The following is a 72,089-nucleotide window of genomic DNA, read 5'->3' on the forward strand; positions in this document are numbered from 1 at the left end:
ATAGAAGCATAAGGAGATTCGGCCCAGTATTTCTGTCGGACTGTAGAACATTGCCGTTAAGTTTCAAACTGTTGTTTTAATCGGAAATACATGGTTATTAGGGATTTCCATTTCGGATGGAAACCCCTATTGTTGTCGGTATTGACTGTTTTGTTTGTTTGTTTTGTTTTTCATCAGATATTGTAAACACAGCTCAGAGACCTATATTATTTTAGGTCTCTGCACAGCTCAAGAACGACAGCAGATACAACGTTCATATTTCAGTTTGTGTAAGAAAAAATCGTTCGTTTGCTGCATTTTATGCAAGCTTAATACAATTAAATGTATTCCATACCAGTGAGCTTACCAATCGCACATTACCCGTGAGTCACTTCCATACCAGTGAGCTTACCAATCGCATATTACCTCTGTCTCATAGTCTATGTATTTGCTCCCAAAACAATAACAACAATCTGACGAAATGCTTTTTTTTTACTTTTTTTTTTTATTCAATAAATATGTTTAACCATGTGATACAAATCCAAAAATGACAAACCGACGAAACCAATCAAAAGGATTACAAGTTTTGTTAATTATCATGAATCAAAAACAAACAAACAAGCCTTTCCATACACCTTAATTAAGACCTTTATACTATTACGCTTTCGCAATTTGACCTTCATTCATGATGCACTTAATTAATAACTTGGTAACATGGATGACATTAGCATACGCCACCAATTAAAACAATGATAGGGGCGTTACTAAATGAAAGTGATGGAGATACATTTCATTTCTGGCTTAATGGAAATTCTGAACATTGAAAACATTTCCGCACTTTATAAATATTGAATACCATCCGATTATTCTACATTTCTCAAAATATATAACATTGATCGCTCATGAGAAAAATATCTTTGAATACTACTAATAGCTGTTGGTTCAAATAACTGAAATTTAAAGAAATAAATGCTAAATTTTGTGGTTTATGAAATCAGGTACCTTTGTTAAAGGGTTTCTCATTATTTGCTATTTATAAGAGAAACTTATTAAACGGACGGCATTTAGTTCTGTTTCGTGCATTTTATTAAAAAATAAATTGATACCTATGTGATATTACGTGAAAATATTAAATAACAATTCTATTTGAAATTCAATGTGTTTGATTCTCGTGATAAATTCAGATTCCGGTTAAAATGATGACGGACAGCTGGGAATCAAGGACGCTATACACGTAAGGGCCGATGTCAACGTGTTTCAGTATGAAGTGTTATCAACGTGCACTCAGAGACACCAGGATACAGTGTAGATATTAAGTCACATCACACAATCTCATGCACGTATGATGCACGCATACTAGTACACATGAAGCATATAGTAGTTCACTCGCCTTCTCTTTACCTTATTGGCACCTTATTGTGCCATTCAATGGATAATAACAAGGTTGGGCCCATTCAATTTTAGTGAAAACACATATTTTTTGCAAGGTAAAATTTATAGTTGAATTACCCGTTCCATTTTAAATCTAGCCTACACCTATGCTAGGACAGATCCTATGTAAACACAAATAGCCACTGTAATAAATAAAATCTCATTTATTGACGAATTAGAATATAACACAAACTATAGCACACTGTTGCTGTCCTTAATAGATAGGCAAAATTACTGTATACTTGGAAACTTTCGCCTCGGGAAACTTTCGCTGACAAAATACGTTTTTGACCGTTTAACTTACAACAGTAGTATAGTGTTGTTAGTCCACCTCATTTAGTGCGAGAAATGGCGGCGAGACTTCCCCAGTATGTAGCAACACACATACATTGAGAGTACACTTGATACCAATTCAAATCGCCAACACAATATTGGTATCTTATAATACAGAAATTTGTCCTAGCATAACTAAAATTTAAGTTTTATTTTATATATACAATGCACAATATAGATTTGTTCATAGCAAAATTATACTAACATGAAATTAAATCAATTTGAATCACATTGGTTTGATCCTGACTAACTAGTGTCTGACTAGTATTCTACATTGTGTATAATACTATTATCATATAAGGAGACTTAAAACTACTAGAATTGATCTATTACACACACTTTATCTAAGATCACAGCAAACTATCTTTTTCTAATATGAAATAAATTTTGGATTTCCAATCAATCCAAAAGCAATATACAATTTTTAGACATTTTCAAGATAATATAGATAGTTTGGTTGTTTTTACATTTGCATTGTTTAACAATTTGATCAAAATATTAACTATGTCAATTACAGTTTTTGGGGTAAGTACTTACTAAATATATTCGTTACATGTAAAGCACCAATACATATACAAACAATAACATACTAATTACCATTAGTTCAAACAGTCACAGTAGTCCTACATTACCATAGTAACTGTCACATAAATGTCCCACTTTAACAACGAACACAAGAACTGTCACAAAGTAGTCCTACTTCATCACGGGGAACTGTCACAAAGTAGTCCTACTTCATCACGGGGAACTGTCACAAAGTAGTCCTACTTCATCACGGGGAACTGTCACAAAGTAGTCCTACTTCATCAAGGGGAACTGTCACAAAGTAGTCCTACTTCATCACGGGGAACTGTCACAAAGTAGTCCTACTTCATCACGGGGAACTGTCACAAAGTAGTCCTACTTCATCACTGGGAGCTGTCACAAAGTAGTCCTACTTCATCACGGGGAACTGTCACAAAGTAGTCCTACTTCATCACGGGGAACTGTCACAAAGTAGTCCTACTTCATCACGGGGAACTGTCACAAAGTAGTCCTACTTCATCAAGGGGAACTGTCACAAAGTAGTCCTACTTTCATCACGGGGAACTGTCACAAAGTAGTCCTACTTCATCACGGGGAACTGTCACAAAGTAGTCCTAACTTCATTCATCACGGGGAACTGTCACAAAGTAGTCCTACTTCATCACGGGGAACTGTCACAAAGTAGTCCTACTTCATCACGGGGAACTGTCACAAAGTAGTCCTACTTCATCACGGGGAACTGTCACAAAGTAGTTCTACTTCATCAAGGGGAACTGTCACAAAGTAGTCCTACTTCATCACAGGACATATAGTCCTACTTCATTAGGAGACTGTAACAAATTGGCCCTACATCATCACAGGGCATTCACAAAGAGGCCTAATTCATCATAGGACATTCATAAATACATAAAATTTATACAATTTAAAGGATAAAAAACCCATTCTAAACACAAGACTGAGATACATATTGCAAGGCAAGTGATCTTAATGTTATAGTATCAGTCGCAAACTGTTCATACATAATTCATCACTCAAAACAATATACTAGTTTGGAAGTAAATTTGATATAAGGAAAGATTACACTGCATAACATGAATTGTTGTGTATAAAATTTCGTTGTTTATGTGGTTGCTAAAGAACGACTGATACAAATACAATGAATGTTGTTGTATGCATTATTGTTATATCATTATTGCATGGACTAACAACGGAAGTTTGTACCCATGAGTAATTTTACACAAGAACTGTTCATGTTATACAGTAATCTTTTTCATATATTTCAAAAAATCACAACTAAATAAATATATGTACATGTATTACAAAACTTTGTTTCTATCGAAGACAATGTGATTTTAACAGAAGAGACCGTAAATGAAATCTAATTTCATTCATGCTAGATTGAATCCTTCAGCATGGAAACTGGCAGTGTTTGGTAAAAAGATGAACTTTTTGGAGTTATCACTCTTTTCATTTCTTTTTATCCCTTTTCACACTGCAGTTCCTAGCGACTGCCATTGTTTCTAGGTATTTCAGTGACACAGACACATGATTTGGGCAAACACATTTATTATGTTATTCGGTGCAAGATGTCTAAAGTAACCTAACATGGCCCCCTATATAACTTTCATTGGTTAATGCTATAGGAACTCAATTTCAATCAACATTTTAAAATAAACAAACAAATATAACCTCAGTAGAAATAATCTTCGGATGACTTAAAACTTATCACAGACGGAAATGCTTATCTTTGCCTATATAAGTAGAAATAAATATATGTAACAGTCATTAAAAGAAAATGTGAGATCACAAAGGGTTTTTGTATGGATATATAATCAGGAGTCACAGGGGTTTTTGTATGGATATATAATCAGGAGTTAGAGAGGTTTTTGTAAAGATATATAATCAGGAGTCAGAGAGGTTTTTGTAAAGATATATAATCAGGAGTCACAGAGGTTTTTGTAAAGATATATAATCAGGAGTCACAGAGGTTTTTGTATGGATATATAATCAGGAGTTAGAGAGGTTTTTGTATGGATATATAATCAGGAGTTAGAGAGGTTTTTGTATGGATATATAATCAGGAGTCACAGAGGTTTTTGTATGGATATATAATCAGGAGTCACAGACGTTTTTGTATCAATATATTTTGAACACTATTGGAAATGTTTAAACAACCAAAGTAGACAAAGTAGTTTTCTGTATGGCAGAAAACAACATTGACCGATAATTTATAAAGCTGCATTCAGTAACAAAGTAGTATTATCAATATGGATAGAATGATCACAATGATCACCTAGACTGGACGGTAAGATTGCTAGGACAAAGTACAATGTAGTTTAAGATGAGTTTCAGCCTGCTTGAATTTGTTGTAACTAGGACAAAGTACAATGTAGTTTAAGATGTGTTTCAGCCTGCTTGAATTTGTTGTAACAGGACAAAGTACAATGTAGTTTAAGATGTGTTTCAGCCTGCTTGAATTTATTCTAACAGATATTTCCGGTAAGCCATGGCCACCTACCAGTTATAATCTACAATAAATAAATCCTATTGTCTCCACCATCAGTTTATTTCAAACAAAAACAGTTTGTTTAAGCCATGATATGATATTGTTGTCCATCATATCTTCATTGATTTGAGGGAAGACATCATCGTAAATGTCACATTGTGTATATAAGTTCATTTTGTTTTGTGTCTTAAAGCTTGATTTTCTTCTCAAGTCCAATTTGTTTGTGTTGATCCAGCTGTGGTACATAAAGGTTGTTTGTTAAAACAGAAATATAGCTTTCATGTATTGTGAATCTACTATCTTTTCCATCACATTGATGCAACTTTCACATATTATGAACTTACTATTCGTCTTTTTCTTCACGTTGATGCAGTTTTCATGTACTGTGAACCAATTTTTCTTTTCTCTTCACATTTATGCCTTTTCCCTTCTTGATGATGCAGTTTACATGTATAATGGACCTACTATTTGTCTTAATTCTCATGTTGGTGCAAATTTCATGAATTGTGAACCTACTATCTGTCTTTCCCTTAATATTGAAGTTGTACATTCGGTCATGTGACAGAATGCTTTGCATGTGTAAAAGCCATGGTATACATCCAAAATCGACCCCCATTACGGACCAAATCCAAGATGGCGGCGTGCATTTCGGCTTATTGCATAAGTCGGTTAATCGGGTAAAAAGCCCCCGCAAATAGGCAACCCAATTAAGCGGAATGCACTGTATTATAAATTTTATTCCTTGTTTTTTGGCACAATAAGTATTTTTTCCCTTGTTTTGGTCAGCTGTTGTCCAGTTCCATGTGTGGAAACAGCATTTAAATATTGATAGGGCATGTTTTGGCATTATAACATATTCGGTATTTGGTTTTCCGTATTAAAGTTATACACATATATTGTGTATGAATCTATTGTGATGCTGTTTTTTTTTATATTTCTTTGTTGTTGGTGCTATTGCTTACATACAATGGTCTCATGGCCAATTAAATCTTGATTTTCTAGTTAGTGGATGGACAAACTTTATAATAGATATTATTTTGTTCAGGTCGACTAATAATGGTCCTAAAACATATGAACTTGAACACGAGAGTGTCAATGATAACACCTAGCATATCGATTGTGCATTGAAACAATAACACACATTAACTAATTCGTTGTCTGGAATTTTAAAATAAACATCACACATTTAACAGCAGTGATATCAGTCACAACTTGAACAGTAACAATTAACAATAATCACATTCATTTTCACACATCTTTACATAGCACAATGTAACAACTCCAGAAATACCCTACATACGACACAGTTTATAATACTTAACAAAATGTGTACATATCTAATAACCATTTTCTTCAAAATACATTGTTTATAACATCTCTACAAGTGACTAAGGTGACTGAAATTCATTTGGATTGACTGTGTATTCATACACTCAAAAACTCCAAATCACATTCTGCATAGAACATTACATGTTTAAAGCAATCAGAAACACTGGGTTTATTGCTATATTGTAAAACTATTGGAAATGAATTTTTATAAATGGTAGCAAAACATGTGAGAACTAGAGCTGTCACCAAGGGGGTGACAAGTATATCCCCCCGCTTTTCCATGATTGGTTTGGATACTTTGTGAAGCTGCCTATTTATGGCATAATCACTTACATTGTCTTCAATTTTGTTTGATTTTGTATCCAGTAACTACTCAGCTCATTCCAAAAAAAGTAACGACAAATGATTCATTGAAAATTGCTCGACATTCGCATAGCCAGATTGCATAGCTGAACATTTGCTCAGTCGGAGGAAACTCACCAATTTTTCTTGTTAAAAGTGGCATAATTTGTTTAAAAGGACTACTTGGGGAAATCACAACACTATATGGTATTTTAACTATACACAGATTTTGTGAAAACTGAGGAAATGCATAACTGGACAAATTATAACCATTTTTCAAATATAGGAGCATAACTATGTAAAAAGCATTTTTTCGGAAAAAGCATTTACTGGAAGCACAAGTGCATGCAGTACTTCAACTGTGTAAAAAGTTTCAAGAAAATCGATTGAAAACAAAATAAATCCATAGCGGGACAAACTTGTAACCATTTCTTACGGAAAAAATTTTGCTCGTTTTTAAAGAAAAAGGGGTATAACTCTATAAGAACTGGTAATTCGGCAAAATCATTGCATAGAGCACAGCCTCATAGGGTCCACTAACTATATACCAAATTTTAGTATTAATATCCATTGAAAACAAAGCAAATGCATAGCCGGACAAGCTAGTAACCATTTTTTACATAAAGGGGCATAACTCTGAAAAAAGGTTTTTTTCGGAAGAAGCCGTTATTGGAGACACAACTTCATGCCATCCTTCAACTCTGTAAAAAGTTTCAAGAAAATCCATCAAAAACTAAGTGAATGCATAGCCGAACAAAATTTTGCTCGTTTTTAAAGAAAAAGGGGCATAACTCTATTAGAACTGGTAATTCGGCAAAATTTTTGCATAGAGCTAAGCCTCATAGGGTCCTCTAACTATACATACCAAATTTAAGTAAAATCCATTGAAAACAAAGCAAATGCATAGCCAGACAAGCTAGTAACCATTTTTTACATAAAGGGGTATAACTCTCTTAAAAAGGGCTAAATCGCAAAATCACTGCAGGGGACACAAGTTCATATGGTCTTCTAACTATATACCAAATTTGAGTGAAATCCAAAGAAATGAGCAAATGCATAGCCAGACAAATTTTGTGACAGACGGACGGTCGGACAGACGAACGGACAAGGTAATTCCAGTATAGCCCCCTAACTTCGTTGCGGGGGGTATAATAAAATATATACAATATACAGAACTGATTGTAGGTAGCAGGATAAATAATTAACCTTACAGGTAGTGCAGCAAAGAAAAAAGCAATGGTATTAAATCAACTAAAAGGACAAGTTTACACATTTAATGAAGTTTATCTAAAACCAACAACAAATAACAAATCCTGTATCATGAATGCTAACTTTCTCAAAAATATTACTCCATATCTCCAGCATTATGTCAAAGTTATCTCCCTTTTCATAATGATGTTTAACTATACATTGCAAAATTAATCACTTCCACAAAATAAAGTCACTATGGATCAAAACTAATAGACTAACTATACAAGTCTTATTTTACAACCCAACAATCCCAACATAGTCATTATCCTTATCTATCACTATGACAACATTTTGTAATTTAAGATACCTCCATAAAATGTCATTATTTCATAATTAACTAACCCAAATAGATACATAATTTTTTACACACCATCAAAATTGTCACAAATAAATCTCCCCAACATCATGTCATTATCAATTAACCCCATTATATTGAATAAACACCATTAATATCAAAATTATTTTCAAGCAATAATCAACACCAATTAACTTCCCCATTTGGACGTGAAAGGTATATGTTGGTCACCTGTCAAACTACGTGGGTTTTCTCCGGGCACTATCAGGTTTCCACCCACAAAAAGACCTCTCACAGACTTCCATCCAGACCAACAAGAGTGATCATTAATAAAATAATGTAAGTTGATATACCGTAACATTTTTTGTAATTGTTGTTAAATAAAGTTTATATTTGAGTAACAGCAATATCAAGATTAAACACAATTTATGTTTTCTTAATGAATAAACCCCAATATTGGCATAATTGCATATATACATCTTGGAGAAGACATAAGTTTCTTGCTTTCAATATTGATCAGCAGCATTTTAAACTTTGTAATTACTCAGTGTATGGTTCAGTTGACAAAGGTGTAACTGAATCACTATGATATAAACTTTCTGTTATTAGGAAATTAATATACCTGGTAATTACTGACAAGATAAATCGCTTTTAAAGACTTTTTCTGTTTCAACATTAATTGACACAACAATGAATACTGACAAGAGAATTGTTGTACATTCTTATCTCAAAAAACAGCATTAACACATTAGATATCCTGTTTATATTCTTCATTAAAAACACTCATCACAAAACTGTTTAAAGCTCTTTCACATAAAATATTCATATCCTGGTAATTAATATCTGTATAAAACAGAATACAGTTGCATGTAATCACATCTAATGGAGTGTACAATAGAGATGTGCACTGCTAATAAATCTAATTAAGTATGCTTGGTTATACATGAGGTCCTAAGGGTCTGGACAGTCACCTGAATTTTAATATAGTTATTTTTATTGCTTAGAAAATGAAGACCTATCAAGTCAGCGAGGAAAATGCATTTTAAATGATTCAAACAAAGTATTGAGAAATTATGTTTTTGAGTTGATTTCTCTATTAACAGATTTATTAGGCTTTTAAATCCAGGTTCAAATCATGAAATCTTCAGAGGTATAGCGACTCACAATTTTTATGAATTACTCATAGAATTAGAATTAAATTAAATTTTTTTCTTCATGCTTCAATAACAATTTCATGCATTTTTCTTTTCTTTTCTAGGGTCTCTATTTTCATGTCATCTTACCAAAGGAATTCTTATCAAGTTTGAAAAGTTGAAACAGTAAATTTTTTATGGATGGAGTAGAAAGGTGTGTCTCAAATCATCATCAAGCTTCACTCAGGTGATCTTAAGTAAACAGGTAGGTAATTTACACCTACACCAGTACATAGATAAGGAAGATGTTTTCACCAGGATTGAATATTTATCTTAGATAACATTTGTTTTACTTAATTTTGTGTAAAATTTTATCTTAACAAATTCACTATGACCTGTTTAAACTTATGATCTATTTAAATGAATTACACAAGGTCTAAAAAAGAATATGTGACATGTAGGCAGTGAAAAAAGAGAGAGTGAGCAGGTCTGAATGTTAAGTGTTGTAGAAACAGGACAATACACAGATTTCTCCCTTAACCTCTACAGTATCAACTGTCTTCCTTTATCTCTGTCAGAGGAATCACTTCTGGCTTCTGTTCTCCTTCCACAGCTCTCTTCAACTCCATCCTCCCCTTCCTTACCACGAACCACAACAACAGGAACGTAATCAAAATCTGAAACAGACAACAAGTCATGGAATATCAGGGTACAACAAAACTCTGAAACATACAAGTCGTGGAATATCAGGGTACAACAAAACTCTGAAACATACAAGTCGTGGAATATCAGGTTCTGGGTACAACAAAACTCTGAAACACAAAAGTCATGGAATATCAGGTTCTGGGTACAACAAAACTCTGAAACACAAAAGTCATGGATCATCAGGTTCTGGGTACAACAAAACTCTGAAACATATACAAGTCATGGAATATCAGGTTCTGGGTACAACAAAACTCTGAAACATACAAGTCATGGAATATCAGGTTCTGGGTACAACAAAACTCTGAAACACAAAAGTCATGGAATATCAGGGTACAACAAAACTCTGAAACATACAAGTCGTGGAACATCAGTTTCTCGGTACAACAAAACTCTGAAACATACAAGTCGTGGAATATCTGGGTACAACAAAACTCTGAAACATACAAGTCGTGGAATATCAGGGTACAACAAAACTCTGAAACATACAAGTCGTGGAATATCAGGGTACAACAAAACTCTGAAACACACAACAAGTCATGGATCATCAGGTTCTGGGTACAGTACAACAAAACTCTGAAACACACAACAAGTCATGGATCATCAGGTTCTGGGTACAACAAAACTCTGAAACATACAAGTCATGGAATATCAGGTTCTGGATAAAACAAAACTCTGAAACATACAAGTCGTGGAACATCAGGTTCTGGGTACAACAAAACTCTGAAACATACAAGTCGTGGAATATCAGGGTACAACAAAACTCTGAAACACACAACAAGTCATGGATCATCAGGTTCTGGGTACAACAAAACTCTGAAACATACAAGTCATGGAATATCAGGTTCTGGATAAAACAAAACTCTGAAACATACAAGTCGTGGAACATCAGGTTCTGGGTACAACAAAACTCTGAAACACAAAAGTCATGGATCATCAGGTTCTGGGTACAACAAAACTCTGAAACACAAAAGTCATGGATCATCAGGTTCTGGATAAAACAAAACTCTGAAACACACAAAAAGTCATGGAATATCAGGTTCTGGATAAAACAAAACTCTGAAACATACAAGTTGTGGATCATCAGGTTCTGAATAAAACAAAACTCTGGAACACACAAAAAGTCATGGAATATATCAGCTTTTTTTCCAGATTAAACTTCTGATAACAAAATTAAGAAACATATACAGTTAAACCAATTCAGATAAATACAAATATACACAAACCATTTAGAACAGAAGCCATTGGGTTAACAGTTCTGTTATCAGCCTGGCCAACTGTTATTATACAAATGTATATGAACTAAATTAATTTCTACAAGGGAGGTAACTCTTCCAACCCTAACAGCTACATCTTACACAGCTCCATTGAATACCTGGTATATATTTCTTTCTCTCAAAATTCACTGTATTTATCCATTTAATTTTTTACTAAAGCTAAATTATATTATCGAATACTTGATATTCTAACAGGAACTCTGTACTTCACTTCTTATGGAAGAAACGTCAGATGCTTCCTTAAACTTGACGTTGCTTCCTTAAACTTAAGTTGTATCATTAAAAAATGTATAAATCTTTCTTCCCTGGAATCACAACAAAAAACAAGTTAAACCCCAAACTACAACATATCTTACTGCTAATGTATTAATATCTTATTGTTGAAGACTTTTTGCATCCTGAACTGATTAAAACTGCACAATAGAACAAATATTATAGGTTATTTTACTTACAATTTACTATAGTTGAGGCTTATGTAGATAAGCCAGGTTTAAATAGTTAAATAACATTTACAACACTAGTCCATTGTTTGACACAATATATAGCTATAGATGTTCACATGTAATAGATATGGCCAATGCTAGCCTGAGTCTTGTGACACCTATGTTTATGGTACGGATATATTTATGATCATGAGTTAATTGATTAATAAGAAACAGATGTGTTCAGAAGGATATACCATATACATAATATGGGCCCGAGGGGTCCAGTGGAGTGACCGGTCACGTGACATGAAGTAACCATCTGATTAGTCCTAGGGTAGTGACCAGTCACGTGACATTAATTAGTAGCATCTGATTAGAGTTATTCTGATAGCGTCACTTGTCCAGCTCAGCAGCATTGGAGCCAGCTTTTATGTTATTCTCTCTGTGATTTATCCTTTGATTATCTTCGATCCCGTCATCGTAAGAAATTCATCAAATTACTGCAATATAGTGAAAGAATTAGGCCTATTTATTGTGTGAACAGTAGGTGAACTTTATTCTGATTTGGTTAAATTCGTTTTGGGGTAACGATCGCGAGTGAGGATACAAAATTCTTAACAATGGCGAGTCGCAGATCTAGATCCCGATCGAGGAATGCACCGTGGGATTCATCTAACCCAGCCAACTGGACCATGTCTCAATTAAAAGACGAACTTGTAAAATTAGGCATTAACGTCCCATCTACGGGTATGACGAAGACAGCACTAAAGGCGCTGTATCTGGAGAATGCCGGACGTCCCGTGACGACAGGCAACTCAAATAATCGGACAGAGAATTTGAGTGCGGACAGTGAAAGTTACGCCCAGACCAGGGATACAGGCAATATCCACATTTCACAGGAAAATGCTGATGTTCGGCAGCAGAACAATGATTCTAATTATACGGAGTTGCTACGTAATGCTGCAGCATTATCAAGCACAACTTCCGAAACTAACGCGCGTCATACGTCACCGGAAGTGCCTTCAACAATGACTTCCAATATGGCGGCGCCCAGTGCGATGGAAGGTATGCTTTCAACAATGCATACTATGACACAAACCATGATGTCGCTGCAACAAACAGTGCTTCAGCTAATGAGCAATAAAGACAGACAACAGAAACCAGCTGAAGAATTTACGCTTACCACAGCGTATGAATCCTTGAGAGGACATGCCCAAACTACGACTAGCGCAGGTGGGTGCCCTGTTAATCTTTCTGAGGGCATAGCTTCCGAAAGCATTCCTCATATTGACGTAGTTTCAGACGCAAATCGTAAGAAAATTCTCGAGGGCAAATACGTGAATTTAGCCTCCCTGCTGATTCCCAGGTACGAAACCGATAGGCCAGATGACATTCAGAGGAATTTGAATATCAATCTTTACAAAGAATCTGACGATCCCAGGCTAAACAAAACTCTATCCATCTCTGAGTTCATCACGGCATTTGGGAAGTTTAAACGCGTTATGTGCGATAAATTTCCGGAACGTAGGGACGAACTTGATATATATGAGGCAAACATTATTCAGGTCAGTAATGTGTATGGGCAGCGATTCTACGACTACCATTGTCAGTTCGCAATGAAAGCTGCAGCAGCTCTTCGCAACAACAACCAGAAAGTTCGTTGGGAACTAATGGACCATGGACTTCTTAGCATGGTCGTAGGCAATGCTAAGGTTAATACATGCCAGTTGTGTGGACTCACATCACATTCCACTCCATTCTGCCCCCAACAACGAGACAGAAGAAATAGTCTTAATTATGGGAAATACTATTCATCTGAGACATCATTACCCGGCAGACAATCAAAAAATGATAAAGACACTGATAGGCTAGGACGCCCCAAGATCAAAATTAACGGAGCAGAGGTGTGTAACAACTTTAACGAGGGCATGTGTCAGTTTGGTTCCAATTGTGTGTTTACTCACATATGCCTGAAATGTAGAGCCTCAAGTCACGGGGCTAAAGTATGCAGGAAAACAAGCAAAACTACGCAAGAGGATAAATGACTTGATAGTTTTCAAGGCCGACACCCCTATTAACGTAGATAGATTGAGATATGAACTTTGTCAACATCCAGATAAGCATTTTGTTAAATATCTGTGTGACGGATTAACTTTTGGCTTTGATACCATGGTTCCGGATATGGCTCTACCAAGTAAGGAATGTCACAATCTTCAATCAGCGTTGAAAGATACACAAACAGTTACAGAATTAATTCAAAGTGAGAGGAAGAAAGGTTTCCTAGCGGGTCCATTCAAAAAATTGCCATTTCCATTGTACCGTGTGAGTCCAATAGGAGTAGCATACGGAAAATATTCAGGCAAACCTCGTCTTATTGTAGACTTATCTTCACCTCACGAAGATGATGTACATCCCAGTGTGAATGATCTGATTGATAAAGAGAGTTGTTCTCTGTCATATGTTCGCATCGAAGATGCGATTAAAGTGATTCAAGAACTCGGTAAGGATACCACCATGTGCAAAACGGACATATCGGACGCCTTCAAACTTTTACCTATTCACCCATCACAATGGCATTTATACGGAATATGCTGGCAAAACCAATACTATTTTTACACACGGTTAGCTTTCGGATGCAGGTCAAGTCCAAAAATTTTTGACAATCTTTCACGTGCCATTTGCTGGATAGCTCAACACAATTATGGTATCACTTACATACTCCATCTTTTGGATGACTTTATTACATTCGAGAAACCAGGTATATGTGGGGATAGGAACATGAAAATGTTATTCCACATATTTAATACTTTGAACATTCCCATGGCTCTCCACAAAACTTGTGGACCAGAGACAGAGTTAGAATATTTAGGAATCATATTGGATTCTCACAACATGGAAGCTAGGTTGCCAGAGGACAAACTTCAAAGAGACATCGACATGTTGAGGTCATTTCAAAGTCGTCAGTCATGTACAAAGAGGGAAATTCTACAACTGTTAGGACATTTAAATTTTGCCAGCAAGGTAGTGATCCCGGGGAAAAGTTTCTTGTCTTACATTATTAAGCTGTCCACTACAGTCAAGGCTCTACACCATCATGTTAAAATTAGTAAGGAATTTAGAGAGGACATCAGAATGTGGCTTTCTTTTCTGGAAAATTGGAACGGTGTGGCCATTTTCTACAATCAACATATTACCATATCTGAAGACATTCAGTTGTACACAGACGCATCCGGCAGTATAGGATTTGGGGGATACATGCAGGGGCAGTGGTTTGCTCAGGCATGGCCGGAAACTATCAAGAGACATGTATGTAATGGAGAGGAGGTATCTATTGCATTTAAAGAGTTATATCCAATAGTGGTTGCTGCGATGATATGGGGTCACACTTGGAAGGGACTTCGTATCTTATTTAGATGTGACAATTTAGCTACAGTAGCTATCCTCCAGAAGGGACGGTCCAAAACAGGGAATATCATGCCTCTGATGCGTCGTTTGACTATGTGTGCAGCAACTAACTCCTTTGTTGTACTTTCTAAGCATGTACCAGGCAAATGTAATCTTATCGCTGATTCATTGTCTCGTTTACAGATGGCAAGATTCAGAACCTTGGCTCCAGATGCCAACCTAACGCCCTGCACAGTACCAAACCCATCGGAAGTTTTGTGGGACTAGGCTCGGTGATTGACGATCTGTGGGAAACGGCAATAGCCCCTAACACCCGACAGGCCTATAACACAGGATTTAACAACTTCATTAAATTTCTGCTATTGGCCGGTATTATGGCCAGTGTCAACTTTTCTAACCTACAAGTTACGGAGGACATGCTCATTTACTTTGTGGCCCATTGTTACAATTTGAAACTTTCATATGCTACAATCAAATTATACATGTGCGGTATAAAATTTATGTGTCTCAAACACAATATACCATTTCCTAGTTCTGCTGAATTGAGACGGATGTACGCCATCCTGGGAGGCGTGAAACGTGCACGTGGGAAGATCAGCAAACCTAGGCACCCAGTGACATTCAACATTTTGAAAGACGTATGTGGATATCTACGACAAAAGTCAACTTCCTTCGAAGACTTGATGATGCAGACAGCATGCATCGTAGCTTTCTTTGGCTTCTTGAGATGTGGTGAATTTACTGTTAAAACATCATTTGATCATACAGTGCATTTGTGCGTGAGTGATTTGATAATAACAGATGATTACGTCATGGTACACCTCAAAAGATCTAAAACGGACCCGTTTAGGGAAGGGGTGAAGTTAAAACTATTTAAAGTCGGAGGCATATTATGTCCTTATGTCGCGTGTTGTAATTACGTGTCAGCCAGACTTAGGCAGAACCCTTCACCAGACGATCCCCTGTTCATTGTGGGCAACGGACAAGCTTTAACACGTTCTATATTTATTGCCAAGTTTAAGCATGTATTGCAGTGCATAGGAATTAATTCAGAACTTTATAATGGACATTCATTTCGTATTGGAGCTGCCACCTCAGCAGCAGCAGCTCACGTGGAGGACCATCTGATTAAGGTTCTAGGAAGATGGTCCTCAGACGCTTACTGTAGATACATTAGAACGCCTCAATCTTGTATCAGAGAGGCCCAGATTGCACTTACAAAGCATTGATGCTTATCACCTATGCTACTATTGGAACTGATCTTATAGATATAGGTCATGATCATGGTTAACGTTAGATTGCATGTCTTTATATATATATATATAATTACCAGATTTTGCAGTCTTATAATTAATTTACAAATTTTTCAGGCCAGAGACTAGTGTGTATTTTGCAGTGTTCAAATTCTTTCTACTGACAGCAATGAAGTAGTTTATTTTGATATTTATATATGTATGGCCATTTCTTATTTTATTATATATTATTACTCTATCCTTTTTATCTCCTTCGTCGACATCATTCTTATCAAAAGAATATGATCTGTTTATATGTATACTGAACCAAATAACAATTGTATACAAATATATTAGGCACTTATTTTTGGGGCACTCAGCTATATTATTATCATAATTTATCAGAGTTTGGGCAGTATTTTCATGTATAAATATAAGGGTTGGTTAAAAAACCAATCTCTCATGAAAATTACCCCAAAAATATTCTAACAGTTCTGTTTTTAACCTACTATTTATATATAGGTCCAAAGGCTGGAGCAATGTAACCAAAGAGTTACAGCCAGCCATTATTATAAGTTAAGCTGGAGCAATGTAACCAAAGAGTTACAGCCAGCCATTAGTATAAGTTAAGCTGGAGCAATGTAACCAAAGAGTTACAGCCAGCCATAATTATAAGTTAAGCTGGAGCAATGTAACCAAAGAGTTACAGCCAGCCATTTTATAATAAGTATATAATGCTGGAGCAATGTAACCAAAGAGTTACAGCCAGCCTTATGTATGACAGATACATAGACCTGTAACAGAGTTACAGCAGTGTCTCATGGTAGAGCTGGAGCAATGTAACAAGAGTTACAGCCAGTTCTACAGACATCTATAGCTGAGTCTTGCCCCATGTGCCAAATTTATATTTTATATGTTTGTTGTATGTGTAATATAATCTTGAACTTTAGTGTCCATGTACAATTGTAGTATTTTTATGAATGAGTATGTTTATATATGTAAATAAATATGGTAACTATATATCAATCATCATGTTATTTGTTCTATTTAAATTGAGGCTTATGTAGATAAGCCAGGTTTAAATAGTTAAATAACATTTACAACACTAGTCCATTGTTTGACACAATATATAGCTATAGATGTTCACATGTAATAGATATGGCCAATGCTAGCCTGAGTCTTGTGACACCTATGTTTATGGTATGGATATATTTATGATCATGAGTTAATTGATTAATAAGAAACAGATGTGTTCAGAAGGATATACCATATACATAATATGGGCCCGAGGGGTCCAGTGGAGTGACCGGTCACGTGACATGAAGTAGCCATCTGATTAGTCCTAGGGTAGTGACCAGTCACGTGACATTAATTAGTAGCATCTGATTAGAGTTATTCTGATAGCGTCACTTGTCCAGCTCAGCAGCATTGGAGCCAGCTTTTATGTTATTCTCTCTGTGATTTACCACCACCACCCCAACCACCTACCTGTAATATAAGTACAAATATTAGTGTACATTTGGGGTAATGTGATACAGTCTATGATTATTAACAGGTATTGTAATTTTGACATAAACATAATATAACATAATAATTGGGTAAACTCAGTTATAGATCATGATCAGTGGGCACTGGCAAGCATTGACTTTTCATTGGGCAGTATTTTCATGTATAAATATAAGGGTTGGTTAAAAAACCAATCTCTCATGAAAATTACCCCAAAAATATTCTAACAGTTCTGTTTTTAACCTACTATTTATATATAGGTCCAAAGGCTGGAGCAATGTAACCAAAGAGTTACAGCCAGCCATTATTATAAGTTCAGCTGGAGCAATGTAACCAAAGAGTTACAGCCAGCCATTAGTATAAGTTAAGCTGGAGCAATGTAACCAAAGAGTTACAGCCAGCCATAATTATAAGTTAAGCTGGAGCAATGTAACCAAAGAGTTACATCCAGCCATTTTATAATAAGTATATAATGCTGGAGCAATGTAACCAAAGAGTTACAGCCAGCCTTATGTATGACAGATACATAGACCTGTAACAGAGTTACAGCAGTGTCTCATGGTAGAGCTGGAGCAATGTAACAAGAGTTACAGCCAGTTCTACAGACATCTATAGCTGAGTCTTGCCCCATGTGCCAAATTTATATTTTATATGTTTGTTGTATGTGTAATATAATCTTGAACTTTAGTGTCCATGTACAATTGTAGTATTTTTATGAATGAGTATGTTTATATATGTAAATAAATATGGTAACTATATATCAATCATTATGTTATTTGTTCTATTTAAATTTGTTTTATACAAGTCATCAAACGTACCACTGTCTCACTATAGTTTGTTTTACATACAAGTCATCAAACGTACCACTGTCTCACTATAGTTTGTTTTATACAAGTCATCAAACGTACAACTGTCTCACTATAGTTTGTTTTATACAAGTCATCAAACGTACAACTGTCTCACTATAGTTTGTTACATACAAGTCATCAAACGTACCACTGTCTCACTATAGTTTGTTTTACATACAAGTCATCAAACGTACCACTGTCTCACTATAGTTTGTTTTATACAAGTCATCAAACGTACAACTGTCTCACTATAGTTTGTTTTATACAGGTCATCAAACGTACCACTGTCTCACTATAGTTTGTTTTATACAGGTCATCAAACGTACCACTGTCTCACTATAGTTTGTTTTATACAAGTCATCAAACGTACAACTGTCTCACTATAGTTTGTTTTATACAAGTCATCAAACGTACCACTGTCTCACTATAGTTTGTTTTATACAAGTCATCAAACGTACCACTGTCTCACTATAGTTTGTTTTATACAAGTCATCAAACGTACAACTGTCTCACTATAGTTTGTTTTATACAAGTCATCAAACGTACCACTGTCTCACTATAGTTTGTTTTATACAAGTCATCAAACGTACCACTGTCTCACTATAGTTTGTGTTACATACAAGTCATCAAACGTACCACTGTCTCACTATAGTTTGTTTTATATACAAGTCATCAAACGTACCACTGTCTCACTATAGTTTGTGTTACATACAAGTCATCAAACGTACCACTGTCTCACTATAGTTTGTTTATATACAAGTCATCAAACGTACCACTGTCTCACTATAGTTTGTTTTATATACAAGTCATCAAACGTACCACTGTCTCACTATAGCTTTGTGTTACATACAAGTCATCAAACGTACCACTGTCTCACTATAGTTTGTTTATATACAAGTCATCAAACGTACCACTGTCTCACTATAGTTTGTGTTACATACAAGTCATCAAACGTACCACTGTCTCACTATAGTTTGTTTATATACAAGTCATCAAACGTACCACTGTCTCACTATAGTTGTTTATACAAGTCATCAAACGTACCACTGTCTCACTATAGTTTGTGTTACATACAAGTCATCAAACGTACCACTGTCTCACTATAGTTTGTTTTATACAAGTCATCAAACGTACCACTGTCTCACTATAGTTTGTGTTACATACAAGTCATCAAACGTACCACTGTCTCACTATAGTTTGTTTTACATACAAGTCATCAAACGTACCACTGTCTCACTATAGTTTGTTTTACATACAAGTCATCAAACGTACCACTGTCTCACTATAGTTTGTTTTATACAAGTCATCAAACGTACCACTGTCTTACTATAGTTTGTGTTACATACAAGTCATCAAACGTACAACTGTCTCACTATAGTTTGTTTTATACAAGTCATCAAACGTACCACTGTCTCACTATAGTTTGTTTTATACAAGTCATCAAACGTACCACTGTCTCACTATAGTTTGTTTTATACAAGTCATCAAACGTACCACTGTCTCACTATAGTTTGTTTTATACAAGTCATCAAACGTACCACTGTCTCACTATAGTTTGTTTTATACAAGTTATCAAACGTACAACTGTCTCACTATAGTTTGTTTTACATACAAGTCATCAAACGTACCACTGTCTCACTATAGTTTGTTTTATACAAGTCATCAAACGTACCACTGTCTCACTATAGTTTGTGTTACATACAAGTCATCAAACGTACCACTGTCTCACTATAGTTTGTTTTACATACAAGTCATCAAACGTACCACTGTCTCACTATAGTTTGTTTTATACAAGTCATCAAACGTACCACTGTCTCACTATAGTTTGTTTTATACAAGTCATCAAACGTACCACTGTCTCACTATAGTTTGTTTTATACAAGTCATCAAACGTACCACTGTCTCACTATAGTTTGTTTTACATACAAGTCATCAAACGTACAACTGTCTCACTATAGTTTGTTTTATACAAGTCATCAAACATACCACTGTCTCACTATAGTTTGTTTTATACAAGTCATCAAACGTACCACTGTCTCACTATAGTTTGTTTTATACAAGTCATCAAACGTACCACTGTCTCACTATAGTTTGTTTTACATACAAGTCATCAAACGTACCACTGTCTCACTATAGTTTGTTTTACATACAAGTCATCAAACGTACCACTGTCTCACTATAGTTTGTTTTATACAAGTCATCAAACGTACCACTGTCTCACTATAGTTTGTTTTATACAAGTCATCAAACGTACCACTGTCTCACTATAGTTTGTTTTATACAAGTCATCAAACGTACCACTGTCTCACTATAGTTTGTTTTATATACAAGTCATCAAACGTACCACTGTCTCACTATAGTTTGTTTTATACAAGTCATCAAACGTACCACTGTCTCACTATAGTTTGTGTTACATACAAGTTCATCAAACGTACCACTGTCTCACTATAGTTTGTTTTATACAAGTCATCAAACGTACCACTGTCTCACTATAGTTTGTTTTATACAAGTCATCAAACGTACCACTGTCTCACTATAGTTTGTTTTACATACAAGTCATCAAACGTACCACTGTCTCACTATAGTTTGTTTTATACAAGTCATCAAACGTACCACTGTCTCACTATAGTTTGTTTTATACAAGTCATCAAACGTACCACTGTCTCACTATAGTTTGTTTACATACAAGTCATCAAACGTACCACTGTCTCACTATAGTTTGTTTACATACAAGTCATCAAACGTACCACTGTCTCACTATAGTTTGTTTTACATACAAGTCATCAAACGTACCACTGTCTCACTATAGTTTGTTTACATACAAGTCATCAAACGTACCACTGTCTCACTATAGTTTGTTTTACATACAAGTCATCAAACGTACCACTGTCTCACTATAGTTTGTTTTACATACAAGTCATCAAACGTACCACTGTCTCACTATAGTTTGTTTTATACAAGTCATCAAACGTACCACTGTCTCACTATAGTTTGTTTTACATACAAGTCATCAAACGTACCACTGTCTCACTATAGTTTGTTTTACATACAAGTCATCAAACGTACCACTGTCTCACTATAGTTTGTTTACATACAAGTCATCAAACGTACCACTGTCTCACTATAGTTTGTTTTATACAAGTCATCAAACGTACCACTGTCTCACTATAGTTTGTTTTATACAAGTCATCAAACGTACCACTGTCTCACTATAGTTTGTTTTATACAAGTCATCAAACGTACCACTGTCTCACTATAGTTTGTGTTACATACAAGTCATCAAACGTACCACTGTCTCACTATAGTTTGTTTTATACAAGTCATCAAACGTACCACTGTCTCACTATAGTTTGTTTTATACAAGTCATCAAACGTACCACTGTCTCACTATAGTTTGTTTTATACAAGTCATCAAACGTACCACTGTCCCACTATAGTTTGTTTTACATACAAGTCATCAAACATACCACTGTCTCACTATAGTTTGTTTTACATACAAGTCATCAAACGTACCACTGTCCAACTATAGTTTGTTTTACATACAAGTCATCAAACGTACCACTGTCTCACTATAGTTTGTTTTATACAAGTCATCAAACGTACCATTGTCCCACTATAGTTTGTTTTACATACAAGTCATCAAACGTACCACTGTCTCACTATAGTTTGTTTTACATACAAGTCATCAAACGTACCACTGTCTCACTATAGTTTGTTTTATACAAGTCATCAAACGTACCACTGTCTCACTATAGTTTGTTTTATACAAGTCATCAAACGTACCACTGTCTCACTATAGTTTGTTTTATACAAGTCATCAAACGTACCACTGTCTCACTATAGTTTGTTTTATACAAGTCATCAAACGTACCACTGTCTCACTATAGTTTGTTTTATACAAGTCATCAAACGTACCACTGTCTCACTATAGTGTGTTTACATACAAGTCATCAAACGTACCACTGTCTCACTATAGTTTGTTTTATATACAAGTCATCAAACGTACCACTGTCTCACTATAGTTTGTTTTATACAAGTCATCAAACGTACCACTGTCTCACTATAGTTTGTTTTATACAAGTCATCAAACGTACCACTGTCTCACTATAGTTTGTTTACATACAAGTCATCAAACGTACCACTGTCTCACTATAGTTTGTGTTACATTCAAGTCATCAAACGTACCACTGTCGCACTATAGTTTGTTTTATATACAAGTCATCAAACGTACCACTGTCTCACTATAGTTTGTTTACATACAAGTCATCAAACGTACCACTGTCTCACTATAGTTTGTGTTACATACAAGTCATCAAACGTACCACTGTCGCACTATAGTTTGTTTTATACAAGTCATCAAACGTACCACTGTCTCACTATAGTTTGTGTTACATACAAGTCATCAAACGTACCACTGTCTCACTATAGTTTGTTTTATACAAGTCATCAAACGTACCACTGTCTCACTATAGTTTGTTTTATACAAGTCATCAAACATACCACTGTCCCACTATAGTGTGTTACATACAAGTTACCAAATTTTAAGGTGAAATTTAAACATTTGTCTCATCTTCGTGTTAAGGAATCTATTAAGATAGTTATGCTATAAGTCTAATACCCCCCCTGTACCTTTAAGCAATACCTTCTTTCCTGTGTCCCTTCATCATGGCTATAACCGACTCACTTGAAACAGTATATGGCTACTTTTTGAAAAAAATTGAAGATTCCGAGACCATCTTAACCTGGCCCCGACTTACAAGGCACACTACATAACGTGATTTTGATGTCGATGTTTATGGATCATGAACTGAAGAAAAAGAGCAATTGGATGACACCATATGGTCCATAGGTCTATATACGTTGTCAGTTGTTAGGGAGGTAAAAGTCACACAAACTTCTACTAAAATAGGTTTAACCCTATAGAATACAACCCTATAGAATACAACCCTATAGAATACATTGTAATTGTATAACAGATATTTTCTGTAATGTAAACAGAGAAACAGCTGGTTAACTGTTCCATATGACTCACATATATATTCAATATCACACCTATGAAAAAAATAAACATAGAACAACGAGTTATGTTCACCATTTGAATTCACAGCAGCTTGTTTATACACTAATCAGTACTGGTTAGATTAAACATTTTGGAAAAGTGAAGTTCTTATTAAGTACTTTTTATTATAATTTGTTGTAACAGCTTTATGTCACAGTTTATTGATTTTATTTATTGTAATAATCATATTTTGGAGTCTGGTATAGAGGATCAAAAGGTCCTGCACTGGTAATAAAATATATCTTATCTTATCTTATCTTATGTCAGCTTTAAGGCAGAGTGTCAAATATCTCCAGGTTTAATGGAGAGCATATGTAACGATGGTACAACTAAGTGTCAAGGTCATTGGTACTAAAACTTACTAAGTGTCAAGGTCATTGGTACTAAAACTTACTAAGTGTCAAGGACATCAATACTAAGTGTCAAGGACATCAATACTAAAACTTACTAAATTGTAAGTGTCAAGGACATTGGTACTAAAACTTACTAATTTAAGTGTCAAGGACATTGGTACTAAAACTTCCTATGTGTCAAGGACATCATGCAATACTTAGTGTCAAGGACATCAATACTACAACTTTCTAAGTGTCAAGGACATTGGTACTAAAACTTACTGAGTATCAAAGACATCAATACTAAAACTTACCAAGTGTCAAGGACATCAATACTACAACTTACTGAGTGTCAAAGACATCAATACTTGAACTTACTAAGTGTCAAAGACATCAATACTAAAACTTACTAAGTGTCAAGGACATCAATACTACAACTTTCTAAGTGTCAAAGACATCAATACTTGAACTTACTGAGTATCAAGGACATCAATACTACAACTTTCTAAGTGTCAAGGACATCAATACTAAGTGTCAAGGACATCAATACTAAAACTTACTAAGTTCTTATTAAGTACTTTTTATTATAATTTGTTGTAACAGCTTTATGTCACAATTTATTGATTTTATTTATTGTAATAATCACATTTTAGAGTCTGGTATAGAGGATCAAAAGGTCCTGCACTGGTAATAAAATATATCTTATCTTATATCTTATCTTATGTCAGCTTTAAGGCAGAGTGTCAAATATCTCCAGGTTTAATGGAGAGCATATGTAACGATGGTACAACTAAGTGTCAAGGTCATTGGTACTAAAACTTACTAAGTGTCAAGGTCATTGGTACTAAAACTTACTAAGTGTCAAGGACATCAATACTAAGTGTCAAGGACATCAATACTAAAACTTACTAAATTGTAAGTGTCAAGGACATTGGTACTAAAACTTACTAAGTGTCAAGGACATTGGTACTAAAACTTACTAAGTGTCAAGGACATCATGCAATACTAAGTGTCAAGGACATCAATACTACAACTTTCTAAGTGTCAAGGACATTGGTACTAAAACTTCCTAAGTGTCAAGGACATCATGCAATACTAAGTGTCAAGGACATCAATACTACAACTTTCTAAGTGTCAAGGACATCAATACTACAACTTACTGAGTGTCAAAGACATCAATACTTGAACTTACTAAGTGTCAAAGACATCAATACTAAAACTTACTAAGTGTCAAGGACATCAATACTACAACTTTCTAAGTGTCAAAGACATCAATACTTGAACTTACTGAGTATCAAGGACATCAATACTACAACTTTCTAAGTATCAAGGACATCAATACTACAACTTTCTAAGTGTCAAGGACAGCAATACTAAAACTTACTAAGTGTCAAGGTCATTGGTACTAAAACTTACCAAGTGTCAAGGACATCAATACTACAACTTACTGAGTGTCAAGGACAGCAATACTACAACTTACTGAGTGTCAAGGACATCAATACTACAACTTACTAAGTGTCAAAGACATCAATACTTGAACTTACTGAGTATCAAGGACATCAATACTACAACTTTCTACATGTCAAGGACATCGATACTACAACTTTCTAAGTGTCAAGGACATCAATACTAAAACTTACCAAGTGTCAAGGACATCAATACTAAAACTTACTAAGTGTCAATGACATCAATACTAAAACTTACTAAGTGTCAATGACATCAGACAGACAAGGAGAGAGATATATTTCTGGACATATGAGGATACCAATGTTCTAATACCAAAGCTGTAGTCATGTAAAATAGATAAGTTGTAGTGCCAAATCTCCCTATATGTATTGCTACTAAGATCAGGGCCAGTGAGATCAAAGGAGTGAGGTATTTATAGGTGTCTCTGGGGCCTTCCATTATGCATTATGGATTTATTTTTTTAATTTTAGAATTAAAACAAAATTGCAAAGGGACCTTAATGGTGTTGTGATTCATGGCCTTATCTGAACGAGTAAATTATAAACAGGTTTTGCCTCCTTTCAATACTGTGTCCTTTAAGCATACAAAATAAGAGGAAACTGTGCTTTTACATGTGCATGATGTAAAAGATAATCCTCTACTGGTACGTATTTTAAACACTGGCCCGTCGGCACGCTGGGTTACATGTGTGCCAGCTCACCTGCTTTCTCTAGGTTGTTTTCCCAACAGCAACATAAATTTCAATTGTTTTCAAATCCTTTCTTATCATGCTTATTGAGATTAATTCCATGTTTCTAATTAAATCTTTATCTCTTTAAAAACCAAAGTACATTTATTCATGAAGGAGAAAACCATTAAAATGTTTGTGTGCAGTGTATGCTAGCCGTTCTTTGGTACGAGATATTGAGTACATCAATAGGAAATGCACAAGATTTCACACGTCAAGGCCTGCCACCAGGATGTTTTACCACGTCAAGGCCTGCCACCAGGATGTTTTACCACGTCAAGGCCTGCCACCAGGATGTTTTACCACGTCAAGGCCTGCCACCAGGATGTTTTACCACGTCAAGGCCTGCCATCAGGATGTTTTACCACGTCAAGGCCTGCCATCACGATGTTTTACCACGTCAAGGCCTGCCATCAGGATGTTTTACCACGTCAAGGCCTGCCATCACGATGTTTTACCACGTCAAGGCCTGCCATCAGGATGTTTTACCACGTCAAGGCCCGCCACCAGGATGTTTTACCACGTCAAGGCCCGCCACCAGGATGTTTTACCACGTCAAGGCCGTAACCGCAGGATTTTCTTTTAACCACGTCAAGGCCTGCCATCAAGGATGTTTTACCACGTCAAGCCGCATTCGGACGATGTTTTAGTACACGTCAAGGATGCCACAAGGAGTTTACCACGTCAAGGCCTGCCACCAGGATGTTTTACCACGTCAAGGCCTGCCACCAGGATGTTTTACCACGTCAAGGCCTGCCATCAGGATGTTTTACCACGTCAAGGCCTGCCATCAGGATGTTTTACCACGTCAAGGCCTGCCACCAGGATGTTTTACCACGTCAAGGCCTGCCATCACGATGTTTTACCACGTCAAGGCCTGCCACCAGGATGTTTTACCACGTCAAGGCCTGCCATCACGATGTTTTACCACGTCAAGGCCTGCCAGCAGGATGTTTTACCACGTCAAGGCCTGCCACCAGGATGTTTTTCCCACTCAAGGCCTGCCACCACGATGTTTTACCACGTCAAGGCCTGCCATCACGATGTTTTACCACGTCAAGGCCTGCCATCACGATGTTTTACCACGTCAAGGCTTGCCATCAGGATGTTTTACCACGTCAAGGCTTGCCATCACGATGTTTTACGATACAGATACAACTCCTCACTGGCATGCATTGCCTTTTAGATCTCCCTGGAATCAATATCTAATTTACAGACTTTACCTATCTCTCTACTGGCAACTTGGACTGCTACCTGCGGGAAGTTCAACCCACCATTTTTTACACCTATGATTTGATTATATTTTTCACCTGTACAATGAAGATTACACTCTTTAATTACTTGTAAGATCCAAATCAATTTCGCTCGTACAGTTCACCAGACTTTTTATACTCCTTTATTTCCATAACCTGTAAATTTAATGTTTATATCATTAACTAAAAAGTATTTTAGCATCCATGCTGCTATTATGATATTGATATTTTTTTATTTTGTATTTTTAATCTTTTTCAATAACAAAATAGGTTCCCTACAGTATTTCAAGTTGAATTAATGAATAATCAATTTTGATACTTCTGTAATTAGAAACATTTTTTGCGTTGTTTTTTTTCTACCATTTTGCAATAAATTTATTCATATCTAATACTCAATTTAACCAATACCTGGTTTATGAAATACAACAAATCATTTCTTCCTAAAAGAGGGTAATGTTTGTTTATCCCATCCAATCTTTTTTGGAAAGAATTATTGAAAAAGAAAGATTTCAATAGTAGCTTGATACTATTTATACAGGGGTATAAAATTATCCAGTCGGTACATTTTGGTGGGAGTTTAAAGGGTATCTGAGGCTGGGGACTGGGTCATTGGTAGAGGAGGTCAATACACTTGAATAGAATGGTTATTAAGTTTTGAATATTAAATTATTAGGAGCATGTTCCTCTATATGAGGAAATATACAGGGGTTCATTTTGGGGTGTCGTGTTCCTCTCTGTGAGGAAATATACAGGGTTCACTTTGGGGCTATTTCGCAAGATTGTCTGTTCTGATGTGTTAAAAAAAATCATGCATGCAGAATTTTACAATCATCGACCAATAATACCCGTTGTAGTCCCAGAAATATTCCTGTTGTTTAATTCCTAAAAATAATGAGTACCAATCATAGTCTCAATGGTGCTTGTCCATCAAACAGTTGCAATTAAAACAGGGTCCTGACCTTAAAGACATGAATGGGTTTTATAGGTGTTTATTGTTCATAAATGTGTAATATCTCAGAAAAAATGTTATTGCATATTGAAATACCATTTTTATCAAAGAAATATTTTCAATGCAATGATGTGTTCTAAAGCTCGGTAAATGGGTTCCTAATTGAACCAACAAATATGGCGGACCTGAACAGGGCTTGAATGGGATCTTGTGGAACTGAACAGGAATTTAGCTGTATTACAGTTAATTTCGTGTAATATTTTAATGTTTAATGCAAAGTGGGTTGTTATGATATATCAAATTACCTTTTTCATTAAAAAAATATATTTTTAATGATGTATTTCAAAGATCAATTTATGGGTCGCTGAATGAACTGACAAACATGCACGGTCCTGAACAGGACAATTTGTACATGCATGATGGTCTTGAGTGACATCTCCACTTGCATCAAACACTAAGATTTTGAGTAACATCATGAATATCAGTTAACAACCACAATCACAGCAAAATAAATTAAGTATGGATATCCTTATATACATCCCAAAGCCTTATAAAAATTGGGGTTATTATTGTATAAATAATAACAACATTTTATAAGGTTACGAATAATTAATTCATAGCATTGTGGTTGTTAACTGATGTCATATATGTTACTAGAAAAAGAAAAGACCAAGCCCCTGTGATTCACGTCCGTTCAGGTCCTCTATGTTTGTCAGTTTGATTAGTGAACCATTGATTGAACTTTAAGATACAATGATTTTTTAATAAATAAGATTTAATAAAAAAAAAATGGTATTTTAATATGTACATGTAATAGCATCCTTTCTTGCATTAACAGTACACTGAGAAACTACACAATTATAAGGAATAAACACCTAAACAAATCATTTGGGTCTTTTCAGGTCCTTTCAGGTCCATTCAGGTCCGTTCATGTCTTTGGGAGGACCCAGTCAAAGGCTTTGATGATAATAAAAGCCACCATGCAAGAATTTGTGACAGGGCATAAAATGTAAGTAGTATGTCACCAAAATGAGTACTGAAAGTTGATCCAAAACAGCCTGGGCTGTGTAGGTTTATCAATTAGCCCATCAGCTAGATGTTGACATTGTGAAAATGAGTCGAAGGTTGATGAAGGAAATGTTGACTGCCGGTATTGGGACCAATACTGACTGTACCCATGACCATGCTATCACTAGTGATGTAGTAACACAAATAATGTTACAATTAAGACCAAAATTTCAGAAGAAATAACAGCTAAAATATAAATGGCTGTGTTTTGACGAGGCAAAAGGCGTAATGTATTGTAATCTGAGCAAAGAATCTAATATGAACAATGCACTTAATTAGCAACAGAACTCAGAACTTCAAAACCACAACATTAGAGAAGCACATAATGAGTGCTGACCACAAAAGGCTAACTTTTATCCCATGGGGCAGACAGCATCTAAATACAGCAGTTGGGAGTGCTGATTCAAAAGAAAAAAAGATCTAGGTGTATTTGAAAGTTATTCATTGGTTAGTCAAAGAATGCACTAATTGCCATTTCCAAATCATCAAGTTTAATGGCACTACTGAAAGAACATTGAATTTCAACAGATCACTAGTGGCTGTGAAGGAGCTTTTTCTACACAAAATGCTGTTGTCATCCCACTTAGAAACCGCATCATAGGGGAACAATAGGAAAATGCGTATAATGTTGGGAGGGTCATTAGTTTGGAAAAATTTGACTTCAATCAAGCCTTCTCCAAGAAGTAAAATATATGTAAGATCAGGAAACCCAGTTACCTTGAGTTGTTTATCTACCTGACATAAATCTACACACTCAAATTCATTTGTATTAAATACATAATACTGAAAATTTCTTCAGAAAATTAGCAGCTCCCATCCATAGGTAACAGAGATTTTTTCTCTCCTTGTGTCCAAAATCCAAGCCTGAAACCCTGAACATGTGAGTTACTTCGCTAGGATGATACTTTTTATGTAATGAGGATCACTTTGATAGAAGTATAAAAAGTATTTGAACAATCTTTATACAGGAGGTACATTTGAGTGCGACACCAACACTTATAATTTGATATGGAACATTAGTTTTGTTTGTTAGACCTACCTGAATAATAAATATAATGTAGCCAGTGGTTTTATTGGAGTCGTCCGACAGTACATCTTCCATGGACCGCACCGTTGTCCCCATGTAACAGTTTAAAATAGATGTAGGCACCAAACCCAAGATGGACGAAGCTACATATGTCAACAAATGTATATCCGTCAACTGAAATGAGAAGAAACAAAATCAAATTTAATTTAAGAATGAAAGTTTACTTACCAAAATTAAAGGAATAACTTTTTCTATATCAAAAAAACATTTTACAACCAGCAGCCAAATCTATGTAGCCTTTTTAACTTGAAAGCAACATCTTCTGGTAAAAGTAACATTTTGAAGCTTGCAGAGGTAATGCTAATATCTACATGTATATCTACATGTATGAGCTTTACTATAACAGGAGTGTTTTTGATTTGATAAACTTTTTCTATATACATGTATGTACTGGACACTGCCAAATTTAACATTTTAACACATATATACAGGTGTATATGAAAACTTTAAAGGACGTTGTGCATACAGGTGTATATATATGCATGCGCTTGTACAATTATGACGAAGTTGACTGAAGATGCTAAGTGAGATGAACAGGACATTGTACTTTATCAGATTGACCCACAATAGGATAGATAGATATATACATTGTACCAAATTTATGGTTCATAACAAAAGAATTAGCTCATTAATATAAATAAAACAATTTAATGTCAAGCTTGATAAGATCCAGTAAAGAGACACAAGTTGTCTTGTAATGCAAACGCCATAGAAAATGTTTCACAGTGATCGTAAATAAACAATGTACGGATGACTTGCATCACAAATTAATCCCTTGCTTATTATCAGGGTCATATCAACATGTCAACACGTACCAACACTGGCCAATTGGCCATGACATTAGTACAAGATATTGTTTATCGAAATGTATCATGTTTTTAGAATTTGACACTGAAGATATATTGTTTGTTTGCTGGGTTTATCACCCCATGAACAGCAAAGGTCATTTTGAGGCGGGGTCTATCTCCTTGTAGCAGTTTGTGACTACCTCAGTGAACAACATATGGGAGGCCTGTGGCATGCCATCCAGAGCAATTATGGTAAGGTAATGTCCAAGGACACAAACAATAATGACAGCACAGCTGGACCTGTCTGTGTCTCAGCTTCCCAAGAAACACAAACAGACATGGGTATGGAGCGTCAAACCACACACCTTGGATCTTGACCTCACGTGGCCAGCACTCGATCTAACAGACTGAGCTATCGTGGCCTCTATATATGTTGTATATGTTTATGAATAACAAAACATTCCCATATCACAAACTCATATTAGACTTCAGTGATGTACATTTAGTGAGAATGAGTGATCTCAATTAAACATTAGAAATGTGTTTGAAGCTTAAATGATACTCAAACAAGTCTCTCATTTTGACCTGTTCGTATAACCCTTGAGGATCTAGCTTATATACCCAAACTGGTCGCCATAAGTACTTAAAGATTCTGAGAAGCTGCTCTTGAAGCAACTTCTTGATAACCGTGCGAATGCTGACACCAACAAAAAGTAAGAAATCTGCAGTATCACTTCCACTATGCCTTCGTGACAAGACAAAAATTAGTATGTGTCTCTGAGGCTACATAAACTTGTAGATATATTAATAAATAAAGAGATAATATGGTAATTACTGTGTAATGTCCCTGGGAGTTGTTCTGTGTATTGGTTTGCTGATGATATTTCAGATTGTTCTGCTATGATGTGTATTGACCATGTGAAAAAAATCTTGGTAAAAATGTTCCACCATCGATATCAACTGGTGAAGAAATATTGAATAGCTTTATACCAGACATAATTAACATTCTACCTCAACAAAAAATATTAAATAAAACAAAAACACTGTTAACTTATTTTATATCAGTGCATGTCAAGATGTAATTTAAAAGTTCAAAGGAATTTTGAAAATTTTCATTTTCTAATGAAATAATCTTCCTTATTCATTAAAAGATTTTCATCTGCATGGGGTATACAATTAACATACAAAAATGTATATCAGAAATACTTGTGTCAATTTGTTTCATGGAATTTAATTGAAAACTTAAGTCAGGAACATCATTTATTCTGTAGTTGACCTTGACCTAATTATCATTTATATGACTTTGACCTTCATGTGACCTTCACAGATTTACATCAGTAGCATTTGAGTGCAGTTCCAATAAATGAAATTCAATTGAAAATTCATCACTGACCCATTTACAAGCCAATTGAAGAATTGTGTCATGCATCATGCTTAAGATTCTGCAGATATGATAAGCTGCTTTATGGTATTGACCTTTACCAGAGTTCAAGAAAACAATCAAGATCATAACCCCTTGATTTCAAAAAGCAAAAAACATTGTCAGTAATACATTTGTGATATATTAAAAAGAAGGTATTCAGTAAAAAATGCTGTAGACAAATTAGAGAAATGGACGTAGAAGGATAATAGTTCAAACATCTACAATTTGAAAATATACAGTGCACAGTGCCTCCCTGTATCAGACAGCTTTAACTTTTGAGTTAAGTTGATCATAATCTTTGATACCGACTTGATCTGTTTAACTTTGACATATGTTATCTACAAATTGATATTAAACTATTTACACAATTATATAAAGTAAATACTGGCTTCATAGCCATACGTACCATTTAAATACAGATATCACTTTCCTTAACAAAAGTTTATATATTGCTTGACAGTTTTGACAATTCTTTTTAACAGTTTGACAGATATTATTTGCTCACATTTAGTGTAAAGAGCACGTAACAAGGATTAGTAAGATGTATCAGTTCTCTTTGCCAGTACATGTATTGTTTACAGATTTAAGGTCACTTTATTATCAGTGTATTGTATAAAGTTTTAGGTCACTATAATATTCTCAGTGTATTATATAAAGTGTTTAAGTCACTATAATATCATCTTCGCTAGCCAAGGCTTCTAATTACGTTACACTCCACGAACCCTTGGCAGATATAGGCGTCAGTTCTGGCCCTCTAGCGGTGATTCGAAATTACCACTCTTCACGCATGAAATTTTCGACCAATCAAAACAAGCGTTACCGATTTACTTCATCGGTGATGTTTACAAACTCACATCGAGGTTTGGTGTCATTTCGATGAGATATGTGATCAATGACTTATATGAATTGATCAAACACTGCGAATGTTCCCCCAAAGATTGTGATTTTTGTATTAAGGTAAAATGCCATGACATAGTCGGCAATGTTTCTCTGTACTGGGTGCCGCATTTTTTGTTTACTGCAAAACCAAGCCAGAATGTAAAACGCGATTTGATTGGGTGCCCTGGGATTCCAGGGCGCGACGGTTTGAACACGACTATCTCCGCCAAGGGTTCGTGGAGTGTAACGTAATCAGAAGCCTTGGCTAGCGAAGATGCTATAATATTCTCAGTGTACTGTATAAAGTTTTTAGGTCACTATAATATTCTCAGTGTACTGTATAAAGTGTTTAAGTCACTATAATATTCTCAGTGTACTGTATAAAGTTTTTAGGTCACTATAATATTCTCAGTGTATTGTATAAAGTTTTTAGGTCACTATAATATTCTCAGTGTACTGTATAAAGTTTTTAAGTCACTATAATCAATATTATCAGTACTTACATTCAGGATCACTACTATATACTATATTTCATATATATATATATATGTACACATAAATGACACAACAAGGCAATTCCGGTTGAATATCGCTAATGTTTTCAAGCCGTGTATCCGCTATCTTCTGTCTATCTATATATATATATAAACTACTATATTTCAAGCCTGCTGGTCAGTGTAATGTCGGTCAGTGTAATGTCGGTCAGTGAAGTCCAGACAATGACCAGTAAGCTGCAGCCAAAGAATTGTGTATCTGTACTTTCAACACAGAATCTATCTTAAGTTGTCTTCAAACTGTTAAATCATCAAAGTGCTATACAAGAAAGTTCAAAGAGATATTTGATGGAGGTCTATTGACAAGATTGAAATGCTGAATTAGGTCTCTTGACAAAAACAACTCAAATGCTGAATTAGATCTCTCAACAACATTGAAATGCTGATTTAAATCTCTTGACAACAATATAAAACTGAATTAGATCTCTCAACATGATTAAAATGCTGAATTAGATCTCGACAATAAAATGCTGAATTAGATCTATATGGACAAGATTGAAATGCTGAATTTGATCTCTCTAAAAGATTGAAATGCTTATAAAAAACTAGTAAAAGAAATGACTTCAAAACTGTCGAGAAAGTATTATTTATTACATGCAATAATGGCACAAATAAGCCTGCAAAGTTATAAATATCAGTCAAAAAATAAAGAGGAAGAAAACAAACATCATCATCAGACATTGGACCAAGTCATAAAACATGTACATGTATGTCTATCTTTAAATCAGCTATGCATGGTGCTTGATGGTTTCAGTAGTCTTAAATTTTAGGACTTGACTATACCATATACCTGTAGCTATTGAATAGCTATTGTCTGTTGAAAACCTAGTTATCTACTGTTTAAGCTTTTAACCTATGAGTAGCTTAAAACTTGTGGATTCCTTAAAAATACATAACAAATGATTTAAACGAAGTGTTCCTATGAACCACAAGACAAGAAAAGATAAAGATATTATCCTTAGGTTGTTATGTGCAACATCCACTATTCAATAATGAATTGACAGACAAAGTAGTTTTCTTTGTTTATGATAAGAGACAGAAAGACGAGGGGAAAAGATATTATTTACAGCTTCAAAAAGTCAATTGATCAAGGCTGACAAAAACTGCTTGGTTATTGATTAATGAAGCCAATGGATCTTCATTTCAGGTGAGTTCTGCACCAAACATAATCACACTGATTTTTTTGGGTAGAGGTATGGAGTGAAAGGCAGTAAAAAGAATGGGCCTGGTGAGAAGGGGAGGTAACTGATTTGTTTGGGTGGAGGTAAGGAAAGGCAGACGGAAGAGTTGGGCTGGCAAGAATGGAAGGTAACTGATTTGTTTGGGTGAAGGAGAGAAAAGGCAGGTAACTGATTTGTATGGGTGAAGGAAAGAAAAGGCAGAGGGAAGAGTGGGGCTGGCGAGAATGGAAGGTAACTGATTTGTTTGGGTGGAGGTAAGGAAAGGCAGACGGAAGAGTGGGGCTGGCAAGAATGGAAGGTAACTGATTTGTTTGGGTGAAGGAGAGAAAAGGCAGGTAACTGATTTGTATGGGTGAAGGAAAGAAAAGGCAGAGGGAAGAGTGGGGCTGGCGAGAATGGAAGGTAACTGATTTGTTTGGGTGAAGGAGAGAAAAGGCAGGTAACTGATTTGTATGGGTGAAGAAAAGAAAAGGCAGAGGGGAAGAGTGGGGCTGGCGAGAATGGAAGGTAATTGATTTGTTTGGGTGGAGGTAAGGAGTGAAAGGTAGTGGTACGAACAGGTCTGGTGAGAATGGGAGGTAACTTATTGGTTTGGGTGGAGGTAAAAAAAAGGCAGTGGTAGAATGGGGCTAGTGAGAAAGGAGTAACTGATTTGTTTGGGTTGAGGTAAGGAAAGGCAGTGGTAGAATGGGGCTAGTGTTGGTTGTATTTGCTTAACATCCTATCAACAGCTAAGGTCATTTAAGGACGGCCTCCCGTGCGTGCGATATGCATGCGTGTGGCGAGTGCGTATGTAACAGAGCGCATGATTAATTAAATTTAAATCACTGCCTCCGCTAGGGATCGAACCCGGGACCTCTGGCCTACTAGTCTTACGCTCAACCGATCGAGCTAAAGAGAAGATCTCTCTAGCCGAGCGGTATATTGCAGCTAGTATTTACCAGGGTTACATACTCCCCCTCCAGGAAAGAACTCGTCCTCGAGTCTCCAGGGGTAACAGCGATGCTTTCGCAAGCAGCGATGAGTATCACTCCCGAGTCCCTACATGGGCGCCAATGTAACAGAGCACATGATTAATTAAATCTAAATCACTGCCTCCGCTAGGGATTGAATCCGGGACCTCTGGCCTACTAGTCTTACGCTCAACCGATCGAGCTAAAGAGAAGATCTCTCTAGCCGAGCGGTATATTGCGGCTAGTATTTACCAGGGTTACACGTATATGTGTTTTGGGAGGCTGCGGTATGTTTGTGTTAAGTCTCCTTGTGATAGGTTGGATCTTTTTCCGATTTATAGTGCTACCTCACTGAAGCATACTGCCGAAGACACCCAGCAGGACACCTCACCCAGTCACATTATACTGACAACGGGCCAACCAGTCGTCCCACTCCCATAATGCTGAGCGCTAAGCAGGAGTAGCAACTACCATTTTTAAAGACTCTGGTATGGCTCGGCCAGGGGACAGAACCCAAAACTTTCCTCGCAGGGGAGAACGCTCAACTAAAGGCCAAAAGTGAGGCATTGTCAAGGGAGACATTAGGAAGAAAGTTGGTAAGAAGAGAAAAGATAAGAACCCAAATTTAGTTGCCTCTTACGATCATGCAATTTGGGCAGCAGGTACAATTCTTACGACCTACCTGCAGGGCTAATGGGGGTAGTGAGAAGGGGAGGTAACTGATTTGTTTGGGTGGAGGTAAGGAAAGGCAGCGGTAGAATGGGGCTAGAGAGAAGGGGGTAACTGATTTGTTTGGGTGGAGGTAAGGAATGGCAGTGGTAGAATGGGGCTAGAGAGAAGGGGAGGTAACTGATTTGTTTGTGTAAGGAAAGGCAGCGGTAGAATGGGGCTAGAGAGAAGGGGAGGTAACTGATTTGTTTGGGTGGAGGTAAGGAAAGGCAGCGGTAGAATGGGGCTAGAGAGAAGGGGAGGTAACTGATTTGTTTGTGTAAGGAAAGGCAGTGGTAGAATGGGGCTAGAGAGAAGGGGAGGTAACTGATTTGTTTGTGTAAGGAAAGGCAGTGGTAGAATGGGGCTAGAGAGAAGGGGAGGTAACTGATTTGTTTGGGTGGAGGTAAGGAAAGGCAGCGGTAGAATGGGGCTAGAGAGAAGGGGAGGTAACTGATTTGTTTGTGTAAGGAATGGCAGTGGTAGAATGGGGCTAGAGAGAAGGGGAGGTAACTGATTTGTTTGTGTAAGGAAAGGCAGTGGTAGAATGGGGCTAGAGAGAAGGGGAGGTAACTGATTTGTTTGGGTGGAGGTAAGGAAAGGCAGCGGTAGAATGGGGCTAGAGAGAAGGGGAGGTAACTGATTTGTTTGGGTGGAGGTAAGGAAAGGCAGTGGTAGAATGGGGCTAGAGAGAAGGGGAGGTAACTGATTTGTTTGTGTAAGGAAAGGCAGTGGTAGAATGGGGCTAGAGAGAAGGGGAGGTAACTGATTTGTTTGTGTAAGGAAAGGCAGTGGTAGAATGGGGCTAGAGAGAAGGGGAGGTAACTGATTTGTTTGGGTGGAGGTAAGGAAAGGCAGCGGTAGATTGGGGCTAGAGAGAAGGGGAGGTAACTGATTTGTTTGTGTAAGGAAAGGCAGTGGTAGAATGGGGCTAGAGAGAAGGGGAGGTAACTGATTTGTTTGTGTAAGGAAAGGCAGTGGTAGAATGGGGCTAGAGAGAAGGGGAGGTAACTGATTTGTTTGGGTGGAGGTAAGGAAAGGCAGCGGTAGAATGGGGCTAGAGAGAAGGGGAGGTAACTGATTTGTTTGGGTGGAGGTAAGGAAAGGCAGTGGTAGAATGGGGCTAGAGAGAAGGGGAGGTAACTGATTTGTTTGGGTGGAGGTAAGGAAAGGCAGTGGTAGAATGGGGCTAAAGAGAAGGGGGGGAGGGGGGGGGGGGGGGTAACTGATTTGTTTGTGTAAGGAAAGGCAGTGGGAAGAGTTGGACTGCTGAGGAGGGTAGGGTAGCTATAAGGTTAAGGAATCAGTTAGCATCCTCGCCCGGCCACATTACTTATAATAGCCACCTCAAAACTTCTATTGGGAAATTTCACTTAAGCCTCTTATTTATTCTGTCTGGTATTCCGCCTGTTATTTCATGTTTTGTAAGACAGGGTTGCAGCAGATGGAGAATACTTTCAACATGTTGTACATAAAAGTAATGCTTGATAGCTACAAATTATCTCTCGAGTCGACATTCATCTCTGTTGACAAAAGATGTGCATTGTTGTGGATATTTCCTTTATTTTATCTATATCTATACACATTCAGACCCTCAAATCCTCGTATGGATTCCACTTAGTGTAAGAGCATTATCAATATGTTTTCCTGAAACATGTTTTTCTCAGTTTGTTGCATTTCTTTTATGATTGAATTCCATTTGAAATCTTTTAAGCCAGATGCTGAATCTTACTGCATCAAAAAGATATGATCCTTTCTCTGTACAGGGTGTCCAAGTGTCGGTTTTACAATACAATGTGTTTTAATGTTGTATGTAGATAGTACACATAATTGCTGTGATTTAAAGTAAATATTTTGCATAAATCACTTATGTGCTTATCTGTTTAAAACAATATGTTTCAATGCTGTACGTATATAGTACACCTAATGCTGTGAATTTAAGGTAAATATTTTGTATAAATCACGTATGTGCTAATCTGTTTAAATTCGAGCTGTTATACGGTGAACTTTAAGTGCATGGAAATATTCTAACAAACAAGATTATAATTGTAAATTAACAATTGCAGACTGTACATTTCTTTGGGTAGTAATATCATAATATACATATTTGCCAGAAGCAATATAATACATATGTAAGTAGTTTCAGTAAAAGCATCACAATATGAGCAACAAGAAATCAATGAAAATGATCTGCATACACACAAATGGTGCCTCCAGGTTACCTGCACCGATAGTAAACATTGTCCGAGGTCTCACCAAAATATTAATTTTTCTAGCTTCTACAGAAGAAATCACACAGTGGTAGAAACTACAACTTGTATACCTTATAGCTGGTTAAATATGAAACCAGACTGAGATTTACTTTGATTTCCACCTTCAGGCAAATATCAATACATGTATATATATAGTGTACAGTACACTAGTAAGTTAGGGTTTCTGTTTTGAAAGCCTAATACATCTGTTGTATTGTAAAACATTTTTCTCAAATTGCGAGTTATATATCAAGGAAAACTCTAGTCCCTAGGTGCCACATAACTATTAAAAATGGATGTTTTGTGTCATAAATTTACTATGTATTTCGTACCTGTACACTACAGTATATCCTTGATCCCTTGAGTTAAATTAATACTCTCCATTCATTTCAAATACTTTATATAGCCATGCATGCATTTTTTTTATAACTTAATTGAATTTTTCAGATTCCTTTAGACGGGGAATACAAGAATTGATCTTTTGGAGATTTACCCCACATGGACCCTCTATGTGGCCTTGAATGTCCCTGAAATACCTCAGTGGACCAAACCATATAATGATATACTTCAGCACTATTTACTGACATAACCCTTTGGATGAAGTACCATAGACAAGCTGACATTATAAATTACACCTAATGAACTGCCATTAATTACTACAATTCCAAGTAAATAATCACTTGATTAACTGCACAGAATAATTCCTCATATGTTCTCAAGAACCAATTACATGTCTTGTTTCAAATATTCTACAGATAATATTATTGACCAACAAAATGGACTTTATATGCTTTAAATTCCCCAAAGGTTCTGACCAAAGCACTACAATGATGTTATACAACAAATCGGCCAATCAGTTCTCTTGTATAGAGTTCATTACGAGATGAAGATCAATTGTTGAGTTGTATAGCGACCATTAAAGTAAACGAAGTTAGGCAAGCCAAGCAATAACTGCATCTTTCACCTCACACAAACAATGGTGTAGTACCATAATTAACATGGCAAGGTGTAGCAGTTTACGATTCTCTTGAGATCAGCCTTGTTTGATCTGTAAACACTACTGTTACCACAAGATATAACTAAACAAGCAAGTTTTACTGCTACAGACTTTAGCTGGAATGGACTCTCCATCTCAACACCACAAACAACAACACTGGTAAGCTAAACCACACAACACCAGATACAACATAACATCAAATACAACACAACATCAGATAAAACACAATACAAAGTACAACCCTTTAAAACATACAGAACTGTACAATGGTACAACACTGAACAAGTAAAACACAACAATTATAAGTACAAAAATGTACAAGTGCACCACTCTAAAACATACAACACTGTACAACACTCTAAAACATACAACACTGTACAACACTCTAAAACATACAACACTGTACAACAAGTACAACACTCTAAAACATACAACACTGTACAACACTCTAAAACATACAACACTGTACAACAAGTACAACTAAAAAAACATACAACACTGTACAACACTCTAAAACATACAACACTGTACAACACTTTAAATCATACAACACTGTACAACAAGTACAACACTCTAAAAAATACAATACTGTAAAACACTGTGCATCAAGAAACATGAAATATAATAATTTACAATGGATACAACACAACACCAAGTAAAACAAAACACCAAATACAACACCAGATCAAATAGATAATGTACAACACTAATCTGTCCTCCTCTCTACATAATGTACAACACTAGTCTGTCCTCCTCTCTACATAATGTACAACACTAGTCTGTCCTCCTCTCAAGATAATATACAACACTAGTCTGTCCTCCTCTCTAGATAATGTACAGCACTAGTCTGTCCTCCTCTCTAGATAATGTACAAAACTAGTCTGTCCTCCTCTCTAGATAATGTACAACACTAGTCTGTCCTCCTCTCTAGATAATGTACAACACTAGTGTGTCCTCCTCTCTACATAATGTACAACACTAGTCTGTCCTCCTCTCTACATAATGTACAACACTAGTCTGTCCTCTTCTCTACACAATGTACAACATTAGTCTGTCCTCCTCTCAAGATAATATACAACACTAGTCTGTCCTCTTCTCTACATAATGTACAACACTAGTCTGTCCTCCTCTCAAGATAATATACAACACTAGTCTGTCCTCCTCTCTACATAATGTACAACACTAGTCTGTCCTCCTCTCTAGATAATGTACAACACTAGTCTGTCCTCCTCTCTAGATAATGTACAACACTAGTCTGTCCTCCTCTCTACATAATGTACAACACTAGTCTGTCCTCTCTACATAATGTACAACACTAGTCTGTCCTCTCTACATAATGTACAACACTAGTCTGTCCTCCTCTCTAGATAATGTACAACACTAGTGTGTCCTCCTCTCTACATAATGTACAACACTAGTCTGTCCTCTCTACATAACGTACACCACTAGTCTGTCCTCCTCTCTAGATAATGTACAGCACTAGTCTGTCCTCCTCTCTAGATAATGTACAACACTAGTCTGTCCTCTCTAGATTATCTAGAGAGGACAGACTAGTGTTGTACATTATCTAGAGAGGAGGACAGACTAGTGTTGTACGTTATCTAAGATAACATACAACACTAGTCTGTCCTCCTCTCTACATAACGTACAACATTAGTCTGTCCTCCTCTCTAGATAATGTACTACACTAGTCTGTCCTCCTCTCTAGATAATGTACAACACTAGTCTGTCCTCCTCTCTAGATAATATACAACACTAGTCTGTCCTCCTCTCTAGATAATATACAACACTAGTCTGTCCTCCTCTTTGGATAATGTACAACACTAGTCTGTCCTCCTCTCTAGATAATGTACTACACTAGTCTGTCCTCCTCTCTAGATAATATACAACACTAGTCTGTCCTCCTCTCTAGATAATGTACAACACTAGTCTGTCCTCCTCTCTAGATAATGTACAACATTAGTGTGTCCTCTCACACAAGGCTGTTATTGCTGTAAGATAATGTACAACACTAGTCTGTCCTCCTCTCTAGATAATGTACAACATTAGTGTGTCCTCCTCTCTAGATAATATACAACACTAGTCTGTCCTCCTCTCTAGATAATATACAACACTAGTCTGTCCTCTCTACATAATGTACAACACTAGTCTGTCCTCCTCTCTAGATAATGTACAACACTAGTCTTTCCTCCTCTCTAGATAATATACAACACTAGTCTGTCCTCTCTACATAATGTACAACACTAGTCTGTCCTCCTCTCTACATAATGTACAACACTAGTCTGTCCTCCTCTCTAGATAATATACAACATTAGTGTGTCCTCTCACACAAGGCTGTTATTGCTGTAAGATAATGTACAACACTAGTCTGTCCTCCTCTCTAGATAATGTACAACACTAGTCTGTCCTCCTCTCTAGATAATATACAACACTAGTCTGTCCTCCTCTCTAGATAATATACAACACTAGTCTGTCCTCCTCTTTGGATAATGTACAACACTAGTCTGTCCTCCTCTCTAGATAATGTACTACACTAGTCTGTCCTCCTCTCTAGATAATATACAACACTAGTCTGTCCTCCTCTCTAGATAATGTACAACACTAGTCTGTCCTCCTCTCTAGATAATGTACAACATTAGTGTGTCCTCTCACACAAGGCTGTTATTGCTGTAAGATAATATACAACACTAGTCTGTCCTCCTCTCTATATAATGTACATCACTAGTCTGTCCTCCTCTCTACATAATGTACAACATTAGTCTGTCCTCCTCTCTAGATAATATACAACACAAGTCTGTCCTCCTCTCTAGACAATGTACAACACTAGTCTATCCTCCTCTCTAGATAATGTACAACACTAGTCTGCCCTCCTCTCTAGACATTGTACAACACTAGTCTGTCCTCCTCTCTAGATAATGTACAACACTAGTCTGTCCTCCTCTCTACATAATGTACAACACTAGTCTGTCCTCCTCTCTAGATAATATACAACACTAGTCTGCCCTCCTCTCTAGATAATGTACAACACTAGTCTGCCCTCCTCTCTAGATAATGTACAACACTAGTCTGTCCTCCTCTCTAGATAATATACAACACTAGTCTGCCCTCCTCTCTAGATAATGTACAACACTAGTCTGCCCTCCTCTCTAGATAATGTACAACACTAGTCTGTCCTCCTCTCTAGATAATATACAACACTAGTCTGCCCTCCTCTCTAGATAATGTACAACACTAGTCTGCATGCCCTCCTCTCTAGATAATATACAACACTAGTCTGCCCTCCTCTCTAGATAATGTACAACACTAGTCTGCCCTCCTCTCTAGATAACGTACAACACTAGTCTGTCCTCCTCTCTACATAATGTACAGCACTAGTCTGTCCTCCTCTCTAGATAATGTACAACACTAGTCTGTCCTCCTCTCTAGATAATGTACAACACTAGTCTGTCCTCCTCTCTACATAATGTACAACACTAGTCTGTCCTCCTCTCTAGATAATATACAACACTAGTCTGTCCTCCTCTCTGGATAATGTACAACACTAGCAGTCTGTCCTCCTTTCTGGATAATGTACAACACTAGTCTGTCCTCTCTACATAATGTACAACACTAGTCTGTCCTCCTCTCTACATAATGCACAACACTAGTCTGTCCTCCTCTCTACATAATGTACAACACTAGTCTGTCCTCCTCTCTACATAATGTACAACACTAGTCTGTCCTCCTCTCTAGATAATGTACAACACTAGTCTGTCCTCCTCTCTACATAATGTACAACACTAGTCTGTCCTCCTCTCTAGATAATGTACAACACTAGTCTGTCCTCCTCTCTACATAATGTACAACACTAGTCTGTCCTCCTCTCTAGATAATGTACAACACTAGTCTGTCCTCCTCTCTACATAATGTACAACACTAGTCTGTCCTCCTCTCTAGATAATGTACAACACTAGTCTGTCCTCTCTACATAACGTACACCACTAGTCTGTCCTCCTCTCTACATAATGTACAACACTAGTCTGTCCTCTTCTCTACACAATGTACAACATTAGTCTGTCCTCCTCTATAAATAATGTACAACACTAGTCTGTCCTCCTCTCTACATAATGTACAACACTAGTCTGTCCTCTTCTCTACACAATGTACAACACTGGTCTGTCCTCCTCTCTACATAATGTACAACACTAGTCTGTCCTCCTCTCTACATAATGTACTACACTAGTCTGTCCTCCTCTCTAGATAATACCCAACACTAGTGTGTCCTCCTCTCTACATAATGTACAACACTAGTCTGTCCTCTCTACATAACGTACACCACTAGTCTGTCCTCCTCTCTACATAATGTACAACACTAGTCTGTCCTCTCTACATAACGTACACCACTAGTCTGTCCTCCTCTCTACATAATGTACAACACTAGTCTGTCCTCCTCTCTACATAATGTACAACATTAGTGTGTCCTCCTCTCTACATAATGTACAACACTAGTCTGTCCTCCTCTCTACATAATGTACAACACTAGTCTGTCCTCCTCTCTACATAATGTACAACACTAGTCTGTCCTCTCTACATAACGTACACCACTAGTCTGTCCTCCTCTCTACATAATGTACAACACTAGTCTGTCCTCTCTACATAACGTACACCACTAGTCTGTCCTCCTCTCTACATAATGTACAACACTAGTCTGTCCTCCTCTCTACATAATGTACAACACTAGTCTGTCCTCCTTTCTGGATAACGTACAACACTAGTCTGTCCTCTCACACAAGGCTGTTATTGCTGTAAGATAATGTACAACAGTTGTCTGTACCCCACATATATCTCCTGTACACTGTTCTACAATAAAAGATCTATTCTGATCAGGGACACAGGTGTTTTGATGTAAATTACTTACAGACTGTAAGTGACTATAGCAATGTTTTAGGAGCCCTAAGTGGGTGGTGGCCAGGGTCATATACGCCTTTATTAACCTCCAATCCAACATTCTGATCCATGTACAACAGTCCTTCTGTCTTTGACCTATGTGAGGTGGCCAGGGAGGAATATTAAAAGTTACTATATTCTAATATTATTGCAGCTGGTTTGAATTTGTTCGTATCAAGTTTGATAATGGTATCAATACCATTTTAAACTTGCTGAAGGAACAAATACACAATTAGGTTGCACATCTGGTTTTGACAGAATCATTGTGTTACTGCAGTCAAGCTTGACAAATTGAATAGAAAATTAATTAACTTTACTTGTCTGTGTGTTATATCATCACATATGACTTGATGTTATGACTCCATACACACCATGTGGGAATTCTACCTTATTTTATTGTTGATTAAGGCCATCTTTAGAATTAAACAAACCTTTCCTATATCATAAAACAGAAACTAAACGAACACATCTGGAAATCACACCATCATAATTAATGCCAATTTGTATTGCAGCATTTGTGTCCACTAATAGCATCCCAATATATATTTCTATTAAAATGTTAACTATTTATTTACAACATTTGCAAAACAAATTTCACCAACTTATAATAATCATGCATTTTGACCAGGATGGAAGTGCAAGGGGTCTTTGGGAGGAAACCAGAGTTCCTGGGGAAAACCCAAGTGGTCTGGGGGGGGGGGGGGGGGGGGGGGGGGGGGGGGGGGGGGGTCATGGTAAAGTATTCATGCAACCGGCAACTTTTAGACTTAATGTGGGTTTTGTATTTCGTTTTGGATAGGTTTTAAAACCAGTTCTTGGACAGTTACTGTATGCATGATCTGAAATGCTTGCCATTTCCCAAGCTTTACAAATCACATGACTTCTAATCTTGTTACCCCACATTTGTTATATACATGTATTAATAAAAAAAAGTTGTATACATGTACACGTAATCCCAAATTCATCACATCAGTGCAAAGCAGGAGTGAGAAATAACCAATAAATATTATGTATATCTTATTAAAAAGTAAGAAAATGATGACACAAGGATGACCTTATCAAGTTAAGGCTTAGAGTGGCTACAAATTCTACATTCCCATCGTTATATCATAAACACTATGTGGTCAGTCGCACATGTCTGAACATAATATGGAAATGATAATATATAGACTTACATGATGTGTGTTAAATGCCCTCATTATTTCATATTATCTATGTCAGTACAGTACCAACAAATGAAATATGTTATGTATGATGTAGCACTTTTATTCTGCAACTGATCACGTACATGCGTATGTATATCATCCTGACAAAATCAACAAAGGGCAATTACTCTTTAAATTACATCTGAGGGTATGTCACCCATGCAAGAGATGATGATTGTATAATTGGATAAGAGATAGAGGCGGAGGAATGATAACAATAAGAAGATATCAGGGAAGAATAAACGCTGTACTGGTTATATGATATTATGACAATGATGTTGTTATTGTTATTCTGGTGCTGTTCAGCCTACTGAGAACACCTGATTGTACCACAGTACCTTACCGACAGTACTTAGTGGTACACGGAGAGTTACAGCCAAACCCCACACTTATACATCCCCAATGCTGATGATTTGTTTCTATGAGAGTCATGTAAGGCATGTGTGTGCTGGGTGATTCAGTAGACCAGAGGTGCCCATTTACTCATTATCTTTCTGAGATTTCACTAATTTGTTACATTCCATAACCTTACCTTCATACAATATTAATCTTTTCTACCCAATAAAACTGGCTAGCCTGAACGCAAGTGATGAAGTAGACTGCATTATATACATATACTTTCAATCTCCACATCCCACCAATTATGTAAAGGACAATAGGTATTATAGTTACAAGAAAACAATCAGGCATGTATCATAGTGCTGCCTGGTAAACATATATATGGAGTCAACTGATCATATGTCATTGCTAACAACAATTCCATTTCGAGGAATTACGAAAAGCATGCTGAAAAAATTCAATTTGTATATTGAATATATTGATATTATGCATTTCTCATTTTGCAAATAAGACAGATGTAGCCACATAACTGTGTATTTGTTGTAACTAAAATTTCAAGCCAAATGCTAAAACCCTTGAAACAGAGAGAGAAAAAAAAGCAAAATATATCTGAGAGTCAGTCCCAATTTTGGCCTCATAAAATTATATACCTTGGTAATACATTTTATATATGTCTATCTGATGACATGGTAACATGGTACAACAAAAATAATACAACTTCATAAAACAATGCAATACTGTACAATAATAAAAACTGACTGGGAAAAAGACACTAACGTGTGTCCGTATTGTGTAGGGAACTATATCGTCCACTTAATATGATACCTGACCAGTTTCTTTACTAAGATGTAACTCATCAGAGGTAAAGTGAGTGGAGTCTGCAGCGCTTTATATAGAGTTGCATAGCTAGGGTGGTGCAGGGTGGCGTAGGGTGGCGTAGGGTGTCGCAGGGTAGTGCAGGGTGGCGCAGGGTGGTGCAGGGTGGGGCAGGGTGGGGCAGGGTGGCGTAGGGTGGCGCAGGGTGGCGCAGGGACGTATCGTAGGGGGGCGCAGGGTGTCGTAGGGTGGTGCATGGTGTCGTAGGGTGGCACAATGCTGCTCTGGGTGGTATACTATACAATAGACTACTATACAATATTGTACAACACTATAGACTCTGATGAGGATGGTACTCTTTAATCATCCCATGTAGACCTGTACATCACCGGGTCTTAGCCCCTAAGTAGTGTGTAAGCACGAGGTGAGGCTACACAATCAATGATCCCACCATCTATTTACCACACTGACCTTGGCCACTGGTAACTGATGTATTTTCTCTCCTAACTATAGAAATCTTTTCATTTCCTGTATATTTTTCTTCTAATTATAGAAATCTTTTCACTCTGATTGAAGTGTTTTATATGATTTAGAAGATAAATAAATTAATTACACTTTATCACTATAACTATGAAATACTCCATCAGATATTTAACTTCGAGGAGCCTGATCTTTGAGTGGATAAATTAATGTGTCTACATAGTTTCCTAAAATAGCAATGCATTAATATAACCAAGGTAATTTATATTAAAGGGTTACCTGTCTATAATTCATTAATTGACAGCTCAGAATGTGAGAAAAAGTTCAATAACTTTATAGCCATCTATAATTCTGTTTCATTAACAAGGGATCAAGAGTATCTCTATACCCACAAAGATATTAAAAGCAAACTGTCAAAATATATATTTTTTTTTATCAAAATTTTCAGATAATACTATATATAATATAATATGAACTTTATAACCTTTTTGGCCCCATGACCTTGAAAGTAATGCCAAGGTTATGTACATGAGTAAACTTTAGTATTTAAAACCCAATCCAAATTACATGTATCTGCTGTAGTCCTGCCATGATCCTGGAAAGTAAGCTCTGCATGTTTTTTATCATTTCATAAATATATCAAATATTATTTATAGACAAAGTTTGAAGTGATAGATGGCGAACACTATATACAATGCACATTTAATTACCAAAAAAACAAAAAAAACACTTCTTGCAGTGTGAACTAAAATGAAGAAAAATTCCAATGATAATTGTAAATCACTGAAAGGTGCCTTAAACTTGTATCAACAAGAGACCAAACATTAATTCTGGTTAGTAAATACACAAATATACCTCTCCTACTGTTCTTAACTGTTTGTTCTCCTATTAACTTCCATGAGGAAACTTCCTTAAAATTAGATTTTCTCTCTAAGGCTGTCATTCCTAATGCTTATACCCATTGCCTTTATGGAATAACTAAGATATATCTAATTTGGTATGGAAAAAAACCCTCTGTAGTGACCATAACCAAGAAAGATAGAAATTACACTCAAACTGTAGTGTCAAATGTTACAGCCTTGAAATTTAACAGCAAGACTAAAATAAGAGAGAAACACCAAGAGATTTAGAGACCTCAGATACTGCCAAACTCCAGAGAATTCTTTTAAGTCTTTAAGTATTTCATGGAGAAGATGAGAAATAAAATACTCTAACCTAGAGAAGAGGATTGACTCTACTGAACCGCAGGAGACGACTTGATTCTACTGAACCGCAGGCGGCGACTTGACTCTACTGAACTGTAGGAGGTGACTTGACTCTACTGAACTGTAGGAGGTGACTTGACTCTACTGGACCACTGTTCATCCACTGTAGAATAAATATGTCCTAGCTCCACTTCAAGCTATGTTTATCATTTTTGATTATCATTACTGATGTACTACATTACCGATTCTTGATTATCATTACTGATGTACTACATTAACGATTCTTGATTATCATTACTGACGTACTACATTAACGATTCTTGATTATAATTACTGACGTACTACATTAACGATTCCTGATTATAATTACTGACGTACTACATTAACGATTCCTGATTATAATTACTGACGTACTACATTAACGATTCCTGATTATCATTACTGACGTACTACATTAACGATTCCTGATTATCATTACTGACATACTACATTAACGATTCCTGATTATCATTACTGACATACTACATTAACGATTCCTGATTATAATTACTGACGTACTACATTAACGATTCCTGATTATAATTACTGATGTACTACATTAATGATTCCTGATTATCATTACTGACGTACTACATTAACGATTCCTGATTATCATTTCTGACGTACTACATTAACGTTTCCTGATTATCATTACTGACATACTGCACTATCATAAAATCTCACACCAAACACACAACAAAAGGTGTATTTAAGATCAAATTCAGAAGAAACCAGGTATATTTGATAAGACTGAAACTGTTCAATTTGATTACTAATGTAATTACATAAAAAGAAAACCCAGGCCAGAAAAACAAACCCATAAAATTACAATAAAAATCAATGTAACAAAAAAAAACTCATCAACATGTTATATAAAAGAGAATTAAAAGACACTGATGGAAGATCTGCCAGCCAAATGTATCGATATTCTAGCTACAAATCAATAATGTTTGACCTTTACTGACAAAGTTCAGTAAATTGTCTGCTAAAGAGAGAAAATAGAATTAAAATTTCATGGCCTCAACTACCTTAGTAAAGAGATTAAACACAATGAACTTTGAAATGTAGGCAGACTTTGAGGAGGCCAATGCATATGTCAGCACCTTTTACTCAAAAATACATGCATACATTTAAACAAGACAGCAATTGATTTTTTTTAAACTTCAGAATAAGATTGAGGCATTCGATGCAATTAATTAATTTTTATCTCGAGATAAATGCCTATGCATGTCTGAATATATTAAGAAATTTCCATAAAGATGTGCCTCAAATAATATTTCATTAACTGTTTTCTTCGTAAGTTATTTAGTGTTTTATCAGTGAACAGCTAATTTGCACAAACCAATGTTAAGTATATAGTATTACTATCATTAGCATAAACCAGTCATCAAACTTGATTTGTTTCATGACAATTACAAAACAAGTTATTTAAAAATAGACTAACCACGGCCAGGATGAAAAGTTTAAATCCAAGGATTTGAAGGTGGGAGGAAACCATGGTACTGGAAAATACCACAAGTGGTCAGGCAGCTGATGATCACATAACTTTTCTCATCCTATCAATTTGGAATCAACTCCTATCGCAAATTAAGGGAATATCAATATTCACTTACCACCAAACCAACCGTACATTCCATGGTATTAAAAGTGATATATAATAAAACAATTTTGCAAATTAAAGTCCTCCAGTGAATGCAGGTCAAAAAGGTACAAATGTAGGTCAGAGTGACCTACTTTGGCACATGACACACCACCTGTACTGGGCAAACTCATGCCTCAAATATGACATTTCCATGACAAGAAGTTCAGAAGACAGCTAGAGCCCAAACAAATTCTTCAAGTAGGTCAAAGGTCAAAATGTAGGTCATAGTGACCTATATTTTATACACAACACAATGCTTCACCTTTGGGAATTTTGTCCCAAGTGACTAGTGTTGCAGGGTATCTGAGACCCCAAGTTATAATGGCATTGCAGTGACTGTGGTACTTGTAGGAGATAGAGACCAGTCAAGCTTTTTCTTTGATGTAGGTCAAAAGGTTAAAATGTAGGTCAGAGTGTCCTACTTTTGACATATGAAACATTCCTTCATCTAGGTGAATTCATGCCCCAACGAAGTATGAAGTTACATTGACAATGTACATGTAGTAAATAATGTTAAATGGATTGGTTCACCACAGATTAAAGTGCCAACTGCATATGCCATATTGTATATATATATATCTATTAGAAACCCTGCTTTTAAAAAGTGTCATTGTAGAACCCTTTAATGAGTTCTGTGTTCAAAATATTGAAACAAAACAGGAAAAATACATTGATGTAAATAATTGTTTTTTAAAGAAATCAAAACGATTCTGGGATTTGTTGAAATGGGATGAAATTTCCCACTATTTTAATTAATCAGATGAATGAATAAATTTAAAACACTCTTATCTGGTTTTACCATTTTATAAAACTTTTTAACAATTTTTACATTTATTCACATGGCCTCCATTCGTGTATGCTGTACTTGTATCTGCCTGTCACAGTGTACATGTACTAATGTAAACATCACTAAACCATTAACCACACAACACCAGGACTTGACCTACTGACCTTTGAGATTTTATTGATTATAATTTAAGTCAATAGACAATACCTTATTTAAACCACCAGACTCATCTGTCCTAATTCAATTTTATTTTGGCGAAAAATTAATAGCAAATATTATAAAGTGTTATGTTTTTACTGAATATTCTATAAATTGATCATATTTTATGTAACAGTCCCAAAAAAGACTTAAAAGTAATTAATATAAAACTATTTACATTCATAAACATATTCAAATTTTATACCTTTGAAAATAATGGCTTTAAGGTCATTAGTAACCATGTCTTAAGGTATGGAACATGACCACTCTGACATGACCAAAAGCCACTTGGACTTTGATTTACTTTCATTAGTTTAATCCATTGTTAAGCCTTAATGTATACTCAAAGTCTCAGTATACAAAGTCTACCATATATATACTTATATACCTATATAATACAGCTGTCAGTATTATTTGCTATATGTAGCTACAGGGTATAAAGAGATTTGGGTTACTGTGATGATGGACATTGCAGCTACTTAAATCATAACCTGTCACAATTATAAATCTGAGTTAGGGAATTACTTAAATCAGGATATAAACTACCATAAGGTATACAAATACACTATAATGAATCCTTCAAACAGTTTCTATGAAAAACAGATCTGTAAGATTGTATTAACCAGTACAAATACCAATGATATTATACACCAAGGGATAAAAACAACACTTGGTAAAATGATGATGTTTTTAAGGGAGTGTGATGTTGATGATGGGTAGTGATATGTTCAAGCTGGTTACTTTCTGCAAATGGTTAGTATATATGTATTATATATATCCAGTTAAAAGCTAAGCCACCAGACAAATAATTATCAGTGACGGACATCTAATTAACAATGGCATTAATGAGTACATGCACCAAAACCATCCCTACTATTGTATTAGCCTTAGCCTCAGACTAAAGGTTACCAATGCTATCTGTATCTTGTCTCATACCATGACTACAGGCATCACCTGATTATGTTTACAACCTGTGTACTAGTCTTCAGTTCATGAATAAGCATCACCTGTCATGTTATGTTTGTAGGTAGATCCCAGTTATCGTACAGAAAGCTAATTATATACAACCCGGTAAACAAAACCTCAATTTCACAAAACTCGAGTTGAATTGTCATTTTTTTATGCCTACAGTATCACTGCCTTTTAAATTCATGAGTTCAATAACTAGATCGAGACATCAGTAAAGAGTTATTATATCACTGTAATATTAAAACATACCAGTATCTATCTTAGCACAGGACTGGGCTGATTGCCAGACACGGATGGACAGGTTATGTACAATCCTAGACTATCCTAGTTCTGGTCTGGTTGCTACATTTTTACTGTCCTATTACACCACTACATAAGTCCATGCAAGTGAAGTTTTTGATGTCATCTATTCTGAGAATTACCTGGTATTAAAGAAATGCAGATTAATTATCACAAGTTTATGATTTGAAGATTGTTGTATTAGTTATACAAGTCTGTTTATGTATTCCTATATACCTAATATATATCGTATGTCATACATTGTATCCCACATGTATCACAGAAAAATACAAAACACTATACAGACCATATATCAAACACACCAAAACTCTACAGTTACTGTAGAAACTCTCAAAGATTACAGTGAATATATACTATCATATGAACAAGCTGTTGTAATAACACCATCATATAAAGTTTCTATATGTTACAACTTACAGTATAAATATCACTCATTGAGATAAACATCTAAAAGAACAATTCATCAATACAATAATGATATTGTTATTTGATGAAAAATTCATGGCTAAAACTGGTCGTGTTTTCCTTTGATATCAAATCATCACAAACATACAATTTTACATAATAGGAAGAGTTACTGTCTGACATTTAAAATGTGATAAAAAGAACTGAATTTCATTCTCATCCCATCTGACTTATGAAATGAGATCTAAATACCAAGGTCATTTGAAAACAACACATTGAAATTTTGCCGCTTTTTGTATGGTGTAACCTACAGACAGTGAATCGTTGCTTTTCAAGTGATGTTATTAAATTGATCTTGGAGACAGACAATATTTAAGATCAAATAATTTCATCTCTAACAACCTCTAACACTGGTACATGAGTATAATGACAAAGAAACAGCACTCCATAACTTACTAATACGTGTATATAGGTCAAGGTCACAAAGAAATAGCACTACAGAACTTACTAATACACAAATTTAGGTCAAGGTCACAAAGAAACAGCACTCCATAACTTCCAAATATATGTATATAGGTCAAGGTCACAAAGAAACAGCACTTTATAACTTACTAATACACGTTTATAGGTCAAGGTTTGTTTTGTTTTTGTTTAACATCCTATTAACAGCCAGGGTCATTTAAGGACGTGCCCGGTTTGGAGGTGGAGGAAAGCCGGAGTACCCGGAGAAAAACCACCGGCTTACGGTCAGTACCTGGAAACTGCCCCACATAGGTTCCGAACTTGCAACCCAGAGGTGGAGGGCTAGTGATAAAGTGTCGGGACACCTTAACCACTCCGCCACCGCGGCCCCTTATAGGTCAAGGACGTAAAGAAACAGCACTACATAACTTACTAATACATGTATATAGGTCAAGGTCACAAAGAAACTGCACTCTATAACTTACAAATACATGTATATATGACAAATTAAGGTCACAAAGAAACTTTGGTTTGTTTGTTTTATTTAACGTTCTATAATTAACAACCAGGGACATTTAAGGACGTGCCATGTTTTGGAGGTGAAGGAAAGCCAGAGTACCAAGGGAAAAACCACCAGCCTACAGTCAGTACCTGGCAACTGCCCCATGTAGTTTTCGAACTCACAACCCAGACGTGGAGGGCTAGTGATAAAGTGTCTGGACACCTAAACTACTTGGCCATCTCGGCCCTAAAGAAACAGCTTAATACAGGACAATACAATGACTCGTGGCAGATTTTTGTGGCCGTTGGCCGCGTTAGACAGTTGACTGCTTATTTAAGGTTCATTATATAGTGTTTTCCATTGGGCGAACCACAGACTGGCCGCTTAAGGGAGGTGGCCGCTTATTCAAGGTGGCTGTTAGAGCAGGTTTGACTGTATATGAAGATAAAACATCCAACAATATTTGTTCATGAGTGACATTATCACATTTATGTGTCAAGGTAAAAAGAGAAGCTACATCTTATAATTATATCAAGGCCACAACTGAGAAACAACGTCCAATAATACTCCAGGCATATGTCAAGGTCATTACAGAAACAACTTGCCATAATACTCTAGGTATATATATGTCAAGGTCATAACAAAAACAACATCCCATAATACTCCAGACATATATCAAGGTCAAACAGAAACAACATCAAACTAGAACTGTTGTCCAGAGGGCCAACTCATACCCCCCACCCTTCCACCGCCCATCTGGTGAAGATTTTCCAACTAAAACCTGTTTTTTAGTGAACGGGTTACCACGGCAACCTAAATTTGTGGGGAAAAAACCTGCATGCATATGTACACATTATGAGTCCCTAACATTCCTTTGTATTTCAAATGAAATCAGTTGATGGCTATATAGGAGTTGTCCGAGTTGTCTTGACAAAGTTTTCAACAAGAATATGGGTATTGAAACCTGGTAACCATGGAAACCAAAAATTCTGTAGATAAATATCATGCATGCACATTTACACATGGTCCCTATCACTCCTGTCATGAAGTACAGTGTCCTGGTTACCATTGAAACCACAAAATTACATCTGATATAGAAGATTACGCACATCTACAATGTATAAGGGTTATTGCCATAAAGTTTCGTTGAAATTCCCTCAGTAGTTTAGGAAGAGTAGCCGGTACATCGATGTGTCTACAGACGGACAGACGGACAACCTGATTCCAGTATACCCCCCCCCCCCTAACTTCGTTGCGGGGGTATAATAATACATACTCCGGGTATATACCAAGGTCACAACAGAAATATATATAACATCCCATAATATTCTAGGTATATGTCAGGTCACAACAGAAACAGTTAAATACTGTAAGATTGACTAGGGTAGAATGAGGTACATGTATGTACATGACTTGCAAATTCATGTTGCACAAAATTTTCCTATCAGACAGGTGGAAAAGACACTAGAACTTACCAAGAAGGCAATTAGTATTCAAAGTCACTTGTGAGATTGGAATCACTTAAGACTTTACTTTATCTGGTGGCCCCCCAACTAAGGATCTGTAACTATGTCTTTATTAACTTCAAACCAACATTGATATAAACAAAACAACTGTATATACTAGCTCATTTTCTGAAGATCTGACAAAATACAGAGAGAATGGTGTGCCCTAAAGCTTTTAGCTACATTTAAGTAACATTTTGAGACATGCTGGCATCAGTTGATTGTGTATATATGTGCTATTTAGGCAGATGGCAACAAAGTTTCACTGTTTCTGAGATATGTGTTCAATACGAGATGATAAGCTTTAAAAAAATCTCTTCATTATTTGTCTTTTATTCTTGTACTTCTAATGCTCTATGTGTCCCATTATGTTTTACCTGTTAGGGAGTATAGATACATATTAGCAGATACCAGCAGATCAAACTGAGTGATTTATGCAGATTTTATGCAAAAATGATGAATATCTTACACTGAAATATCAGCCTAGGGTGCTACATGTATTGGTATAATACCTGGTAAAAAAAATTATGTATGACTATTTCCTTCGCTCATCCAGATCAGTCATAACTGATTTCCGTTGTACTCATTATGAATTTGAGATTCTGCCTTCCATAATGGTATAATGGTTTTTTTATATACACTGGCATGTGTTTGCTGTACCTCTTAAGTGTGAGAACCCATCACCTGCAATACATGCTTCCACTTTGAAGTCATTTTATAGCCACCAGACAGGTTTGTCCAAGCTCATATAGGTCAAATGCACAGAGAAAGGTTGGTAAAGCAAAACATCTCTAAAATGTTGGTTGTACCATTCAGAACTTCTTTATTGTTTACTCAAAAATGCATGGAAAATATGAGCTTGTATTAAGTCCTAAAGTTCTAAAGGAGTAAAGAGCTATGATTCTATGGAAAATTTGTGAAAAAAAAACTTGCCTATATATATATACTGGTAAATTGTGCCTTTAATATTTCTTCCAAATACAAAGACTTTGATGTAACAAGTACATTGATTGTCTTTACTGATATGGCAGACTTCCAATAACTAATAACTACTGTAGATCAGGGAGCCAATATCTGTTCATATACCACTTTTAATTTATTATCCAAAATTTATTCAGATTTTCTGATAATCATATCTTTTACTGAAGATAATGACATAATATTATGTAGCACATTTAGAGAATGATTCTCTATCATATCACCCAGAATTGTCCTGTAACTATTAGATAACTGACCAATACTTCATTTGTTACTTCAATTTGCCATTTATCTTTGAAGTGATACTAGAGTCAAGCCCTTTGATCTGTGGTCATTTCGTGTCCAACTATATACATTATTACAGTTACTGTGCACGTCTCTCTGGTTCATCTCAGAAACCTCTACAACATTTTGTCTTCTTTGTTTCTTAAATGTTTTATATATTCAATTCAATTCCGGTGTGCATTTGACAATTCCTTGCTGTGGAAAAAAACATTTTCACATACTGGTAGTGAGTTTGTATTGTGTAAAATTGCATTACATCTAAAAAGTTTTGTAGAAAAGTATAAAAAAAAAAATCCATATTAAAAACTTGAATTAAAGATATAAGTACTTCATTCACTTTTAACAAATATGTAAATGGCTTAAAGCTTGTGTTATGCAATGCTCATTAATGTCTTAAATATCTAAAGAAAAAATAAAACAAATACTTACTGCAAATAAACCATTCTGAAGTCCAAAAGGAATGGGCGTAAGTCTGGAGAGAGCAACCACCCTAAATCCTTGGCCACTTTCCACCACTCGTATCACAGCCTCCATTTTATCATTGTAGAATCTTTTCATTATACAATTCTTACAACAATTTTTCATAACTAGATGTGCAACAAGAATGCCTATACCCCCACAAGTCACTACAACTAGAGGTCCATATAATATCCCATACAGATAGCCAGCGGCCACCATTAGTAACATGTACCCCCATGCCATAGGAAATGACACCGCTGTAAATAGCACCAGAAATATTGTGCAACTTATTGCAGGTTCTGTTTCTTCTAACCACAGAAGTAAACTTCTGATGTAATGACGACATGCTACAACAAGTAAACATATCGCTGATATTACAAATACTGAAGAAATTGAAACTTGGTAACAACTTGGACCAGTTCGGAATATATCAGTCTCTGCACTACTAGGTTGGAATTCTTTCGTCTCCTCATTGCATATAAATGCAGTTGCTTCATCCCTGTTTGAGGCTGAACTACATTCATTGTGTAGTGGTTGGTACGCATTGGTTTGAATCCCCTCCAGGTTAAGTTTTCTACACAGAAACAGTTCATCAAGAGTAGAAGACTCGCCTAACAGGAGCTTGGACTGCTGTGCAATGTGGTGAATCTTGAACTGATTGAACCCGTCAGAACATGAAGTCATGGTTGATATAGGTAGGAGGTTGGTGATTGTATATTGATAAAGTTAGGCTACCTTGCGATTCGATGATTATTTATAGATAACGGTTTGTCACTGTCACCTCATCAAACACTCGGTATCCACTGGCTAGGTAGGTAGGCCGACATTATTATTGACCCATGGCGTGCGAACGGAGCAGTCGATCCCAGGCTGCTGGTATTATTATGCTACGGGATCATACACAAACACCGTGCATTGTTACAACATGTACTTGATAAGGGATTCAGCAACTGGCAAATGTCTACAAAACTTACTCGTGTCGATCACATGACCAAATCAAAATGAAACTTGTTAGTTTCCATATAGGACGTTTTCGATGCCAACTCCGGATAATGCTGTTTGTTTAGGTTGTCAGCGACAAAGAAATTTTAACGGACAGGTTTGTGATCTGTTGATCTGATAAACAATAACACGTGTGAGAAACTACGAACACATTACACACAGCCTTCTTGTAACGTGCCTGTCCCATACCAAAGCATGACAACGCACCACAACAGATACCGGAAGTCGCTTAAAACATTGAAAAGAAAAACATGTCGCATATAACGTTAAAAAATAACTTCATGAAAGTTGTCAGAAACAAGATTTCATATGTGTTAACAAAACTATTTAAGGAGGTTAGTTTAACGCGTACATAACTTTGTCACACCACATTTTCACATGATCCACACACAAAACACACTGAACATTACAAATGATACAGAGTTTAACAACATATTCATTGTTTACAATTACAAAAATAATATTCTACAACACAGGTGATATTACATTTCATTCGTATACAGTGTTTCACGAGTATTTATTTTCATGCTGAAACAAGTGAATGGTAAGGGGTGTAAATTCCGAATGTTCAAATAAGAATGCACTCTAAATTATCAGACATTTAATGTAGTAATAACAGTTGCTTTTGACTGTGTAATTTAATTGATAATAAACAGTAAACTGAGTGGCAATACACAGAGATTTATATAATGCAGGAATGTTTTAAGATAACACTTTAAATTCGGGATATCAACCTCGTTAATTAATTAATAAAATTAATTCTGGAGTAGATTTTTTTTTTGAAAGCACATTGATGATATCGAAAACATTTTTAAGTTAATTAAACGCGTGCAGTAAGTTATACCAACTGTTGTTGTATAAAGGCATGATAGAACTGTAAACTCGTTCTCCACTTTGTAATTTCTATTACTGTTCACGTATATTACGACTTTGTATATTATAACATGTGCTAATGGGCAATATGGCCCACAGTTAATAAAGAAATTGAAATTGAATTGAACTGTAACTATCACGGACAAAAATGTCACATTTTATATCAATAGTGAAACAGAAACAGGGTTGATAAATTGGTTTTAAAAAAATACTCATAAAAGTTAAGGACATTTTGATATTAAGTTTCTATCAGAAACAGACCTTAAATGCATTTGACTTGCACGTGGAAACACTGTTTAAGAAATCGTATCAAATTGAATATATGTAGAACTATATGTATATATATATATATATAACTATTTGTAAAGTTACAATTATACAATGGACGCAGACCGTTGGCTTCTCTATCCATATCTTAGATTAAAAAAAAGATACAGTAGTTTCGTCTTTCTACCAATCTCCCAGTATAGTGGGTAGATCGTAGATCACAAGCAGAGGCTTATATATATCTGGTCGGAATCTACTTAAGTACAAGTTATTGTTTTTAATAAAAAGATAAATCGAAACAGATTTAGATACATGATGTTTGTTACCATGCACATCCAATTAATACGTCTCGCAAGAACTCGATTCAAACGCATTTATGGCGTGTTAAACTTTGCTAAATTACCGACAATTTTTTATAGTGGTAATTTGTTGTTCCTATTTAATATTGTATACATCATGTCATTATTAGTACTCTACCAATGTTATTACATGGTCAATATGCTTCATCGATATTAGTTGTACTAAATTATAATTTTGAGTGCGAAGTGTTTTTCATATCTACGTAAAATGTACGAAAACAACGTGGAGGTGATGTAGTACTTAATTGTAAACGGGTGCGCGTTTGGCAATGTGGGCCTGGTCGGCATGTTTTGATAAACTAGACAGACCATGCCACAACAGGTTGGGTATGCCGATATTCCGAGCGATGGCATCTGTCAACGTCGTACAATTAACATACCGGCAATGGTTGTACCTCATTATCTGGACGTAGAGCCAATCAAGACATTAGGTCTCGCTATTCGCGATGTATAATCTAGCACCCTTTTTCAAAGGAATATATAATCATACTTTTATGACAAGCTATTTACTATGCCCTGAAAATATTATCGTAACTTACCAAAGACGGCGGAACAATATACGCCCATGTATTACTTTGTTTCCCATATGTCTCATTTAAAAGTAATTCCGTACCATGGTCCCCTGTAAAGATGGCCAATTAGTACCAAACATATTCCTCCCAATTCAGTATTTCTGTTGTTCCACATGATTCGAGGAGAAATATCAGAATACCACCTCCGTACATACTTCTAAATCATATTTCATTACGCGACACTGCAATTTCAAAGACACGTAATGTCAAGTTTGGATAGTGATAGTGTGGTGAAAGAATAATAGATAAATGTTCATTACCTACAAAACTTCATTATTTAACGGGTTTTACGTCCGCTATGGACACAGGACAATACCTTTATGTACAAAGGTGCAAGACACCAAACTTCCCTGACAAACAGATGAATTATTGCTAGTTTGTTAATCACTGAATTATATTCAAGGACTTGCTCTTAATGATACGATTTCCTCGAGGGTGTGAGTTGTACACGTGCAATTTCTGTCCCTTTTGCATGATCTGTACGATACAACTAGATTTTCAATATTATTTTTTTGCTTCCTTTGACAGTACCCCCCTTTTGTCCCTAGTTGGGTGTTAGCCAATGTGAGGAAGGCGTCTTTCCAACGTGTCATTAAAATTGCGCTTGTTTTGATTGTGGTATACTTGGCCCCGTCCAAGAAGACATTGCCGTTAATGACCTAAATGTGTTAATTGGGACATTAAATGGTATCAATTTACTGCTGATGGTCAAACTGACAACACGAGGTTTCGAGAGATCTGAGGTGATTAATGCTGTCTGGAAGTTTTATGATCACCATCCTGACACATGACCTGCCCAATGCTCGTCGAGACATGAGGGCGTAGGTGAAAACAGAGAAGACGCGTATTCTTTCGGTACACCTGGTCTCATTACGTTTATACGGTTTTGTTAGCACGTCGGTATCATATTTTCCCCCATAGAATTTACGGCGATCCTAAAACCTGCATCATTACACATAAAATGTAATTTATTCCCATAAATGTTTAGCTATTTTGTATCTATTTTGAACAACTCGCAAAAAACAAAACAAAAAACAAACAAAAAACAAACAAAAAAAACCCAGAAAAACATCATAATACTTGTATAATCATTTAATTTAGAGGGGATTTAATGCTAAACTTTTTTTATTTAATTTTTTTTTTACACTCAACACGCATTGCTGAATTAGCTGACATAAAGCATTATTTGTCTGTTTGGAAAAATCACGGGAATGCATTTTGAATCACAGATTACTAATGTAGCAGTGTATCAGGAGAGGTATCAACTGTACTAATTATCCAACGTCCGTGTGTACGGAAATGACATCAAAATACAAAACGCATTTTCATTAAGCGTTTTAAGAAAAAGACAAATACATTTGTATGGCATATGTAATTTAATGAACAATCACAAGTGCTTCAATATTCGTAGAGCATATATAAAGCTAAAACAATATGATTCAGGGAAGAGAAACACTGTTACATATAAGGTTAATCTTAAAAATAGAATGCTTTCATCAAAGAGCTATTATATATGATTTGTAATGTTCTCTGCCTTTTAAAATTGAAATCATATAGCAAGGGAAGGGAGATAACTGAAACAAATAAATATGGAAAATTATAATATGAAAAGTTAGATGGTGGATAAAAGTATGTTAATGATGGTTAAAAAGATAGATGGTGGATAAACGTATGTTAATGGTGGTTAAGACGACAGATGGTGGATAAACGTATGTTAATAATGGTTAAAACGATAGATGGTGGATACACGTATGTTAATTATGGTTAAAACGATAGATGGTGGATACACGTATGTTAATTATGGTTAAAACGATAGATGGTGGATACACGTATGTTAATTATGGTTAAAACGATAGATGGTGGATACACGTATGTTAATGGTGGTTAAAACGATAGATGGTGGATACACGTATGTTAATGGTGGTTAAAACGACATGGTGGATACACGTATGTTAATGGTGGTTAAAACGACATATGGTGGATAAACGTATGTTAATGATGGTTAAAAGGATAGATGGTGGCTACACGTATGTTAATGATGGTTAAAACGACATATGGTGGATACACGTATGTTAATGGTGGTTAAAACGACATATGGTGGATAAACGTATGTTAATGTTGGCTAAAACGATAGATGGTGGATAAACGTATGTTAATGGTGGTTAAAACGATAGATGGTGGATACACGTATGTTAATTATGGTTAAAACGATATATGGTGGATACACGTATGTTAATGGTGGTTAAAAGGATAGATGGTGGATACACGTATGTTAATGATGGTTAAAAAGATAGATGGTGGATACACGTATGTTAATGATGGTTAAAACGATAGATGGTGGATACAGGTATGTTAATGGTGGTTAAAACGACATATGGTGGATAAACGTATGTTAATGATGGTTAAAACGATAGATGGTGGATACACGTATGTTAATGATGGTTAAAACGATAGATGGTGGATACACGTATGTTAATGATGGTTAAAACGATAGATGGTGGATACACGTATGTTAATGATGGTTAAAACGATAGATGGTGGATAAACGTATGTTAATGATGGTTAAAACGATAGATGGTGGATACACGTATGTTAATGATGGTTAAAACGATAGATGGTGGATACACGTATGTTAATGGTGGTTAAAGCGACATATGGTGGGTAAACGTATGTTAATGATGATTAGAAATATAGATGGTGGATACACGTATGTTAATGATGGTTAAAACGATAGATGGTGGATACAGGTATGTTAATGGTGGTTAAAGCGATAGATGGTGGATACACGTATGTTAATGGTGGTTAAAGCGACATATGGTGGGTAAACGTATGTTAATGGTGGTTAAAAGATAGGTGTGGATACACGTATGTTAATGATGGTTAAAACGATTGATGGTGGATAAACGTATGTTAATGATGGTAAAAAAGATAGATGGTGGATACACGTATGTTAATGATGGCTAAAACGATAGATGGTGGATACACGTATGTTAATGATGGTTAAAAAGACATATGGTGGATAAACGTATGTTAATGATGGTTAAAACGATAGATGGTGGATACAGGTATGTTAATGTTGGCTGGTTAAAACGATAGATGGTGGATACACGTATGTTAATTATGGTTAAAAAGATAGATGGTTGATACACGTATGTTAATTATGGTTAAAACGATAGATGGTGGATACATGTATGTTAATGGTGGTTAAAACGATAGATGGTGGATACACGTATGTCAATGATGGTTAAAACGATAGATGGTGGATACACGTATGTTAATGGTGGTTAAAGCGACATATGGTGGATAAACGTATGTTAATGGTGGTTAAAAGGATAGATGGTGGATACACGTATGTTAATGAAGGTTAAAACGATAGATGGTGGATACACGTTATTAATGATGGTTAAAACGATAGATGGTGGATAAACGTATATTAATTATGGTTTAAACGATAGATGGTGGATACACGTATGTTAATGGTGGTTAAGACGACAGATGGTGGATACACGTATGTTAATGATGGTTAAAACGACATATGGTGGATAAACGTATGTTAATGATGGTTAAAACGATAGATGGAGGATACACGTATGTTAATTGTGGTTAAAAAGATAGATGTGGAGAAATTAATTCATCAAGAAGAGCAATGAAGATTACGACATTTGGTCTACAAGGAAACTTATGGAAGCACCTGGTAGACAAACATATGCTTTAATACTATAGGACAAAGTTCATTCCCGTGATATACCGGATCTGTTGATCGAAGTTTTGTCTTTCTGCACATACATGATACAACACGAGGACAAAGACTTTGTATGAGCTGCAATTTAGAAGTAGAAGACGAATATCGTTTTATTTTGAGATGTGGGAATTATCGTAATATGAGAGTAAAATACAAAAAAGGCGAAATACTTCCATGTATAAACTTATAAAGTTACTAAGTATTTGTAATATCAGTGATCTTCGTAAACTGGCAATATATCATAGAATTTGAGGCTAATAAGGAACGGGTGACGTAAAATATGTACATTTATGTTGGGTTAAATCATAACGGATGATGTAGGTTGTTGTTGTTGTGATGATGATGATGATGATGATGATGATGATGATGATGATGATTGAATGAACAATAATGCTGTAGGAGTGGGAATGAAACGGAAGAGTGTATACATATATATGTGTGTGTGTTTGTGAGCAATCTTTTGTCTATATTGTATGTAATTATCTGTCATGTATGTGCTGTATACAGATATGTACTGATAAATCGTATGGTTTAAAATAAACAACAACAACAACAACAACAGCAACAAAACAGTAGTACAATAGGATGGAACAGTGGTGACTACCTTTTACCTGGGCGATCGAAATACTCAGGTAGAATATGAACTTTATGTAATTTAAGAGGCGACCAATTTCATTTTTTATTTAACTGTGATCAACAACTTATACTCAATAGCAGACGAAAATATACTTAAGTATGTCTAGATACTATTACGATAGAACAAATACATGTCATTCAATAACGTAACTCAAAATGAACTTATTTCATTGGCTAAATTTATTATTGATATAAATGAGATAATTACTTCACAATACTGATGTCATTCCTGTTTTACCATGTACCATTGTGTTATCCATTCGGTAATGTTCATATATATCTGCACTGTTTTGTTAATGAGAATTAACAATTGACAATGGATGTGAAAAGGTTTATACATTTTAACAACAGCAACTAACACATAACCAAAACTACTGACAGAAGGTGTTAAAGTTTCCCGTCCTGTCTCCTTATAAGTGATCCTAAACCCACATCAAGATACACAGACGTGTCGATTGTTTAGAGGAACAAGGACGTATCTCCAACATGGAGTGCTGAGAAGTAAAGGGCCGTATCTCAAATTTATCATTTTTTTTTATTTTGATAAATTACAATTCCTACTGAGCTTTTCTAATAGAATATGTACTTTAAATCAATGGAAATTGTCTAAGTCTTTTAAATCACATAGCATTTTAACAGAATTATACCATTTCAATTGATATAATGTACAGATTCTATAAGAGAATATCACTCGTAGTTGTAATTTATTAAAATCTAAAAATGGATAAATTTGAGATATGGCCCTTTACTTCTCAGCACTCCATGTTGGAGATACGTCCTTGTTCCTCTAAACAATCGGTATGTCATTGACAGCAGTAACAATATAATCCTTCCTGTGGTATACTATACGTGTGTATGTCGTGTAAGGTTCCTTCGTGTTCTCGACACTCATCATTCAACACTATAAACTTAATTCTCAGCAAATTCTAATACTTGTCATTAACAATGAGTTTAATAGCGTTGTTTCATTTGTCCATATGGTTATGATTTATTCATGTATGTTGACTCTGAGACGTATTAAAGATGTTATATCTATGTCTGGTAGGATCAAAACCATTGGCAGGATGGTTTACAATATTTTAGATATTTTGTACTAGAATCAAGTTTCAAATACAGTGATTGCAGAATTTGGAGAAAGATTTGGACTGTACGGTGTCCGATCAAGAGGGTCTCTGCATGATTAAAACTCACGCCAATTTGTGAACAAATAATTCCCTGGACGAGGAGAAAGCAAAATGTCGGTGCCTATTGTGAAAAAAATGAATTGATAATGTCGAAGTTAAAACGCTATTTTTTGCATTAGAATATAACCTAATCAAGTAAAACAGCATCCGGAGCCTGACGTCAAACAAAGGATGAATATAGAAGGAAACTGAACAGCATACAACCTCACAAAAACACTGTTTTGTTTAATATACAATGTAACTGTATACATATATACGAGTATGTAATGCGTAGTGAAATATCTTAGGAATTTGTTTGATGAAAATTGGTAGGTAATTGTTATCGGTACGATAATGAATAATGAGCTAGGGGAAAACAATTGCCAATATCACTTTAATCGGTTAGGCTAAATATCTTGACATTTTGTGAATTTCTTTGTTTGAGAAGTTCTCTACCGATCATTTCCCGTTACTGGTGATACGAGTTGTTCCCCTTTACATGAACACGACATTCATAATTATATACAATATATCGACAATGAAAACAAAAACATTCACCACGAAAACGTGACTCGATAATAAGACAAATCCAAACAAAATAAGAAAAAGATCTCACATCTCATTTATAACTATAACACTATGAAAAAGGCCCGCATCTCATTTATATGTCTATGAAGTGATATAAATGGGATGCGAGATCTTTTTCATAGTTTAATAAATGGGATGCGAGATATTTTCCATAGTTTAATAAATGGGATGCGAGATCTTTTATGAGATGCGAGATCTTTTTCATGGTGTTATAAATGGGTGCGAGAACATTTTCATGGTGTTTTAATGAGATGCGATACCTTTTTCATGGCATTGCTAATGAGATGCGAGATCTCTTTCTTAGTGATATAAATGGGATGCGAGGACTTTTCGTGGTGTTATTAATGAGATGCGAGATCTTTTTCACAGTTCAATTAGATCTAGTGATTTTTTTGATAGTGTTAAAAATGATCTTTTCATTTTTTAATTAGTTTAAACATATTTTATTGTATCATAAATATACAAAGGGATCGGGCACAAGTTTTCCAACTTATATAAAGCCCTTTCCCCAAAACAGTATACAACACAAATATTTACACAAGATGACATTAGAATTTACATAAAGTGATTTTATCTTTGAAAATATGAGTAGAGATAGGGTGATAATAAGAGGGAAACGGAGGAAGAGAATTTAGAAGTCTCCATCATTTACAATTTAATTTACAGTTTTTGAAGAATAATTAGAACATTTTTAACAAGAAAGTTTTAAAATATTATTTTTTGACAGAGTAAGTGATCTTTCTCGACTCAGCTGACATTTGTTGACATTACACTATTCCATACTTTCAGCTGTTCAATGTTCATCATATCTCATGCCATGTTTTGCTTTCATCGTTGTCTTTCCTTTCCTTCTGATATATCCGTTTAACAAATGCCATATGAATCGAGAAAGATCAAAGACGCTGTCGTTAGTTATACAGCATATATATATACATACAATGTATATATCATTGAAGGGACATACATATATTTGACTAAAGGAAGAGAAAGAGAGCTGATAGGGAGGGAGTAATAGAGGGAGAAGAATAGTGCGGAGGGAGATACAGAAATCAAAATATGTTTGTATCACGAATATATTGCTGAGTGTGTAGACATATTTTTTTCGCTTTCTTCTTTTGTTAAAGCAGGACTTCCATGTAATATTAGTTGCAGGTCTAGTGGGATGAACTCATTTAACTCGCGATACCATTTTACTGAGAAGAAATGGTAATCATTTTCTATATAGTGTCCACATTGACAAAGTTGGAAATCAATCAAATTAGCATGAAATAAGTCGTTTTCCTGTCACCAATCAAATAATAAATAGGAATATTTATGTCATTAAGCTTACGAAGAGTGTCTTTAAATACTGAGACTGACATGCTCTGTCTTTTGTTAGGTTCTAAGTTGTTCCAAAGTTAGCATTACGGAGGTTATATTGTTTATTTTGCGAAACTAAAGGAGGAAGTAAAGCTGTAAGGTAGTTCAGCGTTAGATTAGCGTGAATTTTGTAGAAAACTTGTAATTTTCTCCTTTTCCTTCTATTTGTTAATGGTTCTAGTGCGCTCTCAGAATATAATGATTCCCTACTTGTATAAGAAGGTAATCCAGTAATTATACGAATAGACTCTAGCTGGTGTTTTTCTAAATTGTCCGCATCACCGAGAGTACATCCGTCCCATACTTCGCAGCAATATTCTAATAAAGGAAGAATGTATGACCTGTAAATTTTGTCTACAGTTCGTCTGTTCAACACATACATGTACTTCAGTTTTCGTAAAACACTTACCTGTTTCGACACATTTTTACAAATATTTTCAATATGGCAATTCCATTTACAATATTCATTTAATATTACTCCTAGGTGCTTATGATTCTCTACAAAGTCAACATTTACATTATTAAACTTTATTTCAGTTACATGGTCAAGCTCAAAGTTGGAAACAAGTAATGCCTCCGTCTTAGCAGGATTAAAATTTACTAACCACTTATCTGCCCAGTGTTTAATTTTTCTTAGATCGCTATTTATCTTTGTTTCAATTATTTGAAGTGAGGTATCCGAGTAGAGTATGGAAATAATTTACATAAACTTTCAAGGTTATCGGCTATGTCATTTATATATAGAATAAATAAAAGAGGGCCTAATACAGAGCCTTGAGGAACACAGGCATTTGTAGATTTAACTAAAGACTTATTATTTGCAACAAAGACTTGCTGCTGTCTATCACTAATATAACTAGATTTGATCAAGATCAAAACACGGGATTTCCAACAAGAAAATGATCGCAGACATGTTCTCGATCTGACAAACGCTTTTGTTCGTTTTACCTACGATTTCTCTTCGTTTTCTCTTCGCTTCCCTTCTTAAACCAATCTTTAAAATAACGTTTTCTTTCACATACGATGAAAATAAACCGTTTTAAAAGAATTTGAATTTTTTCGATTTTGTATCATTTGATGTCCGTAAATCGTGTATCTCGTACCTTGTATTGTGTTTACTGAACAGTGAATCGTGTATCTCGTACCTTGTATTGTGTTTACTGAACAGTGAATCGTGTATCTCGTACCTTGTGTTGTGTTTACTGTACTGTGAATTGTGTATATCGTATCTTGTGTCATGTTTACTGTATTGTGAATCGTATATCCCGTACCTTGTATCGTGTTTACTGAACTGTAAATTGTGTATCTCGTACCTTGTATCGTGTTAACTGTATCCCGTATCTCGTACCTTGTATCGTGTTTACTGTACCTGTATATCATACCTTGTTTCGTGTTTACTGCACCTGTATCTCGTACCTTGTATCGTGTTAACTGTACCTGTATCTCGTACCTTGTATCGTGTTTACTGTACCCGTATCTCTTACCTTGTATCGTGTTAACTGTACCTGTATCTCGTACATTGTATAGTGTTAACTGTACCTGTATCTCGTACCTTGTATCGTGTTAACTGTACCTGTATCTCGTACCTTGTATCGTGTTAACTGTACCTATATCTCGTACCTTGTATCGTGTTTACTGTACCTGTATCTCGCACCTTGTATCGTGTTAACTGTACCTGTATCTCGCACCTTGTATCGTGTTAACTGTACCTTATCTCGCACCTTGTATCGTGTTAACTGTACCTGTATCTCGTACCGTGTTTACTGTACCTGTATCTCGCACCTTGTATCGTGTTTGCTGTACCTGTATATCGTACCTTGTATCGTGTTTACTGTACCTGTATCTCGTACCTTGTATCGTGTTTACTGTACTGTTAATCGTGTATCTCGTACCTTGTATCGTGTTAACTGTACTGTGAATTGTGTATCTCGTACCTGATATCATGTTTACTGAACAGTGAATCGTGAACTCGTACCTTGTGTCCTGTTTACTGTACTGTGAATCGTGTATCCCGTACCTTGTATCGTGTTAATTGTACTGTGAATTGTGTATCTCGTACCTTGTATAGTGTTTACTGAACAGTGAATCGTGTATCCCGTACCTTGTATCGTGTTAATTGTACTGTGAATTGTGTATCTCGTACCTTGTATCGTGTTTACTGAACAGTGAATCGTGTATCTCGTACCTTGTGTCGTGTTTACTGTACTGTGAATTGTGTATCTCGTACCGTGTTTACTGTATTGTGAATCCTGTTCCATGTATCGTGTATCCCGTATTGTATCATGTATCCAGTAACATTTATCGTCTATCCCGTATCGTGTATTCCATAGCGTGTATACCGTATCTGGTACCTTGTATCGTGTTTACTGTACCCTGTATCTCGTACCTTGTATCGTGTTTACTGAACCGTGAATCGTGTATCTCGTACCTTGTATCGTGATCGTGTTTGTCATACCGTGTATCGTGTTTACTGAACGTATATCGTGTATCCCGTACAACGTATCGTGAATCCCGTAACGTGTATTGTGTATACTGTAACATGTATCTCGTACCAAGTACCGTGTATCTCGTATCAAGTATCGTGTATAACGTACAGTATATATCATGTATCTAGTACGATGTATCATGCATACCGCAACGTGTATCTCGTACCAAGTACCTTGTATCTCGTACCAAGTATTGTGTATAACGTACCGTGTTTCGTGTGTACTGTACCGTATATAGTGTAGCCCACACCATGTATCGTGTTTACTGTATCGTATGTCGTGTATCCCGTAAAAATATCGCGAATCCTGTACCGTGTATCGTGTATACCATACTGTTATCTTCTGGGTTTTTTTTTTTTTTTTTTTGACGATTTGACCTTGAAACGTTGCATATATCTTCATAAGAGCATTTTCTTCTATAGATGATCAAACTAAACAGATTTTAAAAGAATTTGATTTTTTTGATTTTTTGTCATTTGACCTCGGTGACCTTGAACGAAGGTCAAGGTCAATGAAAAGTAATAGAATTTATAGGCATCCGTACATGCTATCACTGTGCCAAATATCATATCTGTGTATGTAAAGATATTGGAGCAGAGGGTAATTAAGTGCATTTTTGGGACAAATTTGAATTTTGGCGGGAAAACGAACATTTTCTACGCCATTTTTTATCAGACGACCATAAAACTTGCACAGTTCCTCTGCATTGAGGATGCACTTCAAAATAAACTTAAAAAATTAACTCAATTTTGTTTTTTAATTTTTGACCCTGATTTGACCTCATGCTTAGACCTTGACCTTGACATATTTTCTGATAACATGTTACGGAGCAAAGTTAGCCCTGACCATTACCTACAAGATGAACCGATTGTGAAAGGAAAAAAACGAACTAACAAAGAGCTACAGTTAAAAGATTTTTTTTAATTTTAGTTTTTGGGACTATTTGACCTTGAATGAAGGTCAAGTTCAATGAAAAGTAATTAGTTTTGTAGCCACTCGTATATATTATTGTTGTACCAAAAATCAAGTCTGTAGGTGTATAGATGACAGAGAAGAAGCATTTTAAGTGCATTTTTGCCTGATTTTTGAATTTTGGCGGGAAAAACTTTGAAATTTTCAAAGTGCCATATCTCCGTCATTTTTTATCCGATTATTAAAATATTTGCACGCACCGTCTCAGTGGTTCATGCTTTTTCAAACGAGATGAAAAAAACATTTAGTTTCAGAAATTTTTTTCCGACATTTTGTTTACCCCAAAGCGAGGTCATGACCTTGACATATTCTCTGATAACATGGCATGGATAAAAGTTAGCCCCGACCATGATCTACAAAACGCACTGGGTG

The 72,089-nt window shown here is 35.8% G+C and overlaps 1 protein-coding gene across 1 annotated transcript; it reads right to left on the reverse strand.

Moving 5' to 3' along the window:
* Positions 1–7,139: 7,139 nt before the first annotated feature.
* On the reverse strand, positions 7,140–58,898 carry LOC117337703 (transmembrane protein 64-like). Its single transcript, XM_033898801.1, has 3 exons — positions 57,669–58,898; positions 30,414–30,575; positions 7,140–9,801 (listed from the first exon to the last, which is right to left on the reverse strand). Exons 1-3 carry the CDS (start codon positions 58,380–58,382, stop codon positions 9,676–9,678), a joined length of 1,002 nt encoding a protein of 333 aa, XP_033754692.1. The 5' UTR covers positions 58,383–58,898; the 3' UTR covers positions 7,140–9,675.
* Between the last annotated feature and the right edge of the window lie 13,191 nt (positions 58,899–72,089).

This window comes from Pecten maximus, chromosome 11 (genome assembly GCF_902652985.1).
Source record: "Pecten maximus chromosome 11, xPecMax1.1, whole genome shotgun sequence".
In the NCBI taxonomy this organism is placed as follows: domain Eukaryota; kingdom Metazoa; phylum Mollusca; class Bivalvia; order Pectinida; family Pectinidae; genus Pecten; species Pecten maximus.

Coding starts and splice junctions, on each gene's coding strand:
- LOC117337703 (XM_033898801.1), bottom strand. CDS start 58,382: ATGACTTCATGTTCTGACGGGTTCAATCAGTTCAAGATTCACCACATT. Junction 30,576..57,668: donor TTCAGAATGGTTTATTTGCA/GTAAGTATTTGT, acceptor TTCTCATTTCAG/TTGACGGATATACATTTGTT. Junction 9,802..30,413: donor ACATTATATTTATTATTCAG/GTAGGTCTAACA, acceptor TGTCTGTTTCAG/ATTTTGATTACGTTCCTGTT.